Genomic DNA, 71,125 nt, shown 5'->3' on the forward strand with positions numbered 1-71,125 from the left:
CAGTGACTGCGCACTGCTTCACCAGGGAGAGCCCCTTTCCCCACAGGGACTGTACACTGCTGCCAAACTGCACAGAGGGAAAACCTGGTGGCTGCATGGCTGCAAACCCTTGAGACGATCCAAAATGCACCTTCTGGAATAAAGGGAAGATATTGTGGTCATGGGGACAGGCCTAAAAATATGATTACCTGCTACAAAGTAGGGGAAATTATGGGATAAAAAATGTTTAACAAGATAAATGGCAAAACCAGTTATCTGATCAAGGATGAATGTGTAGCTGTAGGTTCAGAAGAGGCCCAATCCGTATCTGAGCCTGCAGACGGACGCCATCACAGCTCCTCAGGAGAAGGTCCGATTGGCCAGACAGTTTCCTCCGTATTCATGCTTTGGCTTCCAGCTCACGTGGTTCTTAGCCAAGCACTTCTGCCGGTCAGCATCTTCGTTCCCCCAGCTTTGCTTACATCACCTTTTCCAGTATTGCTGTTGCTAAAGGGAACTGGAAGATCTGCTTACATGTAGCCTTTCAGGTCAACCGCTCTGTGCCGTTCCTCCGATGTCATAGTACGTTTCAGGGGTTATGTCACTACAACAATACACCCATTAAGAATGAACTTGTGTGTGACACGCAATAATAGTGTATGGTTGTTATAATACAGTGCAGGCCTTTCCTTTCCTTTCCCATAACATGTTATAAGCAAGAATGAATTCTATTTCAATTCAGCCCATTCTGAAAATTAATTGAATTTCAATGAGTAAATTAAAAACGGCACTATGTTCTATGTTTTGTTTCGGGGTTTTTTTTTTTTTTTTTCAATTAATCATTTGAAATTAAATTAATTGAACTGAAATTGAAAATTTATCCTAGGGATTTGACTGGGCCACTTCCTGTGAAATTTCACCGCTTCGCACGTCACTGTGACTTGGTCTCCTGCCAACTGAACGCGGGCCACTTTCCATATGCCGCATTGTCGGGACCTTAGAGAGAATAAATCAAGCGCAACAAAGGCTTCCATCATCCTGCACAGGGGACATTTGTTTTTTTTTGAGGAAATGTAATTGTGGCAGAAACAACTAATGTTGCATAATGCACAGGGGTGCCCAAGAGGCGCGCACATTGGCGGCGCGCTCGAGGCCTTATTCCGTCTCCCGTCACGTCTTTTCGGCTGATGCGCACAGGGGTCGTTTCAGGACGGAACGGAACCACATGCCATTCTGATTAGATGGCACCAAGCTAAAATCTCACCGAAGGGCACTTGTTCTCTTCATTAGCACAGACATTTATTTCGCGCAATGATTTTGTGTCTTGGAAAACACTCTTCAACTTCAAGTGTTCATATTAAAGATTAAAATACATACACTCGGTAATCACTGTATTAGGTAGACCTGTGCACTAGCTTGATAATGCTAATATTTCATCAACATGTGGTCGCAACTAAAGGAATAAAAGCATGCAGACATGGTCATGAGGTTCAGTTGTTTTTCAGACTAAATGTCAGAAAGGGAAGAAATGGGATCTAAGTGCCAGACAGGGTGGTTTGAGTATCTCAGAAATTGCTGATCTCCTGGGATTTTCACACACAATCGTCTCTAGAGTTTGCAGAGAATGGTGAGAAAAACAAAAAAAACATCCAGTGAGCAGCAGTTCTGCAGGATTGTTAATGAGAGAGGTCAGAGGAGAAGGGCCAGACTGGTCGAAGCAGTCAGGAAGGTGACAGTAACGCAAATAACCACACATTACAACAGTGGTAAGCATCTCTGAACACACATCATGTCAAACCTCTAAGTGGATAGGCTACAGCAGCAGAAGACCAATAAGTCTAAAAAATAAGTTAATAAATACCTAATAAAGTGCTGAGTGTATTTTTGTGTTTGTCTTTCAATTACTAGTAGTGATTTTGAAACCGTTTATCCGTTTCTGGAGTAGACATTATAGAAATGATCAGAGTAACCCCCATGATTATTTGTAACAATATTCCCTTATCCTATAATGTACATGAGTGTAATCCTGTAAGTTTGGCTACTTATGTTAAACGTAACTACTGCCTCCCTGTGAGGTAAGAAAAAAGTCAGATTGATAAAGTGTAAAAACTGTTGAAGACCATTAATACCATTACGACTACAAAAGCGTCTACTCTAAAATATCGCCTGCTTTCGTCCACTGTAGTTGATTGGCATGCATGCGTGGTTATATAATCTGGTGCGATAGACAGCGGCTGTCATGGAAACAAAGGGTTGCCTGGACATCTGTTCCCGAACCCCAGTTATGTGCGCTTGTTCGGGTCGTGCGTTCCGAATATGCAATCTCCACCCTAGACGCGGGCACTTTTTAAAAGGAGCTTGAAAAGAACTGATTAGAAGAACACCGCCTCTTGATAATCACCCCCCCCCCCCCCCCCCCCCCCCCCAAACACACACACCCCACACACACACACACACCACACCCCCCATTTCACTAATAAATAAAGCAGGTCACACACCGGCACATGCTTCAAACTGAACAGAGTAAGCTAAAGTGACGAAATTAAAATTCGTTCGGCACGTGCTCCGAACTTCGGGCGTTCACAGGACCAGCAGAAGGTGCTGGACTCGTTCCAACTGCGCTGCGTATCCTCACTCCTGTCTGTGCGTTAAGGGGCAAACCTGACTGGAGCATCATCTGTCCCGCATCACCTGCCCAGACCGGACGGCGACAGGCAGCCACACTGCTCTTCCCGACCCGTCTCAGCCGAACGTGAGGAGACTTGAGGAGTCAAACCCCACGCTTGCTGTCCGCGCGACGGATTAATTCGACATCCGTAAAATGGTGTTTGCTTTTATCACGTTGCTGTGCGGTCTAGGCGCAGGTAAGATGGAAAGGTCAAGGTGAAAAGATGTATATTTTAATTTAGTAAGAAGCTGCAGTTTAGCCTATTCATTCTCTATTATCTTATTGTCAGGGTTTTGGCGAAGACTAGACTCTTGTCAATAATAAATAACCAGTCATTGTTGCTATATTACCACCGTTTACTCATGAGATTGAAGGTAATGCTGCTATAATTTCAGTATTTGTGCCCGTGTCTTTTAATATATTTCAGCATATCTCAGTGAGTAGGCTATTTTAAGATGCGCACTTCGCCGGCTATGGGTAAACCGTTAAGTACTTGAAGGTCGTTTGCTCGCTCGATTAAGGAAGATAAGCGAGATTCCAGCAGCAAGACAATCGATTGTCCTTCTGAAACATGGGTGTAATGTCGATTGAGGCGAGGGTTTATATCGCCGAGAGAACGATAAACATTGAAGAACGCTGAGGAGACGGTGTCTTTGTGGAGGACCTGGTTATGTAACTGACGGGACTCCGACGGTTTCCACGCTCAGTATAGTACAGATTTATTTTATAAACATGTGTCCACTGTCGATATAATGAAAATAATAATTCCATACGTGTGGAACATTGCTCGGGTCTTGCGTTTAGCCTACATCAGTGCACATGCACGGAGCACCAGGCAGAACACCCACTGCGCACAGGTGATAACAGGCAATGTCCAACTGTTTTTGTTGGACTGATCGCGATTGGAGTGGACACGCTTCATTAGTCTCTCCAATCACTCGCGATTAAGTCTTATTTAATTTCTATGTTGATAAGTGTAATATAATGATGGCATGGCATAATTGTTTTTTTGCAATCTTAATAATATATAATTTATCATTTGTTTGATGATTTTTCATAACATAGGCTACATACATAGAAAGCACGTGCTCTGTGGATGCCACTAGCCTAAGTAACATACATATATAAGTGCGTGTAATATAGAGGTATACAGTATAAATACAGTGTAAAACCGCATAGTAAAATTGTTGTAATGGTTGTCATAATGATGAGGATTGTTGTTAATAATAACAACAACATCACTTGCCTGCTAATGCAACTATAATATATCATTTAATGCTGAATCACTGTAGAGTGTATATATTTTGACAGAGCAATACATGATATTTGTGAAAATTATCATTGATACCAAGGAACTGACTTACAGTCAGATTAAAAAGGTTGTGAAGAAGATCTGTGAAGGGAAATTGGCATGGGTTCAAAGAAAGACTAGATCCAAGTATCTTTGTGGCATTGTATAAGACATTAATATTGCCACAATTGTGGATGTATCTGTTTGGTTTCTCCTCACTCATAATAATGCATTAAAAGACAACTAAACTAACTTTGAGTAAGACAAAGATGATAATGAAAGTTAACATGTTCATCTAGCAGAAGATGAGCATTGGGGGGTGACAGGGTTTGTGCAATGGACAGACAGACAGACAAAAAGCGGGCAAATGATTTACAGCAGTAAGCAAGAACAGGAGCATTAAAGTGAATTTGGGATGCAAATGGAGAGTCAATAGAGGGAGCTTAGCAACAGACAAGCATCAAAGCAAGAGTGGGAGAGAGAACGACAAGCCCGGTGGCATAATTCTGCATTCATTAACAAGGACATAGAGCAGCAGGATGTCTAAGAAAGCAAGGGCTGTAGTATTCAAGGCTCTACCGTATGTACTGTGGAACATCAGAGAAGGATGAGGGATGAATTTAACAAAAACACTGAAGTGCAGAATATGACCTAAAAAATAAATATGAGCAGAGGATATAGAAGAGTCTAGATTGACCCCCACAAAAGGACAGTAGAGAAAGAGTTGATAGTTCAGAGAGATATTAGTCAGACAATGATGGCAATGAGCTGAGAAGACATGATATATGGTAGTGAGTAGAGAACAGTGTCTGTACGTCAGATTACAGTCTGTCTAGGAGCTTATTGGACATGTGATGAGAGCAAAACCTTGAGTATCTTGCAAGGTCCTACAGTATCTCTTTAGGCAGCGAGGAACAGAGAGAAATGAGAGATCAGATCAGAAGTCGATTAGCTCACCCAGCTAAAGTACTTGTTCTCAGAGTGGCAGAATGCCCCATGGTCTGGAATTGAATTCTGAGCACGCTAATGTAGAGGACGGCTGCTGGACTCACAGGGTTGAGCGCTCTCAAACAGGACATCTCACGGGGGGTGAGAGACCCTGTGCAGGGTCGCTGCTTCATAGCGTTAGAGAGACTCCTCTGATTGAACATGAACCGCCTTTGTCGTGCCGACATCTGGGATGTGCAGGGGTGTCTGATCTTGTCTGTGGTCTTCAGTGGAGTGTTGGTCTAATCCTACTTAGTAATTGTACCAGGTAAAGTCCAGTGCACCCGGGCCACAATGGAGTGTAGACGTTATATGTAGGTGAGCACTTGGTAACAGTCGGTAACGCGTCCTTGGCATGTAGGTGGAGTCAGTGAGGGGGAAACAGCCCTGTGACTGGTTCTTGGCATGTAGGTGGAGTCAGTGAGGGGGAAACAGCCCCGTGACTGGTCCTTGGCATGTAGGTGGAGTCAGTGAGGGGGAAACAGCCCTGTGACTGGTCCTTGGCATGTAGGTGGAGTCAGTGAGGGGGAAACAGCCCTGTGACTGGTCCTTGGCATGTAGGTGGAGTCAGTGAGGGGGAAACAGCCCTGTGACTGGTCCTTGGCATGTAGGTGGAGTCAGTGAGGGGGAAACAGCCCTGTGACTGGTCCTTGGCATGTAGGTGGAGCCAGAGTGGACAAATGATCCAACATTATGGCCCGAGGAATCATTCCCTCACATCTTCTCAAGTCCCCTAGTAAGGAACGATCATGAAAACAAAACTTAACATTAGCCTGCTGCTGACCATAATTTAATGGTTTTGGTTTGAACAATTTATTGCAGATATTAACATGTCATTTTGTGGGCTAGTGCTGTTACTTTTTGTTGGTCACAGGTTTCTTGGCATTAAATAAAAGTGCAAATCCGGGGTTTTGAATCTGTTTGCTCCTGCCACACAGGAGGTTTTTTCGCAATTTAAAAATAGCTGTATTTTTAATTTATTAAATTTTGATAGACTTCTAGGACTGACTATTTCATTGATTTCCTATGGAAACTGGAGAGTTCATGATGGTTTTGTGGGCTCTCTTTCCCTCTCTTTCCAACTGGATCTATAGTCAATAAAGGTCCCACGAGGCTTATCAAAAGAGCAGGTACAGTATCATTCCTAGAAGCTATTGATCCTCCTTACTGCTGATTGGCTACATGATCCTTGGCATTTTTCCCCAAGTCCCAGGTCATCGCTGTTGGATTAAATTGCTTCCCAGCCCGCTCTCCCAAATCTGTTCACACATGAATGCAGCTGCCCCTGCAGACAGCCATTCCAAATTAGGGTGGGAATTGGACATGCTCAGCTCCACATTTGGCACCGAATTTATAAAATAAAAAAAGGTTCCCAGACAACCTGCTTGGGTAAATAAAAATAAACCGAATGTGAATGGTTAATGGATTCGAATGAGACTCAGGGCTCAGCTATGCTCAGACATTTGTGTTGAGTTGTGCAGCATCAGCTTCCCTCTGTGTACACGGAGGCAGTAACTGTGCGAGACTTGAGTGGGCAGCCAATCCAATAAAGCAGGACTGCAGATTTAAGAGTAGCACCCTGGATAAGGACAGACCAGTACAGCTTGCGTCCTCAGGGTGATCATCGATTGCAGTTAATACATAAAAATGTCACACGTAAGCAATATCCCAAATGGCCAACTGTATCACTCTTCCATATGGTTAGTGTTGATTAAGACAACGGGCATTTTTTAAACACCAGCCAGGGGTGCGGTGAATTGTTTTCACTGCAGAGAATCCAAAGGAAATGCTGAAGTAAATCTGTGGGGATTGTGAGCCAAATCAAAGGATGGAGTTTAAGCTTCTTTAAGCTGTGGCTCTGACAACACCACTATTGATCGGATCATCGAATATGTGTTCAGCTACCAACTAACCTTCAGTGACAGAGAATGAGTACAGGTGTTCTGTGATTACAGTAAAAAAACAAGTACCTATTAAATAAGATACTTACTGTACATAAGGTTGCATAACCAGTCTGCCTCTCTCTGTCTCCCAGTGGGATGCCTTCCCTTGTCTGCAATTAAAAATGAGAAGGTCAGTACCCAAGGTTTTTTACTTTGTGTGTGTGTGTGTGTGTGTGTGTGTGTGTGATTCATTATTCATTAAACCCTTTAACTCTTTGAGGGGCATAGTTCATTCATGAACTTTCTCCAGCTGGTTTGGTGTTGGGAGACCTTCTTTGCTTCTGTGTGTGCATTTGTATGCATGCACGTGTGCTAACTGGTATGTTTGTGTGTGAAGGTTACCGACTGTGTGATGGAGGTTCCATCGGGCTCTCAGAACGGGGACGGCAAAGAGCTGCAGGTCGCCTGTTCCACCAAACTGCAGTCAGGTAGTGCGCCTTCATTTTCTCTTTCTATCTTTCTGTCTCTCTTTTCTTTTTTGTCTTTCTATCTCTTGTTAGGGAAAAATGCCCTTTTTAACATTTCACAGGTGAGCATCGTCTGATGAAACAGATCCCAGTAAAAACAACGATAGCTATACTTGAGTTTAACTTTCGTATTTATTTGCAAAGAAATGACAGAAAGTGTGAAAGCTTACCGTCTTTCTCATTTGAATCAGACATAGTAAGACTCTTATACACACTTTTCTAGAAGGGGGAGCTTTACCAAAACAAAAAGACATGAAGCTGGCCACTAACATTTATCAGTATTTTGTCTTCTGAATACCCGTTGTTGACCTTGCTGTAAGACCGGAATGTTCTAGCTACCCCCTTCCAGGAGAAGCAGAGACATTAAAGTCAAAAGCTGTCTTTCTGCTGGGAGAGAGACAGAGAAAGACTCCTTGTAAGCACTTAATTCAGAAAGTGACCTAATAGTAATAAGGATAAAAAATAAAAGGTTATTTTTAACCATGTGATTGTCTTCATGTTAACACACATTGTCAATTAAGAATCAATTAAGAAAATTACCCTTACAGTCCCTATATGTACATTCACTGAGCACTTTATTAGGAACAATTTTACTTCATTACGCCTACTTATTCATGCAAAGCCACGCGAATAACCACACATTGCAACGTGTACACTTTTAATGTATGCTTGCATGTGACATACTACAGTTGCATTGTCGAATCAAATATTTGACTGAAAATGATTTGGTATAATACATTTCTTACACATTTCATTCATATTTTGCATCATGACAGGGAGTGTGTCGGGAGTGACAGAATACTGTTGCCAGTCTTGGAAGTGCGTAAAGCACATTGTGTTCCGGATTGTGTTGTTGCTGCTTTTGGAAGTGCGTGATGTGCTTTGCATTTTGCGTAGTGCATTGTTGCCAGTCTTGGAAGCGTGTAACTACCCGTTGTGTTTTCTGCTGTGTCTTGGCAGATGATGCAGCACAGCGACACCAGGGCTTGTTGAAAGAGCTGCAGGAGCTTGCTCAGAACGGTGCGTACTGCAGTCGTACTCTTACACTGCACCGTATGTGCAGTACGGACAATGCGGTCAGTTACTGTGTCGGTGCTTACACTCTGTACCGCACCGGTCCTCACAGCACACACCGCACCGCTCTGTTCGCTGGTTTCTGTTGCAGCCAATCTCTTGCTAAGTCATAGATGCTGGCCATGTGCGTTTAAGTTCTTTCATAATTTTATCCCCCAGCATTGTCTCTTCACATCATTTGCTTAGCCTTTCTTCATTATCTACCAAATAGTTATTTCAAATGGCGGAAAGTCCAAACTTTCACCAATTATGAGCCTATTGATTCACCTTGACCTTTAATTTGTTCAGGTAATAACTTTTTTTTATGTAAGCTCTTTTTATGTAATCATTTACTATAAAACAAAATAAAGGGCGGCACGGATGGTGCAGTGGGTAGCACTGCCACCTCACAGGAAGGAGGTCCTGGGTTCGAATCCCCATCGGCCGGGGCCTCTCTGTGTGGAGTTTGCATGTTCTCCCCGTGTCTGCATGGGTTTCCTCCGGGTACTCCGGTTTCCTCCCACAGTCCAAAGACATGCACGTTAGGCTGATTGGAGAGTCTAAATTGCCCGTAGGTATGAGTGTGTGAGTGAATGGTGTGTGTACCCTGCGATAGACTGGCGACCTGTCCAGGGTGTATTCCTGCCTTTCGCCCAATGTATGCTGGGATAGGCTCCAGCTCCCCCACGACCCTGATCAGGATAAGCGGGTTCAGATAATGGATGGATGGATGGATGGATGGATGGATAAAACAAAATAAGCACAACCTGAGTATGTTCTGACATAAATTGGATGCAAAAGGTAAATAATCCTTCAAAACAAGAGAATAGTGTAATGTGAAAAAAGAAGAAGAAACTTGTTAAAGTTCTGGGATTGCTGTGGGGTTGGAATGAAGATCCTCTACGGTACGCAGACTAGCAGCATATTTCATCTTTTGGCCCATCAAATGTAACTCACTGTATTCACTGTGATTATGTGCATGTCCAAACATGCTTGTGAAGGAGTGAACCAGCATGGTACCAGTATGAACTTTCAACACAACTTGCAATCGCATCACGTCAGTTGTCTTGCAGCAACAGGCAACGAGCGCTTTGGATAAAAGCGTCAGCTAAATAACTGTAATGTACTGCAGTCTAATAGGCTAATTTGCATATTACATGCTTCATAGAGGACCAAGTGTCACTGCCTTCCACTGTAGGTGAAATTGGGATACTGATAAAGTACTAAAACAAGGACTCACAACCACATGTAGCATAAGTGTGAACAGGACCTGAAAAGAACGTAGCAAGCTATTGCACTAGCACTGTTCTTGTGCACTATTCTACAATGCACTGGACCGATATGACGCGAGTGAAAAAACCCCACTTCCTTATTTTAATTAGTGACTTCACTGCAGACAAAGAACACTGTTTGTCTCAGCCATTACTTAACCCTAGTCACAAGTTGTACTTTGCTTTTACAGTTTGGTAATCTAATTTTGAATTTCTGCACTATCATGCTATATCATTTGTACTCTCCTGCACATGATATTGGGTTGTCTCTGTTAGATCTGTTAGATTGCTGTATTCTCTTGCTTTATCTTCCTATTGCAGAGTACCTACACACACAAAGTTACCACCCATTATAGATTATAAATGAACTTCCCCCTGTTCTTGTGGGTTTCAGAGAAGGAAAAAGAGAAGGAATACCAGAGAGAGAACAAAATGGAGACTGAGAAAAACAAAATGGAGGGCGAGAGTGAAGGGGGCGAGGAGTCTGTGTACACCAAGGCCGAGGTGATAGAAGAAAATAAACAAGGTGACCCAGAGGAGAGACCAGTGGAGGAAGTGATAGAGGAACACCGGCTGGAGGTGAGGAAACGGGAGGATGAGGAGGACAGAGAGCTGGAAAAGCTGCTTGAGGAGGAATTAAAAAAGAGGGGGAGTGAGAAAAGGAGTGGCAGGGATGACGCAGAAGAGTTGGAAGACCTGAAAAAGAAGAGGAGTCATACCAAGAAGGAAGATGAGTTGGAGGAGTTGCTTGAGGAGGAAATGAGAAAGAGAGGGACGGAGAAGAGGAGTCACAGACAGGAGGTAGAGGAGTTACTGGAAGACCTGAAAAACAGAAAGAGTAAGACTCATAAGGAGGAGGAGTTGGAGGAGTTGCTTGAGGAGGAGATTAGAAAGAGGGGGACAGAGAAAAGGAGTCACAGAGAGGAGATAGAGGAGTTCCTGGAAGACCTGAAAAAGAGGAGTAAGACTCAAAAGGAGGAGGAGTTGGAGGAGTTGCTTGAGGAGGAGATTAGAAAGAGGGGGACACAGAAAAGGAGTCACAGAGAGGAGATAGAGGAGTTCCTAGAAGACCTGAAAAAGAGGAGTAAGACTCAGAAGGAGGAGGAGTTGGAGGAGTTGCTTGAGGAGGAGATTAGAAAGAGGGGGACAGAGAAAAGGAGTCACAGACAGGAGGTAGAGGAGTTACTGGAAGACCTGAAAAACAAAAGAGTTAAGACTCATAAGGAGGAGGAGCTGGAGGAGTTGCTTGAGGAGGAAATGAGAAAGAGAGGGACAGAGAAAACGAGTCACAGACAGGAAGTAGAGGAGTTACTGGAAGACCTCAAAAGGAGGAAGAGTAAGACTCGGAAAGAAGAGGAGCTGGAGGAGTTGCTTGAGGAGGAAATGAGAAAGAGAGGGACGGAGAAAAGGGGAGATGAGGTAGAGGAGTTGCTGGAAGACCTGAAAAAGAAAAGGAGCGAGGCCAAGAAGGCAGAAGAGGAGGAGGAGGATGAAAGGAAGCGAGGGAGTGAGAAAAGGTCTGACAGCGAGTTTGAGAGAAAACGGAGTGAGGGCAGCAAGAAGAATAAAGTACAGTTTTTGGAAGATGAGAAAAATCGAGAAAGGAAACTAAAGGAACTACTTGAAGAGATGGAGGATAAAAAGAGGACGAGTCACACAGAAGAAGAGCTGCAAGAGCTGATGAAAGAGCTGAATCACGTGGAAGAGAATGAGGGAGAGAGGGAGGGGGGAGAGAGAGAGGTCATAAGGGAGAGGGAAAGAGAGCTGGAGGAGCTGAAGAAGAAAGAGAGGGAGGAAGAGATGGCGAGCAAGATGGAGCTGGAGAGAGAGAGGGAGTGGAAGCGGAAGAGTGAGGAGGAGAGAGAGCCACAGAAGAAGCGCGTGCTGGAGAAGGCCTCGGATGAAGCCACCCATCAGTTCGACAGAGAGTTCTTTCACAGCCACCACCCAGAGAAAGATCTGGAAGAGAAAGAGGAGGAGGACGAAGAGAAGGCAGACCGAAAGGTTGGTGTCTGTTACCTCGTTAAGACTTGCCTGTCTCCCTGATTCTGTTTGACATTACCACCATGCCGCGCTCCCCTGTAGGGTGATGTATGGGGCTGCAGGGTAGCCTAGTGGTAGCTTGCTTGACTGGCAACTGTAGAGTTGCTGATTCGAGTCCCCAGTGAGGACATAGGGATGCTGACAAGTCAGGTCCCTGAAAAAAAAGAAAAAAGGAGTAACTCTGCCGTTGGGCCCTTGAGCAAGGCCCTTAACCCAAAGACTACTCCAGGAGCTTTACACAGGGTGTCCTTGAAAAAGAGAAACTTTTGGTTACTGTCAAAACCCGGTTCTCTGAAACAGCGAGTAGAGAAATCCACCTATAGGGAATGACACCCGTCATGACCTCCGCAGAAGGATCCAATCACAAGAAGTCTGGCTTTGACAGTCAGTAGCGAGTCAAATGCTACAGGAGGCACCCGCCTTTCTCTAGGAGCATATAGGACACTGAAGCACTACTCCTCCTGAGCTAACATATTTGCTTCTTCTGCACGGTAAGCAGAGCAGTCTTGGTGGATCTCTCCACTTGATGTTCCCGAGAACCGGGGTTATGACGGTAAACTAAAGTTCTCTTCCATCATCTTGTGTTTGAGATTCACCTATGGGGAGATATGGAGAACTCCCAGATTGCCCTATGTATGCTCCCAGCTCAGATGCTGTCGGGCCAGCATGGGATATAGTCCCTGGCACATCCTATATGAGGAAGTACTAAACACAGTCCACTGCCTGGTCAAGGTCTAGGAGTGATGTGAAGCAGATGAGGGGAGATGTGTGCATCTCACAAAGCGCTCGCCCCCAGAACTGAGTGGGATACCTGTATCCTGGTAACGTCCAGGCAGTAGAACCTCACAAAGATATGTGGCGAACTCCATCCTGCAGCTGAATAGATCTCCAGCATGGAAACCCCACGGAAGACGGTCCACAACATACCCATGCCCCTCATGGAATGAGCCTATCCCCTTTGACTTGTGTGCTATAGCAATAGCTTCCACCAGCCAATGGGACAGTCGCTGTTTTGAAATGCCCTTTCCCTTTGCAGACTAAGAGCTGGTTGCTCTTTCTGAGTCCTTGCTATATACTTGTGGAGAACACACGCACAGGACACAGCATATCCTCCACAGAGAAGAAAGGTGGTGGGTGAAAAGTAGCAAGCTCCACCATCTCACATGCCTAAAGCAGGGAAGCATTTAGGCGTAAAGGCCAGATTTGGTTCAGGGGTGGGCCTGGAGGTCCCCTTCACCAGCTGATTACCTATCTCCTCTGTAAGCTCAGCTTGGTAAACTGAGAGGAGACATTGAGAGCTCTGACAGCAAGGAAGCTAGGCGGCTGGAGGCTGTCAATCTCATTTGGCAGAGTGGGCTTAGGTGGCACTAGGAGCCGTCCTTAAGAGGGGCTGAGGTGTCCATGGCGTGGGCGGCCATGTCTTTGATGACTAGGCTGGAGAAACCATGCTTAAAGACAAGCGGGTCCTTCCAATGGTGTTGCATATGTTTAGTGCCACCCGGGAGGTCTGGGAAGAGCTGTTTTCTAGGCCTCGGTAGAGGGCCCAGGAATTTCCTATCAGGAATTTTCCTTTCCTCATCCACAGGGTTCAGGAGTTCTAGCCATTCAAAGTTCAGACAGGCTGTGGCTTGCTCCCACATGTCCTGAAGCACAGCGTGGGGTATGGTGTGAGCAGGTCCCATTGCAGGTGCTACTTGGGCTTGAAGAATGGCGTCCTCCTCATCTCCAAATGTGACAGGCGTGTCGTCTCACCCTCCAGTATAGGTGGATAACTGTTTACCAGTGAGGGAAAGGGGAAGGCCAAACATATATGGATTGTACTGGTCAGCCCAGCTCGGCATAGAATGGCATGGGATATAGTCCCTGGCACATCCTATATGAGGAAGTACTAAACACAGTCCACTGCCTGGTCAGGGTCTAGGAGTGATGTGAAGCAGATGAGGGGAGGTTGAGAGGCCGTGGTGTCATCGTCTTCTTGACTGAGGTCATCGCCGTGGGTAGCAGCTTCCTGGACACCGCCAGGCACTGACTGCAGCCCTCAGAAGTGTAAATGTTTGTTTTAAACCCAAGCACATGACACAGAGCGTGGTTGTCCCTGGCCACGATGAGAGCACCACACATGGCCGGGCAGACACGAGTGTAGCGATGTTGAAGGTACTGGGCTTAGAAAGATCCAGGTAGCGGATAGCTAATGTAGGCCAAACTAAGCTCAGAAATTTAGCAGCGTGGGTGGCTGACTAAATTGATTTTGAACTAGCGTGGGTGGCTGAGCAGGAGCGGTTTTTATTAAAGGCTGGGAGCCCTGATTGAAATAGCTTCTCAGCACGGACTCAAGTTCTCAAACATTTCATGCCCGGCAGTCCGAGGATATATCCTCCTGCGAGTAGTTAAGTCAGGAGTGCACAACAAGGGCCAATCAGTTTCAGGATTTTGTGCCAACTTCTGCTCCTAATTATTTAATTAGCTCAATCATATATTGATCTGACATTTGTACAAGCACCAGCCGCAGCCGGTATCCTAACATTTCTACTGTGCTCAAGTACAGGAATGAATCAGCATAGTTTACTGAGCCATCAGACTGGGTGCAATTGGGTGCTTCTGCGGAGGTCATGATGGGTGTCATTCAACGAACACAAGATGATGAAAGAGAACATAAAGAATTGGCAAATATATTGGTCCTTTTATATTTTAAAAAAAGAGCCCATGTTTCTACAATTTACATTTATTCAATTTCCACAAATTCTGCAAACAGAAGGGTTTTGTGACCACCATTTTCTGCTAGGATTTCAAGATATCAAGCTATCCATTTGCTACTATGCCTCCATTTTGTTGTTGGAGCCAGGTCTTAAAACTGTGTCGAGGTTTTGTTTTCTCATTGTGACTCCTCTGTGCACAACAGGAGCTGTTGGAGATCGAGGCAGGGCTGCGCAGAGTGGCTGCGGAACTGCAGGAGCTGCGCCGAGGCTGAGTGATGACTGGAACAGGCGCTGCACAATACGCACTGATAAACACTGACATACACTGATAAACACTGATAAACACTGACATACACTGATAAACACTGATAAACACTGACATACACTGATAAACACTGATAAACACTGACATACACTGATAAACACTGATAAACACTGACATACACTGATAAACACTGATAAACACTGACATACACTGATAAACACTGACATACACTGATAAACACTGATAAACACTGACATACACTGATAAACACTGATAAACACTGACATACACTGATAAACACTGACATACACTGATAAACACTGATAAACACTGACATACACTGATAAACACTGACATACACTGACATACACTGATAAACACTGATAAACACTGACATACACTGATAAACACTGATAAACACTGACATACACTGATAAACACTGATAAGCACTGACATACACTGATAAACACTGATGAACACTGACATACACTGACATACACTGATAAACACTGATAAACACTGACATACACTGATAAACACTGATAAGCACTGACATACACTGATAAACACTGATAAACACTGACATACACTGACATATACTGATAAACACTGATAAACACTGACATACACTGATAAACACTGATAAACACTGACATACACTGAAAAACACTGATAAACATTGACATACACTGATAAACACTGACATACACTGAAAAACACTCATAAACACTGAAAAACACTCATAAACACTGAAAAACATGGGAAAACACTGACATACATTGGAAAACACCCATAAGCACCGAAACCACTGACATACACTGACAAATACTGATACACACCTTGAAACACTGGTACATGAAAGGATACACCTTTAAACACATTGATAAACAACTAGTTAGCAACTTTGTCCTCTGGCACTGGTCCTCAGGGATCAAGAAGCTTTTCACTCCAACTTCAGTAATGCAGCTCAATCAATGCACAGGCTTGATCGGATGAGCTGAAGCCCTCTTAGCTGTAAGTAAGCCGTAAGTAAACAGAACGATAAAATCCAGTGCACCATAGCCTTCTAAGACTAGTGCTGAGGGACCTTTCAGTCAACACTGAGGTTAACTAGCTCATACACCATTGTACACATACAACAGACTCATACACACACTCCATTGTATATATACTGCCTGTGCCAATATATTAGTGTATACTCACACAGACTCAAAGATCTATAACACTTAAATTGCTGTACTGTACTTGTGAAAATGTTCACCAACTGTAGTTTACTGGAGTAAAAGCACCACACTATCTCACAACGGGAAGTTATTGCAAAACATAAAGCAAGTTTAGAAGAGGAAGATATGGAAAATACATAATAGTAGTGTGCACCTTTTCTGCCAAGTGCCAGATATAATCATACACACATGCTGAATACAAGCACATGCACACACGTACACACACAAGTACACACAGACACAGACACACAAGCCCATTTTCCCCTTCCTTTATGACCCTGCCATCCTTTGAGCTTATGTGTGTCACTCATGCTGGTTGGATTTTGTCTCTTTAATGTATTTTTAATGGCAACGATACTAAGTAAACAAGATGTTTAACCTAAGCAGGACATTGGCTTTCATCCCACTTCCACTGACTCTGAATGTTGGCTAACAGGGTTACCAGGATGAGAAAATAGTTCTCCCAGCCGTGTCTCAACGTCAAACAGGTTACAACTTTTTAAAATGACCGTAAACCAGTGGTCTCAAACTCAATGCCACGGAGGGCCGTGTGTATGCGGGTTTTCGTTCCAACAACTGTAATTAATGCTGCCTTAAATGATTCCAATTACACATTCAGCCATATGTATTTAACTGCAGTAAAGCACAGAATATAAGCAACAGCTGTTAATTAAACAACGCAAATAACACATTTCACTTCATGCACATTATGTGCAAACCTACAGCCCTAATTCAGCAATTAACTGAAGGAATTATATAATCAGGATCAGAGGCTGGAATAAAAACCACCATACAAATAGCCCTACATGAGACCACTGCCATACAGAGGACATTAATGAAGTGTTGAGACACTTTTTTTTAACAGACAGAGAAACTCCAGCATGACCTGACCAAAGTGTTTATTAAAGAAAGCAGATTGATATCAACAAAATGTATTCATATGCTTTTGGTCAGACACAGAACTCCAAGCAGCGCTCACTCTTTAGCGTGCATGCTTTGGTTTCTCTCTGTCCGAGATCATTTCTCAGTGCAATGGGATGGAAGTTCCTGCAGAAAAAAAAAACCTTTTCGCATCCATGCCTGCTTCACATCATTATCAATTACTATTATTGTGACTGTTATTATAATAATGGTATTGTAATACGTGCATTTTCTGAAAGTAGAATAGCAGTAAGGACTGTCTAGTCTCTGGCTCAAGCACTGTTACTTAGACTGTTATGAAGAACTAGAGTCACACCGGGGGTGTCATGGGTAATCCTACAGTCCGTACAATAATACCACCACAATTAGACCAGACCTTATATGAAGTTCCTTCCAGCTGAAGCTGCTTTTGGGAGTGCTACATTGGGCACAAACAGTGGGACACTTTTAGAGATAGTAGTGTTGTCACAGTAATGTCAGTGAGGTCTTTCACTCACACCTTTCAGTGTGTTAGTGTCCTGTATGCACCGCCCCCCCCCCCCCCCGCCCCTAACTGAGGTGAAGGACTCTAGTTCTTTTTCAGCTTCGTGCTGGACTCTACCTTCTACCAGCAAGTCAAAGCCAAGACAAAGAAGGGAGATGACACAGCCATTCGTTTCTATCGCTTTTCAAACTTTTGTAACGTATCGGGTGTTTGTCAGCAACAAATCAATAATATTCAGTCCTCTCGCATTCAGTGCACAGATTTGCCGTTGGCTTGTAATATCAAATCATAATTACTGTAACCAAAGTGTAATGGGGGCAGAGAAACGTTTGACAAAAGTGCCACCCTGTGGTGGATCAGGGTATTGTCAGTCCACAGTTCTGTAACTGGGAGCTTGTTGGGGTTTTCTACAAGCTCCCAGTCTTCATAAAGGAAATACTATACTCTCTTTTTTGGAACATATACAAGCTATAACCTATAAACTCCTCATATATGGAGCATATATAAATATTAGACCAAATAGATTAATCTATGAATACATATTTGATATGAGGTTAATGACAGAGATGGGGAAGTTGGAATAATACTAATTTAATGTATTAGTATTATTATTTATTTATTTTTTAAAATACATACATGATATAAATATATATTTCTTGGAATGTGATCACTAGTACAGCAATACATTTTTTTCTTCGGACAAACCAGTTGTACACATCATATATTGTCAGTTAATGAAACTATTGCAGAAACAGATTGCTGAAGAATGTTAAACATTTAAAATATTTATTACCACAAGTTGAATCCATACCAATTTTGAGAATTTACAAATTTTTCTTAAATACTGCCTTCTGAAATTACATTATGTTCTACTAATAGACCACTTGCTGGAGATTCATTCATAAGCATCCAAGGAGCTTTAATGGATAATGGTCTATAAGCCTGTTTAAACAATGTTTTCATCAGGGAGTCAGAGGTCAAAGGTTAAATCTAGATCTCACAAAGAGGCTGCAATGCCTGACAGATGGATAACGGGAGTTTTCACTGGCCAATCAAAGTCCTGCATTTGTGCCTGCTATGTCTTCTATGCCAGTGGTTTATGCAACTGTTCCCTGGAGCCTGCGCTGTATGCTGGCCTTTGTAACAGTCAATTTCTTTATCAATTAAAATGGCTGAAAAACATGTTCAAGTTATAGCATAATCTTTATTTATACATATACTTTATTCCTACATAGTGCAGGTTTAGCATATTGACTTGCTCTGCCAATAAACAATTTCCACAAATCGCTTCAGTCACTAGGTTATCACAATTTCAGCAATTAGGACCCAAGTGATTTCACCTTAACAGAACATGAGAGCATTTGTGGATGTGACTGATTAAAAGTCCTGGGATATGATCATGCAATTTCTTTTGTTATGGTATAATGTAACCTTCAAATTGTAAATTGTCCTCCAGTAGACATTAAGCATCTATTGAGACGTTAACAACATTCAGACTGCTGTTAAGGCAGAAACAAAAGCCAGCATACACAGTGGGTCCTTGTGAATGAGTTGGAAACCCCCTGTTCTTTGCTATCTTATCTTGTCAATCAATAAACAGCACAGTTAAAACAAACCTGCTCGTACGTGCCTGTGTGTTTCCGATACACTCTGTAGCTATAGTATGTGTCAATCCTACAAATGATAAAGAATGAATCCGATTTTAATTTTTCACCCAGCAAGGCAAGAAACCAAGTTAGGATTTTATATGTAGTTTTATTACGACCAAGAGGTGATGTCTAAAGGGTCCTGCTGTTTGACCTCTGACCTCACCAGCCTGATCTGTGCTCCAACCGTGCAGGAGATACCAGTATCACTTGAGATTCTAGAACAGGGGTGTCCATTCTTTCCCTGAAATGGCCAGTGTGGGGGCCCGTTTCTGTTTCCACCCAGCACTATGACACCTGATTCAACAAATTAACTTCAAACAAGAGCTTGATAAGTAGAATCAGGTGTGGTACAGCTTGATTGAAACAAAAACCTGCACCCACGCCGGGCCATAAAACTGGACAGCCCTGTTATAGAAGATGACCCCAGACAGGTGAACTACCAACTGTTAATCAGTAGGAGGGGCAAGTACTGGATATTTCACAATGTAGATGCTGAAGCCTTGTGTGTAGATGCAGACGTCTAGTAATGGGCTGACATCGTCAGAAACAACCCCTCAGAAGACAGTTGGGGGGTGGGTCAGGGAGGTGGGGGGCTCTTGATAGCGGGACAGTCCCTCTGCTTCAGGACTGATTCAATATGACTGAGGAGGGAGGAGAAGAACTGCGGAACTCCTTCATACCCTGGGAGAAGTAGAGGACAAATTAGCACACAGTTTCAGCTGTGGGGCTGCACTTTATTCGCCAGTAGCTAATGTTAAGAGCATCACTGGTATGTTGCACTTCACATTATGCTGACTCATTCTCATGTGAAACAAGACATTTTGACTTTGGGCTGCCTTCAGTTCATTTGTGATGGTAACCCTGGTACAAACCAGGATACATCAGGCTTGGTTGGTGGAACGAGAGTGTCTGTGTGTCCTTAGCCCAATCAGCATGTACCCACTTTAAGGATATTCCACCCCCATTAAATGTTCCTTTTAGGAGATAGAAGTAGAAATTGGAAACTCCCAATCTTTCTTTTGAGCAAGAAAACACCATTGCTTCCTTTGCAGAAGTTTTTTTGTTTTTTTCCAGAAAGCCTAATGTATAAATGATTGACCTACAGATTGACCTCTCCCCATTTCCTCAACAATCATCATCTTGACTGAACTAACCTCAACCAACCAGACTCTCCCTCTTCGCAAAAAACTGGAAGCTGCAAAAACCTACTGCACTTCTTTACACTCCAAGGGCTCATGCAGATAGACAAGCAGTGGAACACAAGGCTCTACACACAAGCAGGTGAACGGGACACAAGAAGAGTTGAACGCGTATGGCAGAGTTTGTAGAGCACCAGACAAACTGACAGACAGATGGATGTATGCACAGATAGGCAGACAGACAGATGGATAGACAGACATGGCACAGGCATGTTCAAGTTTTATTAATGTGATCACTCTAGGACTTGGAACTGCACTTTCTTCCAGGGTCGTCAACGCACGTGTCCCTGGTTCTGATTTGCACTTTATTGAACATCGCTCTGGAAAAGAGCGTCTGCTAAATGACTGCAATGTAATGTAATGTAATGTGAACGCACCGGGGAAGATGTTGATGTCGATGATGGTGAGGGTACGCGTGTGGATGTTGACGATGGCGTCCACTCCGAATAGCGCCATGCCAAGCTCCGCCCGCAGCTCCTTCACCAAGGCAACCATGACGTCTCTGCTAGGGGGGGGCAGTCGGGGGGTCTTCTCATCCAGCTGGTGGGGGAGCAGCGTGAGAAGGACATAGCGGCCAAAGGTCAGCGAGTCACATGCTACCGCACCGCTACTGAACTCCACGTCCTGCGGGCCACTAATTAAGCTTATTATCTAAACCAAGCAGGTAAAATAATTAGAGAAATCAGGTAGTATATATAGCGCACGGTCGGAACGAATACCTGCAGACAATGTGGCTTGCACGATGAGGAGCTGAGGAGTGCTGTGCTTCAGTATCACCAGAGTACTGTATCAGGATTCCCTCAACGAGAATTTGCTTTGGTTACCTAGCACATTTAATTCTGTTGATTTGCAGGGTACTCTTTATTTCCATGTTCAATACTGAATAAATTCAAATTCTTACTGCACCTAAAGCAGTGGTGGAGGGCATGCCTTGTGACAGTTTGCCCATGACAGCCTCAAAACAATGTTGCAGTAATGCTGTTACAGTGTTAAGTGCTCACTGGGAGGGACTTGTCTGACAGTGTTAAGTATGAAAAGTGAGTGGACATGGGTCGGGTTCAAAGGTCAGGGGTCAGGAGGTCTCACTCACGGCAGTCAGGTGGGAGCAGGACTCTGGCTTGGACACCTCGTGGCTGTTGAAGAAGATTGTCTTCCTGTCTGGCACAGAGCAAGAGGCAGCATATAACTGATTGAACACTATATATTAACACTATAAAACATATTTAAACCCACAGTATATGAAATTCTGGATACAAATCATTCCATTAATGTGAAAGCAACTGGAAAGTAATGTGTTTTATGTAATTGAGTAAATATTTCTCTTTAGAGTTACAAATTATTTGTCATGCTGTATACCGTATGTGTTTTTATGAAGAGTAATGTTGTACCGTTATGTGCCCAACCATTATAATAACTTTTGATGTTAGAGCCAAAAAAGCACACATTTATCCAACTGATATCTTCATAATATCTTCCAAATTAGTATTTTAAAGGAAAAAAGTAATGTCCTAAGTTTGAATACATTCCAAAATAAATAAAATTTCTATCAAAATGTTTTTAATGGTGTAACTAACTGGATTTTAATTTGAATGAGTATTTAATTGACACATTTCAACATTCCTTAAAATGCAATAAATTAAAAATGCAATTCAAATACGAGAAAACATTCTAAATATTTCAAATACCAATCATTTGTTTGGGTGAGTGTATTTGAAAATACTACAAATACATAAATAAAACTGCCTGTTCAAATACAGTTGTTTGAATACTATATTTACAGAGACAGAGACAGAGGGGAGAGAGGGGCTGCCACTGACCACATGGACCCAGGGGGAAGTTCTTGAGCGAGGGTCTCTCTACGGTGAAGTGCGCCTCCCCCACCACGAAAACCTTGTGCAGCACCGCGCCGTGGTTCACAAAGCTCTGCAGCACGCAAGGGGGCCGGGCGTCCTTCAGCCCCGCGGGACAGAAGATTAGGGACATCTACGGCGAGAGGGGAGGGACATTATCATACACCAATTATTACACATTATTACAGACAATTCCAATCACTTATTTTCCTCATACTATTTTTTCTACTCTAAGTTCCACCCATTGAAAGAGGCTAAGAAAACAAAATGAAGAATTAGGTAAATGGAATGTTTGTTCTCCTTCAAACGTCGGTTCAAAGCCACGTCAGTTACAGACACGGCAGATGGGGAGAGGTGGATCCATAAGTATACGTCAGTTATGCATCTGGCTTTCCCAGAAAAGACTTTGGCAAAGGATGCACTGGTGTTTTCTTGATTAAAGGAAACTTGTACTTATAGATCCTAGAAGGAACATTTAATGGGCTGAAATGTCCTTAAAGATGGTGGATCTCGATCGATTCCTGGGTCAGAAAAAAAAAAAAAAAAAAAGGAGAGAACAATAATGGGTGGGAATGAGACCCTGATCTATGGAGACTGGAGAGAGAGAGAGAGAGAGAGAGAGAGAGAGAGAGAGAGAGAGGGTAATATTATAGACCTGATCTATGGACAGAGGCAGGGGACATTACTATAGACCAGAGACCTCTATGGTGCAGTTATTGAGAAAGAGCTTTGGAAGAGGGACACAGGGACAGGGGTATTAATGAGTTAACAAACACACAGACCAGACAGACCAGGGGAGCATGCAGCAACGTCACCACAAACAGAGACTTATCACTGCTCACCTCATGGGAGCGCAGACCGTGGGCCACTCTGGTTTTGCAGACTGTGAGGAATCAGAATCGGAATCAGAATCAGAATCGCTTTATTTGGCATGTAGTGTTTATGTACAAGGAATTTGCTGTGGTATGTGGGTGCATGCAGACAACGGGAAGAATGTGAGGATGGTCAGCGATGGAGGTAAAACAGAAAACAGGAAACTTTGGGCACACTTTACAATGAGGTTCATTAAAGTAGTTGTTAACATTAATTAATGATACACAAATACATTCATTAAGCATGAAATCAACTTTTCATCAGTTGTGACATGATATTTATACAATAGCAAGCCATGGATGAACTCATAATTAGTTAACCATGAACAAATACATGAACTGACTTTTTCATTCCAATATGAATTCGCAATAACTGATGTTGTTAACATGAATTAATGATGCACAAATACATTAACAGAGCTGTACAGATTAACTAACGCAGTAGTAGTTAAGCATACAACTACATTAGTTCATGCCAACCATGGAACCTTATTGTAAAGTGTTACCTAAACCTCTACGTATCAAGCTCCAGTGCGGGTCCTGAATAAAGGCCATTGGCTTGAAGTGAAGTCCAGTGTGAGCTGAGACCAACGGCCACAGAGACAAATGAATAGTGTGACTGCATCAGTGTTATCAGTGAAGTGTGAATGCAGAGTGAATGTAAATACTACTAGCAGTGTGAACACTAGACTTTCAGAAGCCCTAAGCAAGATTTTATTAGTGACCCCCCCAACAAAAACTAAAAACAAACTGTACTGTAATTGTGCAGGGATGGGGTGGCCGGGAGAGCCTTTCATGGGGCCCAGAATCCCTGGTGGGGCGTCCCAGGTTACTAGTAAAATGTGAATGTGTGTGTGTGTGATTGGAGGTATTTCCCCTACATATTAATTTAACATTGGAGATATGGTTATAGCATCATACTACACTCGTGAAATGTGAACTTGATGCAGTGTGATCGACTCCCACTGACTCAAAGGATAAATGAGCCGCTTCCTCTCCACTGCCTCCCTGATTGACAGCTGATCACTGGTATTGATCTCCAGGTAAGGGGGGCTGCAGATACCCCTGTCTGGAGAAGGGGGAACAAACAGTGTTAGGGAGAGAAGGTGAGGGAGAGAGAGAGAAAGAGATGAGGGGGAGAGAGAGAGATGGAGAGAGAGATGAAGGGAAGGGAGAAAGAGAGGAACAAACCATGTTAAACAAATGAGAAGGAGAGATATGAGGGGGAGAGACAGAGAGAGAGGCAGAGGGGGGAGAGAGAGATGGGGGACAGGTACAAAAAGAGATGAAAACATTTGCACCTCTCAGGGAATTCTGCAGCTTGTTCATGATGCGATAGGCTGCAAAGCGATCGAGTAGCAGGGTCATCGCTGGCAGAGGGTCCAGCATAACTGTGAGAGGATGTGCAGACACATATTCCTGGAACACAAACACAGAACACTTCACTCTGAACTCTGTTTCTGAAACATCACGGGCAAGGGTACATGAATTAACACATCTAACTGATAGAGAATACATTGTGCAAACTTGTAAATCGCTTTGGATTAAAAGCGTCTGCCAAATGACTAAAATGTAAATGTAAAATGTAAAAATAATATAATGCAACATAATCCATAATCCATTGCATGAAAACATCACGTAGTTCATATTAATTTTCAAACATTGTCCCTGGGAGTGTCCTTCACTCTGACATTAAATTGAAGCATTCATTACCATAGCATGTGCATCCAGCCTCTGCACTATGTAAAATGGTTTTAATATAATGGGTCATATTGCAATACAATACGATAAATATCATCCTCACTTGCAAACTAAATATTTTTCTGTGACTGGCAAAATCATGTCACTTCTTGCACACTCAATTGAAAATGTGTGGCTATCTGTCCCACTCAGTGCAGTCAGACCACAGAGCAGGATGTGCCTGGTGCACTCAAACCACAGAGCAGGACATGCCTGGTGCACTCAAACCACAGAGTAGGACATGCCTGGTGCACTCAAACCACAGAGCAGGACATGCCTGGACGTTCGAGAGGAGATTCTGCGACTGGCTGTTATACTCAGCTTCCACGATGACATCAGAAAGTTTGTGAACAATGACATCAAAGGGGCCCTGGGATGCCATTGGTCGACTCAGGTCAATCTACAGCAGACAGAAGTAAATGGTTGCCATTTATATAGTACCTTTATCCAAAGCACTGTACAATTGATGCTTCTCATTCACCCATTCATACACACACGCCAATGGCAACGACAATTGGCTGCCATGCAAGGCACCAACCAGCTCGTCAGTAGCAATTGGGGGTTAGGTGTCTTTATCAGGGACACACCCAGGGCGGGCTCGAACTGGAAACCCTCCGACTGCCAGACGACGGCTCTTACCGGCTGAGCTAATGTCGCCCCCCAAGTAATGAAGTTAACAACTATGACTGTTCCCTTTCTGACCAAGTCCCTCACTATCTGAAAGCTGCTACAGCCCAAGTATATATCGAGAGCTGGATTTACCACTTAGAGCACCATTGTCATTCACTTCTGTTCACATTATAGGGATACTGTAGGTCACACTGCTGGACCACCTAGTCTTGCACAGTCATCAAGTATCACAAGCATACTAGCTAGTCTGGCAATGCATTTAATGTAAAACATCAAGCATCACAGGCATACTAGCTAGTCTAGGAATTAATTCACATTAAAACATTGGGGGTGACACATCTCCCTGTCTCACCCCAAACATAATTGCATGGTTCACATTGATTTGCACTGCAGAGGAATTTTTTCCAATCTGACACAAGGCTACATTTTTTTTATTTTTATTATTATTCCAAACTTGAATAGTTAGAGAGTGAACCATACTTTGTTCCCTTAGCAGGACTGTTATTCATATAGTGCTGTCTGAGTGTGACTTGGTGAACAGGGACTCCCAGGTGTAATTGACAGAAATGGCTGATGAGTCAGTCACCTGCTCTCGACAGGAAGCTGAGGAGAGGACACTTAAAATCTGAGTGAGTGACTTGGTGCTGTTGCCATAACATCTGATGCAATTGGCTGTGCCCTCTTCTTAATGTACCCCTCAAATTATGAATTGTGAAATGTTGTAGATAAATAAATACATAAATAAGCTATAACCTGGCCCTGCACACTGAATACACACTATCAGAAATAAAGGTTTGAAAAGAGCCTAAAAAGGTACAAAAGCTTGTCGCAGCAAAATATAATTAATTTGTACTTTTTTTGCTTGGAAAACTCATTTGTACCCAAAGAGTGTGTTACTGTACTTTCAGGGTACATTTGTGAAATCTGATCCTTGAAGAACAAAAATGTACCTCCAGTGTCAATTAATATCAGCAGTTGCCGATATGTTGATTATTGTGTATTGCATCTTTTAACTAAATTAAATGAATAGAATAGATGAACACACCACTACATGAAATGGGGATTGAGACTTTGGGACTGAGAGAAGGATTTATCTGCTTTCCAGTGGACATCATGTACCAAACCAAAACTCAGAATAAAACTCACCTCAACCACTTCAATACCATGGTGCCTGATTACAAAAAGAGACCAAAGGTTTAGTGAAGGCTTCAGTTGACCATGCTTAACATTACAATACCAAATCGTGAATTGTAAATACCGAATTGTACATATTAGAAGTTTTAGTTGTTTAATGATGCTTTATTCAAGCAGCAAACATTACATTGTTATTTGAAGAATGGTCTTACACACTTTTCTTATCGACCTCATCAGAATGATTTTTATGATATCGGCTTGACTCACCTACAAAGCTCTGCGAAGGCAGACAGGTTCATTCTTTTCCTCTTTTTGTCGCTCAGACAGAAGCCCACTCTTCGGTTGGCCATTTGGAGTTGCGCGGTACTGCTGGGCTAATTTCTCCAAATGTGCAGACAGGTGAAGTATCAGAGAGGGGGCAGAAGAGAGAGAGAGAGAGAGAGAGAAAGAGAGGAGGGGGGGGGGGAGGGGGGGGGGGGGGCGTGTGGGTGACATGAGATTGAAGATAGGTGTAGCGAACGTGAGCGTGACATCAATAAATACACTGCAGATTAAACATGATTAAACGATATTGTTTCTGTTGCTGTTTTTATGACCCACAGGGACTAAAATGTTAAATGAATTACTTATCTTGCGCTTGATACTTTTCTTACACTTGGTTGCTTGATACATCGACGACATGTCCAGGAAAATTTTAGCAACGCTTAATATTAAATATTAAAAAATACAATATAGCCTATGCATATTTTGCCCGTATTAAATTGTTCGCATGAGCTTTCTGTGTTCTGTGATCTCCCATGGTTCATCGAAAAGAGAAAGAGAAAGTGAAACGGTAGCCTAAAACTCAGGGAAGTAGGCTATAATATCCACCATCATCGTCTCTTATTCACATTTGCCCTCCGTTCCGCAAAATAGAGGGGCATTTCATTGATTCCAGATAGGAAAGTTAGTGCTTTTGTGTGTTGTTTTATTTTTTTAACATTATTTAATAAGGTATAGCTATGTCCCGGGGTTCGAATGCTGGGTTTGATCGACACATTACAATTTTTTCACCCGAAGGCCGCCTTTATCAAGTCGGTAAGGACATGCATTAATCTAATCTCATTTTGCTTTCTCCGTCAGAACTTCTGCAGCAGAACTCGAACAGACGATGATCGCACAGGAGTGAAATGTTTTCTCTAGACTGTTAATCAAAAGACAGAGTCGCTTGTAAAAGTAACAAAAGTTTAATTTTGCTATAATGCTCTGTCGACCATACGTCACGTCGCGACCAGTCAAGTCGAAATGAATGTGAAAAGTAGCCTATTTAATTAGAATATATCAATCGCTATGTCGCTTATTCCCTTAGCTATTCTTTTTTCGTATGTGTGTATTACTATGTATCCATATATTCTGGTTTCTAACTTTGATGTGCCCTGTGGGTGGATTACAGTACCGCTCTTGTCAACGAATGAGTGCTTCTCTTATTAGACGCGGTTGGTCACGGTTTCATTGTAATAATGTAAGATGTAGGCTAAGTGCAGTATGAAATCTTTTGACACGAATGATTAATAATGGAGTCACTTTGATATGTCTTACAATGTAACACGCTGTCAAATACATTTATGTAAATAGCCTATTTAATGTAATTTAAGGCTAAATTTGTATCGTAAGTTCTGTCCTGGTTAATGTATTCCTGTTTCTGGTTTTTACTATTTCTATTGATTTCCAAACACAGCTCCTTCAATTTTTGTGAAGGACAAATAATATAAGCTATTTTAATTGATTGATTGATTGATTGATTGGTTGATGCTATCTGTCTCAGAGTATGCCTTCAAAGCCATCGCCCAGAGTGGTCTGACATCAGTGGGCTTAAGGGGGAAAGATTGCTCCGTGGTTATCACACAGAAGAAAGTTCCGGTAAGAGATGCAAGGGTGACACTGCCCAGCTAAAACAACGCTCTCAGTATATGCCTGAGGGTTGCTGTAATGTAAGAGCAACGTTGGCAAACGTTTTGCCGTCTCTTGGCCAATTGCTCGTTCAAAGTGATGTGAAATGTATACATGAAGCTTCCATCTGCCTTTGGAGTCGAGTGCTTTATAGGCAAGCTGCGAGCACAGCGGAACAGCGTCTGAATACGAACATGAGCACCTTAGTCCAGCCGCATTGTCCTTAATGCGTACGCGTACCTGCACTGTCCAGACCTGCACATTATGCCAAACAAACTACGATGTTTTATGAGATACAGAAATAAGTCGAGACAGTGGCCTATTTAAAGTGGCTTTGCCATGCACCCAGAATCAGTGTTTGGTGGAGCTAACCCCGATTGCTGATGTGATGGCTGCCAAATCTCTGTTTTCAGTTGTTCCCAAAATACATTTCAGTTCATTATGCAGTTTTCTTTTGGGCAGCCTGTAGCATAGTGGCTAAGGTACATGACTGGGACCTGGAAGTTTGGTAGTTCAAGGCTCGGTGCATGATCTGCACAACTGTTGGGCCCTTGACCCCACATTGCTCCAATAGGGGATTGTCCCCTGCTTAGTCTAATCAACTGCAAGTCGCTTTGCATAAAAGTGTCAGCTGAATAACTGTACTGTACTGTAATGTAATGCAGTTCAGTTATTCCATGAGTAGTACAGTAGTCTGCCTGGGAGATATTGGTGTAAAAGCATCAGATAACAGAAGTTAAATGGACGGAGACGACTTGGCCATTGAACCCAGTGTCCGTCTGTCACCATGACCACAGGACAAGCTCCTTGATGCGTCCACCCTGACCAACATGTACCGCCTGACCCCCCGCATTGGCTGTGTGATGACGGGACACTGCGGTGAGGGGACCCCGACTTCACCCCCAACATGGCCTGCGCACTGCAGCCACTTGCCTCTATATGTTGTGTTTTCACACACTCGTCACACACGCAGTATGTCTGTTGTTATGGTGACAAACATGACTTGATATTGAAGCTCTTGTCAATTTAAAGGTGCAATAGGTAAGATTTTTGTGTTAAAACATTGCTACGAGACCATTGTAAATCCCTTCTTATGATTGAAAAAGGCTCACTGCCGTTTGACTGCCCTCTGCCTGTGCTTATAGTCCTTGATGTCCTTGATGCTATCATCATTGTTCCTCCGTTTCACACATACACACACACACACACACATATGCACACACGCACACATACACATACTCCCCTCACTCTCTCTCGCTCTCCTCCCCCAGCCGATAGCCGGTCCCAGGTGCACCGGGCGCGGGTAGAGGCAGCTGAGTACAAGTACAAGTTTGGCTATGACATCACGGCAGACATGCTGTGTCGCAGACTGGCGGACATCTCGCAGGTCTACACGCAGAATGCCGAGATGAGACCCCTGGGCTGCTGTGAGTCTCTCTCTCTCTCTCTTTCTCTCCTTCTCTCCAGGCCTTAATCCCTCCTTCACCCCATTCGATTCATCCATTCTCTTTCTGTTTCTCTACTGGATTTAACCCCCCACCCCTTTCTACCAGCCCACTTTACTCACACCTCCTTTCTCTCTCCCTTTCTTCCAACCTCTCAGTTCTCTCTCTCCCATCTCTCCTTTACCCCTCTCTCTCTTCTCCTCATCCCTGCCTCCCTCTCTCCACTTCTCTCCCTTCCTCTGTCAGTGTTTCTCTGATAAACCATACCTGCTCCCTCTCACAGGTATGACCCTAATTGCGGTAGACCCAAAGTTTGGCCCCGTGCTGTACAAGTGTGACCCAGCTGGCTATTTCTGTGGCTTCCGGGCCACCAGTGTTGGCGCCAAGCAGACGGAGGCCAACAGCTACCTGGAGAAGAAGCTGAAGAAGAAGCCAGACCTTTCCTATGACAAGACTGTGGAGGTGAGACTACACCCAATGCATGCATTATTGCATTACAGTTATTTAGCTGACTCTTTTATCCAAAGTGACTTACAATTGATTGGACCAAGCAGGGTACAATCCCCCTGGAGCAATGTGGGGTTAAGGGCTTTGCGTGGACACTGACTCGCAGATATTAATGTCAGTGGGTTGGTTTTGTATATGGGTACGGGTCTGAGATTTGCACTCACTGAGCATGTTATTAAGAATATTTTAACTTTATTACACCTACTTATTCATGCGATTATCTACTCCGCCAATTGTGTGGCAGTAGTGCGATGCATACAATCATGTAGATACAGGTAAGGAGCTTCAGTTAATATTCACATCAACCCTCAGAATGGGGGTAAAAATGTGAGCTAAATTACTTTGACCGTGGAATGATTGTTGGTGGCAGACAGGGTGGTTTGAGTATCACACAACACATCATAACTCTAAGTGGATAGGCCACAGCAGTAGAAGTCTAAAAAATAAGTCTATATTTTTAGAAATACCTAATAAAGTGCTCACTGAGTTTATATTACTAATGAAACTGTGATGTTGGGACATCATATGCTGAGATTTCTATCCGTTTGATAGCTTGACACATGCTGTTAAATCAGATGTGTGGATGTGATATTTAAAAAAAAGTTGCATGTAGCTTATTTATGTGACAGGAACAGCTGGCTCTGCGTGTGGATCCCAGTGCCTCAGGTTACTGAAACCTCAGGTCTAATCCTAGCGTTTCCACACCTCTCTTTCTGTCTGACCTCTCTCTCTCTGTCTGACCTCTCTCTCTCTCTGTCAGACCTCTCTCTCTCTGTCTGACCTCTCTCTCTCTCTGTCTGACCTCTCTCTCTCTCTCTGTCAGACCTCTCTCTCTCTCTGTCAGACCCTCAGTGCAGTTATCTAGTGAAATCGGTTATCCTGCTCTTTGTGGAACAGGGTCCAGCTCTGTCAGCACAAGGGTGACTGGAGTCCTCTCTCTCTCTCTGTTCCTTTAGATGGCCATCTCCTGCCTATCCTCAGTCCTGTCGCTGGACTTCAAGTCCAGTGAGCTAGAGGTGGGTGTGGTCACCAAAGACAGCCCCAAGTTCAGGTACAGACCACCCCTCACTGCCCCGCTCTGTTTCTGACCCCATCCAGGTGTCCCCATTTCTGTGCCCAAACACGTCCAAGCCCTCCTAAAGATATAATGCAGTACATTCAATACGCATTTAACACATCCGCATAATGCCTTCTCTTTAATGACATGTCCGCCATTGGGGGAATCCATATCATTTAATATCAGGGTTTGGGCATCTGTGTGAATTTATGATGACAATCTTGATCCTACTGTATGCTCTCGATACCATTCTACGAAACTATCAGTGTCTATACTGATTCTAGGGTGCCTCAGTAATTTTCATTTTTGGGGCGACATTCGTTCAGGAGGTAAGAGCAGTCATCTGGCAGTCAGAGGGTTGCCAGTTGTGTTGAAGTGTCCCTGAGCAAGACACCTAACCCCCAATTGCTCCTGATGAGCTGGTTGGTGCCTTGCATGGCAGCTAATTGCCGCTGGTGTGTGACTGTGAGTATGTGTATGAATGGGGGAATGAGAAGCATCAATTGCAGAGCGCTTTGAATAAAGACACTATAAAAATTCCAACCATTTACTTGACCTGGACCATTTACCATTTACTTGATTAAAGAAATCTTACGTTCAACATACTGCCCATAGCAATACTGACTAAAGATGGTGAGTTAGATTATTGAAACTTGACTATCCCCTTTACTGTCTCTTACTGCTATGAAAGTGACATAAATCCAGTCTCAACTCTGTGCGTGATTAATCGACCATGGAATGGAAGAGCAACTTGCTGGTTTGCTGATGACAATTTATTTTCTGTCAGTCGATTATAAAAGTATCCAGTGGCCTCAAGCCAGTTATTGCTTTTATCCAGAGAATAGTTTAATAGTTTGCCATTTAAACTCTTATTTTTCATAGTGTTCATACTACCTATCGACATTTCCGCTTAACATGGAAGTGAAATGTTTTGCCGTCTTCCAGAATTTCAGCTAGATTGCCTGATTGGTGGTCAGGGATTAATTTCTCTGTTTTTCTCACACTGGATCAAATAGTTTTTTCCCTCTGGGTCATAACCACAGTAAAGCATTGTGCAGCACCCTGATTGTACACAGAATGAGTGCAACGTTTGATTGATTGATTGAGTATTTGAATGGCAGCTATTATATTACCTCCCTGGGGGTGAGGAAGTGACCCTGTGTGAGGAAAGGGAGGTCGATCCAGTCTTATTCTGACACCGCTTTCTAGGACAGAGCACAGTCAGATCTGTCCTAGATTATGTGACTGCGTGTCTGCAACCAACATAGAAGCAGGAAAGGTTCGAGACTTTCACTGAACAAACGGTAGTTGTTTTGGCTAGTAAAATACAGTGATAATAAAACAATTTCAAATTTTAAAAAAAGTTTCTTTTACAGTCTACAACAACAAAACACAAGCATGAAACTTGGCTTTGTGCAGATTAACTCACATCGGATGACATTGTGGCGTTGACCTATATGCCATAACAATGATGGAACCTGTCTATAGAAATCAGATGAAGACTGGAGAAATGACCCTCCATTTTGGTGGAGGTGCACTGTGACACACAGCCATCGGTAAGCGACAGCTCTGACGGTTTAACGAGGGATGTCCACTAATCCGGGCCTGCCTCTTTCCCAACAGGACACTCACGGAAGCGGAGATTGAAGTGCATTTGGTGGCCATCGCCGAGAGGGAATAGACGCACACTCTTATCAGACAGAGACACAGACAGACTGACAGGCAGACAATAGCAGATTTTACATAGGAGATGTTTTTAATGGTTTAAGCCCCTGGTCTATCAGTCCAATTTGTATATTCTGGCTGCTGTAACGTCATCTGGAGTTTCATACACACAATATCCCTATGACACTTCATCTCAACTTGCATAAAAGTCAGTACCGTGATTTTCATATCGTGTGGATATTGAATAAAGGAGTTAATTTTGAATTATGTGACACGGTCTTCCCCAAATTGTTGCAGACATTTTGTCTTTGCTGTAGCCTGACACTGATTACCAGATACAGAGAAACACACTATTAAACATGCTAGTATGTTTGCGAACACTAATCTGTAGTGCTCAATTAACCACTCACATCAAGTCCTTATTGTGAAAGTTACATTTCTTACAAAAAACATGCTTTCAGAAAGCAGATCTTAGCAGCTCTGCTGTAACTAGACTGGTCCCATATTTACCTAATCTCTAACTATGTGTCTGTTGACAGTAATTCATACAAATTTATAAAGTCATGTCCCTATTTTGTGTAATTGCCTAATGAAAATGATTTTGTGCATAAAATTTGGTCAGATCAGCAATTAGTCTGTGTTACACTCAAGGAAAAGCAGCTTTAGCATTCAAGCAAAATTTGCTCCAACATTTTCATGGGACCATAGCTAGTGACTGTTTAATTAGCAAAAGTGAAATTTGACTAAAATGATTGTTAAATCTATAGTGTCACATTGGCTGTGTCACCTGTCTTTCCACGTGTGTACTTGTACAGTACTGTGCAAAAGGCTTAGGCACCTGTATAACATTCTGTACAGATAAGATTCTTTCAAAAATAAACTGAAAGGTCCTAAATAAACGTACGATACATGTTACATTACATTTTAGTAATTTGGCAGAATAGTTAAAAACTTAATCAAATCAATATTATTTGTGACCATCCTTCGGCGTTAAAACTGCATCACTTCTCTGAGATAGCCAACACTGTCCTGCAGTTCTATAAGACAATCAGCGGGGAGGTTGTTCCAAGCATGTTGGAGAACTTGCCACAGACTTTAGTTGGCTCCTTGCTTCTGATCTCAGACAGCCTTGATCAAGTTTTTTATGTAAAAAGTAATCAATTGCTTACAGTAATATGTTACTTTTTTTAATTAAATACAAAAATACCTTTGGAAAATGAATATTTGGAAAGCTCAAATGTGTTCTTTTATACTAACACACACAAAAATAAACATATATATAATAAAGTCTAGGGTGCCTAAGACTTCTGCACAGTACTGTATGCTGATGACTGTTACCATCGGAACCACATGATCCTATTCAGCCAATCAGCTTCCATGTGTGCCCCAGGCTTCTCCCATTGGTGCAAAGCCGTCTCACCCATATTCTGCCCCAGGATCACAATCTTGCAAAATAAAACACACCAAACAGGAATACCATGTTGCTTTCTGTCAGAGGACAAGAAATGCCTAACACTTACAAAAATATATCTTGATATATTAGCCCAAGTTCTAAGGTTTCATTGCAAGGAGGTCTATGTATAAAGATTTAGGAAATATTTAACAAGGATATGGTGAAAGAGGAGTTTAGAATTTTTATTATTGCATTGTTACTAGACTCTTTATTTGGATATTATTTAGGTGGCCATGGCCCACCTGTATCTTTGTAGTCACTTTGAATGAACCTTGACAATGACAATAGAGTCACATTGGTAAGAAGAAGTCTTACTAACATGACAATAAGGTTTTCAAGGAGTAGTCCAGTGTAAGAGCTATTATACAGCTTCAGGTGTACACATGCTGTCAGAAGGGTGATGTTCCACAGGTGACCTTACCAAAGCAAGCTTTTGTCAAAGCTGGCGTACCATTTGGTCTTCAGGCAATACCCCTGCCTAGTGCTTCTATGTAAGGAAGGCCAAATCCATATCCGTGTCCAAATCCGTCGCCATACCAACTTCTGCTCTTATTTAATTTGCCTAATGATTTGTTCATTTATGTAATAAATTAATTAGTTATTCAATCTAGCATAATAACTTCATGGAAATGAAGCTAAAAATATATAAAATAGCTTCCCACAACCTAATTATGGTCGCATGTCCATTATCAGCAGAGTAGTTTCCTAACATTAATACTCAATTATTCAACGTTGTTTAGCTCATTAGTGTGAAAAAAATGGGTGCCATTGATTCAAATCAGAACACCATTTCCTCTGCATAATGTTGTAGTTCAGAACACAACTTCCTCCGCATAATGTCGTAGTTCAGAGCACACAGGAAGTCAGCAAGTTGGCATTCTTCCCTGTCTATGTCTCCCTGGAAACCGAGAGTGGGAAAGTGGTTGGCTGACAGCATACATTTTGGAGGAAACAAAGGCTAGCCTGCATCCTCCCCAATCAACATGATTGGATAGGCTTTTAACGTATGCATAGGCTATGTCAAAACATGTTGATGGCACATTCCAATTTGGGTAAAAATAGGGTGTGGGGTCTTGGCCTTTCATTTTCAAGAGTGCATTTCTTTACGGTAAATCCCCTGCCATAAATGGATGATTCATGTAGCCGATATTGAATGGGTTTTTTGTAGATATTGTATCCCGCTCATGCCAGGACATTCTCTAGAGAATGAAATCATCTCCCAACTGTCGGTATTTTGTTTGTGCTCCCTGTCCTTAGCAAACGGTCTTCTCAGCTTGTAACGGTGAAATGTTCTGGCAACAACTTCTTGGCAAAGAATAAACCCAAAAATAACCTTACATTTCTAGATACCGTACAGTAAAGAGCTTAATCCCTGATTTCCCCTACACCTGTCTTTTTTTAAAAGCAACGATTGTGTTTTTGATAAATGCACTCGTTTATAAAGCATATTCTACTGCTTTGTGCTGGCCATATGGATATTATATGTCTATTCATTAATTCAGACAAAAATGCTACTTTCGCCTACCTGAAGTTATTTTATTAAAATGATATTTTTGTCGGCGGCACGGATGGCGCAGTGGGTAGCACTGCCGCCTCACAGCAAGGAGGTCCTGGGTTCGAATCCCCGTCGGCCGGGGCCTCTCTGTGCGGAGTTTGCATGTTCTCCCCGTGTCTGCGTGGGTTTCCTCTGGGTACTCCGGTTTCCTCCCACAGTCCAAAGACATGCACGTTAGGCTGATTGGAGAGTCTAAATTGCCCGTAGGTATGAATGTGTGAGTGAGTGGTGTGTGTGCCCTGCGATGGACTGGCGACCTGTCCAGGGTGTATTCCTGCCTTTCGCCCAATGTATGCTGGGATAGGCTCCAGCCCCCTGCGACCCTGATCAGGATAAGCGGGTTCAGATAATGGATGGATGGATGGATATTTTTGTCACATTGTGAATTAATTTGGCGGCGGCTGTGTGTTTGCAGTGTCGCTGCGTGCCGACACTGGACTTTAGAAGGCTAGCATGCATGTGCGTGTAGGATGGGCTCAAGGTGGACACACTAGACAAAGACAGGAGGCGGCATCAGTTTCATTTCAATGGTTTATTTAAGTTTTTTTTCCTCATGGGAAGCATTCTAGTGAAGAAAACAAAAGCAAAAATCGAGACAGAAATCTTATCAGTGTTACTGTTAGCGCAAGCCATCACTGCTAGGAGGTCCTGTCCTCTTCAAGGATAATAGAAAAAAAAGAAAAACACACATGCACTGATGTAGACAGTATTTCTTTAGAGTCAAGCTACTGTACAAAAAGCAATGAAGCTAAATTAAGTGCCGCTACACCATTTGTTTTTGTCTCTCATACCCCCCTTCTCTCTTTCTCGCTCTCTACCTTCCTCACTCCATGTTTGTCCCACTTCCAGTTTCCCTCCTTTTTCATTCCCTACCATCCTCTTTTCCTGCTCTTTATTTACACTTTCACTCAATCGTCCATTCGAAGCTGACCACTTCACCCAAGTCACCAGATTTAGCTTGGGATCTTTTGCGATCCTTCCAGTAAAAGGAAGCACACACGATTCGTGGTGCCTCGAAAATATAAAGTCAATCAATAATCAATTTACAGAAATAGCCAAGCTAACAATAACTCCACATGCTCCCAATGGGGGTTTTTCCCACTTAACCTCGATCATGCAGGTTCATTTGGGAGCACAGAATGGCACTACCTCTTTTTAGTTTATAGTTACAGAAGCAAACTTGGGCCTGCAAACTTTTAAGCTGAACTATGTCACGCTGGCCTGTCGCATTGGAGGCAGTAAAACACTATAAAGTAAAAGAGGTGGACAAGCTCAAGTCCAAACCCAGAACCATCACACACCCCCCAGAATACCTTCTACTACAATGGTACAGTCCTTGACAGAGAACTTCTACTTAGCCAGTGTGGTATTGTAAAATATGCCATCTCTCAAACAGACAAACACACGCACACGCACGCACACGCGCACACACATCATACACCATACACGCCAGAGCATTGTCACCTTGAACAGCAGTTTGATTTGCTGTACAAGACAACAGCAGTACATAGAACAGCAGTTAGATTTGCCTGAAAATGCACGGGACCATCTTTACACACACACACACACACACACACACACACACACACACACACCTACAGTCTACAAACTGCCGTGCTGCATGGAATGACACGGCGTTTGCAGGCTGCTGGCTCGTCTCCATGGCAACACTCATGGGTTACAGCACTGGGTGGCCGTTGATGATCAAGTCATCAAACTCCTCCTGCAGAGAGACAACGAGGAGAACCGCTCCACATTACTGCCCTTCCCGCTATGCCCGAGCTATCCCCCAAAACAAGCATCCAGTTCCCCAATCCACCCTTCCGTCCCTCTCACCTCCTCACTCTCCCGGTCCTCCTCTTCCTCGTCCTCCTCCCGGCCCCAGGGTGCAGAGCCGCCGCCCTCCCTCAGCAGGTGACGCACCTCCCCGTTGGGCCTGTGGAGGGCGCAGTAGAGGGGCGTGTGTCCCGCGTACGAGGGCTGGTCGACGGCGGCCCCCGCCCTGAGGAGCAGCCGCACCACCCCGGGGCTCTGAGACTCCACGGCCCAGTGCATCGGCGAACGGCCCGCACTCAGGTCCTGGCAGAGGTGCGAGAGGAAGGCCCCAAAAACCGTCACCCACAAGGGGAGAAACCACGTCTCACGTCACGGCAAACTCGGCTGTACGAGGGCTGTACGAGGTAGCGCGAAGACAGAGTAATTGAAAATCATTGTGTGTGTGACTGTAGTTTTATGACCATTACTCACATTTAATATGGGTAAAACTAAGGGGCTGCTGGTTATTGTAGTTTTATGAAGTTTAACATTACTCATATAGAACATGGGTGAAACTAAGGGGCTGCTGGTTATTGTAGTTTTATGAAGTTTAACATTACTCATACAGAACATGGGTGAAACTGAGAGGGGCCTCCTGGTTACTGTAGTTTTATGAGGTTTAACATTACCCATATGAACACGGGTAAAACTGAGAGGGGCCTCCTGGTTACTGTAGTTTTATGAGGTTTAACATTACCCATATGAACACGGGTAAAACTGAGAGGGGCCTCCTGGTTACTGTAGTTTTATCATTACCCATATGAACACAGGTAAAACTGAGAGGGGCCTCCTGGTTACTGTAGTTTTATGAGGTTTAACATTACCCATATGAACACGGGTAGAACTTTTAGGAGCTGCTGACAGTCCCCTCACTGCTACATTCTGCTGGGGGCTGACTTATTTTTGGGCCGTCTGTCACGGCAGTATGCAGCGTTGCGCTCGGACTCACTCTCTGGTTGACATCAGCGCCGGCGTCCAGCAGCATCTTCACGATGTCCTCGTCTCCCTTCTGCACAGCGAGGTGCAGAGCACTCAGCCCTGCGGGGGAGGGAGAGGAGAAGGATGAAAGGTCAGCAAGAAAGAAAGACCGCAAGTGAGGGATGAATGAAGGAGGATAGGTGAGAATAGTAAGTTTACTAGCACAGGAGCAGATGCCACTGTTCCCTGTTGCCTCACGTTAGTTAGCTAAACCGTTGTGACGGCCAAATGACGCGTTTCAGACTCAGTGCAATGTTTGTATCACCATTTAATCAGCATCATGGAGGCGCAAAATTTCTTACTGTTATTAGATGTAGCGACGTTGGCTTGCAATTCAAATGGTATTTAAATTGTATTTCGAAAAGCTATGCAAGCTAACTAGAGAAACACTAGCGTAATGTACAATAACTTTAAAACAAACGTCTTCAGGTTGGCTTGAAAAGCCCCTTCCATTTTAATTGTCAACATAGATCACAGAAGCAGCTGCGTTTGCATGAGCAAAAGGTTGCACTATTTTTACAAACCTATGAGAATAAACTTTAAACTCGATATGCAAGCAGGACAGCGAGTCACTTTGAATATCCAGTTAGGTGACGTTATGTAGTAATTGCGTGGACATTGATTGTTATTCCAGAGTCAAATATACAAATAAGAACTGTATGTACTTTAGGTTGTTTGTAATAGACGTTGCCATTAAAAGCTGTAGAACCCGAACCCAGACCTGAGGTTTTGGCAAAGCTTTTCCCCAGCCATCTTGAGAATGGCTTTTGCCAAAATGTTGGCTCAGACGTGGTAGTTCTTCTGTGTGTGCCCCTGATAATACTGTTTTTTCAGTTGTCACATGTGATGCCATGAACAAAATGTAATCTAGACTTCTGGTTTCTATATCCTCAACTAGCATAGGAATTGTGATTCATTTCTATAGCCAAACTGTAGTATAGGCTGCACCATTCTGGAGACTTGAGACTTGACTCGGACTCTAGCTCAGAGACTTGAGACTTGACTCGGACTCTAGCTCAGAGACTTGAGACTTGACTCGGACTCTAGCTCAGAGACTTGAGACTTGACTCGGACTCTAGCTCAGAGACTTGAGACTTGACTCGGACTTGCATTAAATGACGTGTGAACGTGTGTGTGTGTGTGTGTGTGTGTGTGTGTGTATGCGCGCGTGTGTGTGCGTGTCCGAGCCCGTACCGGAGTAGTTGGTGATGCGCAGGTGCTCTGGGTTCTTGGGGCTGGAGGTGAGCTCTCGCACGCAGGCCACCCTGCCCTCACGCACGGCCAGGTGCAGCGGGGTGTGACCCCCCCGCTCCTGCAGCTCCACACCTGCCCCGCCATACAGCAGCCCCCGCACACACTCCGGCTGGTCCACGATCACCGCCAGGTGGAGCGCCGTCTGAGAGAGAGAGAGAGAGAGAGAGGGAGAGGGAGAGGGAGAGGGAGAGGGAGAGGGAGAGGGAGAGGGAGAGGGAGAGGGAGAGGGAGAGGGAGAGGGAGAGGGAGAGGGAGAGGGAGAGGAGAGAGAGAGAGAGAGAGAGAGAGAGAGAGAGAGAGAGAGAGTGTCATTAGCTACCATTACATTACACATATCTCGTCTATATTTTTTTTCCCCATCAAGTAAAGGTATGGTTTGGAAAATGAATTGAATTGAGAAAGGGAGGAGGGAGAGTTAGAGATGGAGCAAATGCACAAGCTCTCTTCGCTCAAAGTGAACACATGGCCCATGTACCTCGGATAAACCCCCACACCCGATAGTGAATGCCCACTTGCCACTTGGGTAGTTCTAGCTCACCTGGCTAGAGTATATACAGGGCCAACCTTATGAAGATTTCTGGCTACTTTGTTGGCTCAATAAAACAAAGTAGAGTGGCAGAGACAGCAAAAGAGAGAAAGACAGAAAAACATGGAAAATGGAACAGAATAAAGAAGGAGAGAGGGGCAAGGAGAAAGACTTATTTACTTATTCACAGACAAATTGCAAGTCCCATCGAGAGCACTGGCAAGTATCGCATCATGTTTCATGTCAGGCACGATGAAAATCAGAGGCAAAAACTGGATCGTACCTCAATCCAGAACACAATCATACCAGTACCATCAATAGCGTCAACAGAAATAGCAGTGGCACGCAAACACAGACGCGCACACAAGCGCTGCACACCTGCCCCAGGTCGTTTTGAATGTCCAGGTAAGGCGTAAAACTCTGATCCAGAGATATGACCCCCAGAAGATACTGCACAAAGGACCAGTGTTCATGGATGAGTGCCAAGTGGAGTGCCCTGTAAGACAGAGGAGAGAACGGTGTCCATCTATTGTTAGAAAGCCTAGAATTGCAGAGCCCATTAGCGAAGGCCTTTATACATCGTAGCCTACGTTACAAATCAATTTGAAAGGACATACAATACAATCCTGCCCATGTCATTGTTTAATTAGCCACTACCAGTAGCGGAGACCAGTTATGTGGTCGAGCTAGCAGACAAACCAGTTGTTTTTAACCTATACTCACGTGTCTCCGTCCTCCGACACAAAGTTCAATGTGTTGAAGATTTCCCTCATCTGGCGCTCCTCCAGTGGGCCCGTTTCCACTCCACCCCCTGTCAAGCTGCTACTCCGGTCAACGGGACCGCTTCCAGCTCCTTCTCCCAATCGCATGGTTCCCATTCCCTGGGAAATGCAACTCAACATGTCATCCGTTATCGAATCGCCCAGAGCCGAGTCCAGTCTCTCGCCACAGCCAAGGGAAACGCAGGAGTCCGTGGGCCGCGGTTCGGATCTGGTTTCGGCGCTGACGGTAGTGGATGGGGTAGATTCCCAGGCTGGAGAGGACTCGTTTTCATTACCAAACGTAACATCGAGGCCGAGCGCCCCGCCACTAAGACACCCACCAAACCCGCTGTCGCACCACTCTTCCAACGGGACTGCGTGGATCCCTTTGGAACTTTCGTGTTTAGCGAATCCGATGCCGAACCCAGGCCGTACATGTTGATCTCCAGAATCCGGCAAGGTTTGCGACTGCACCGTCTGTGCTTGCATGTCCTCCATCTGGACCAAAAAATGGGCTTTATAACGAGCAACGACAAAAAGTATGCAATATTTTACAGTGACAAGCCAGCGATGTTTATGTCCTTTTAAGGGTGCAAGTGGCCCCCTTATATTCGCAGATTGTACCGAGGACAGCTGAAAAGCTGTGACGGCTAGCGAGTCATTTCATCGAATTTCATCTTAATCGTTTCGGTTCTGCGTATTAGTCCTGCGAATTTAACGCCATAGATTTTAGTTTCTGTTGGACGAAAGGTGTTTTGCTGTTCTGGGGAATTCCCAATCGCCCCTCTTATCATATCGAGACTGTCTGCACTCCACTCTGCTAGAGAGCTTCCTTTCCAGGCCGGAAGTTTACCAATTGTTTTCTCGCACAGCGATCTGGGTTATGAAGTTAAATATAACCACAACACATCATATTCCAATATATCAACAAAGCGTTAATGTTTTTATATGCACACAAATAACACGTACGTATTTCTGTTTGTGTTTTGTTTATATGCAAATGAAAAAGCATCGTTATTTAAGTCATTCATTAGCGCAAAAATAATATTATCAATGAGCTGTCATCGAAAACTCCATACAAAACGTATTTTATTGTAAGGTTGGCGATGTATTGCATTGCTATATAATCGTATGACCTTAATGTAGCAGAGTTCTACATTTATGTTCATTCACATTAAACGGCGTAAATTAAAAGTGACACCAAAAAGCACAAGGTGGCGCACATGCTTCGTGAAAAAAAGAAAGAAAGAAGGAAAAAAGCCCAAAACACCAATCTACTAGACGACTCGTGTTGTTTTGAGAATGAGAACAAAGGAACACAATTTTCTCAAGAAAGGTTAACATGGGCACCATCTGCCCACGAAGCTGTGTGATCGATGTTTTTGCGGTAACCCGTAAGCCATAGTGACATATCTGTTTGGCATGTAGGCTGCAGTTATAATTTGTTTGTACACGCCCCTGTTTTAACTAAAGAGGGGTTTAGAGCACAGGCACAGGTGACAAGTGCCCTTGAGCCAAAGGTGTCAACCACCCCTCTCTGTGAAGTCGCCATTTTTAGGCACATTCAGTTGCATAAGAAACAGTAAATGTAGGCTCATGGTGTAGAGCAAGGACGAACTGCAAATGCTTAAACGTGAAAGCAGTATTTGTAAATGCTTTAAAAAACTAAATTACTGTATGCTTTTATTTTTTGTAACATATGTTGGAAGGACTATATTGTGGATTTTCTTATGCTGCTGACATATCTATAAGTGTGATAAATTATAAATTACCTCCCTGGTTGTAATTTCAGTCAAGTTTAGTTGAACACCCAGCACTTCTAGTAATGCCACAATCATTTAATTCTCGGATTTGGGTAGGCATAGGGACTAGGTAGTGTGTACCAGGGGGACATTACTTGATCATTTATTTTTTAAATGAATACATTTAATATTAATTACAAAAGTCACCTTTTATTTATAATTTCTGCCTATACGGACAAGTGGTAACTTCACTCATTCATTCATTATCCTAACCCGCTTATCCTGAACAGGGTCGCAGGGGGGCTGGAGCCTATCCCAGCATACATTGGGCAAAAGGTAGGAATACACCCTGGACAGGTCAGCAGGGCACACACACCATTCATTCACACACTCATGCCTATGGGCAATTTAGACTCTCCAATCAGCCTAACCTGCATATCTTTGGACTGTGGGAGGAAACCGGAGTACCCGGAGGAAACCCACGCAGACACGGGAGAACATACAAACTCCGCACAGAGAGGCCCCGGCCGACGGGGATTTGAACCCAGGACCTCCTTGCTGTGAGGCGGCAGTGCTACCCACTGCACCATCCGTGCCACCACAAGTGGTAACTTACATTATGTAATGCATTCCTGGAAGATATTATCACAGGTTTTTGGTTCCACAGCAGCTGATTGCACAAAGCTTTGCAGCTGGATGCGCGAGGTCGATAAGATACAGATAAAATGTCTGAGTGAACTCAAAAGCTGATTTTCAAGACCGTTGTCATAAGTCTTAAAATGCTCTCAGATTTTAGCATGTGCATAAGCCAGCTAAACACAAAGGATAGATAAGACATTGTAATGAAATGAGAGGAGTGTTGAATGAAAGCTTTGCTTATAATTCTCAATTTAACCTCCATCGGGCTCAAACTATAACCTAAAAAAGGAGTCAACTTCACAAAAAACTCCTCAAACAGTTGATGTTGTTTGTTCTGACAGGCTTGAAATTGCCCAGAAGGCTCACCTTAGTCCTTGGGCCCAAAGAAAGCTATGACTTCGGGCCTGGAAATGATCAGCAGAGTGGTGATTATTTAAGATAATGAGGTCTAGCACCCTATTACGGCATGGGCTTAAATCAACAGAGAACTGAAACAACCACTTCATGCCTCACCTCTTAATGCAGGATGTAGGACTGGAAGAAAGGAGGGCATTGATGAAATAGGGGGGTGGGAGACATTGAGAAAGTGAGGGAATGGGGATGAGGGGGAGTGGTAGTGAGCAGAGTGAGCATGAACAGCGTGCAGCATGGTGGTAAGAGAGGGGAGTGGAAAAGCACAAAGGAGAATCTTCTGAGGTGCTATACAACTGTTGTGCCCTTGAGCAAGGGAGTTGTTTTTACTCCAACCGTGAGAGGGGCTGCAGTGTCACCTGCTCCTCTATCCACTCTTCTTCTCTTTCTGTCTCTTTTTTCACTCTCTCTCTCTCTTTCTCTTTCTCTCTGTACCTTTCCCCCTCCCTGGTTCCTGAACCACTGTTTCTCGGTGAAGGGGGTACAGTCAGCCTGATGGAGGTACAGTCAGCCCAGGCATGGAGGAAGGCAATGTACCCTTGACCAGTGTGCCGAAAGTCCCAGCGCGCAATTTAGGAAATGACATTAGGCCTGCATTTCATTTACCCCCCCCTCACGGGGCCTGAGTATTGATTGGGCAGGGAGGGGGTGAAGCTGTGAAAAGAAAAGAAAAGAAAAGAGAGGCACGGAATGGAATGAAAGTCTGCAGACCGGGAGGAAACGCAGCTGCCGGGGAGAAGGGGGGATGAACAAACAGATTATTCCAGTGGAATGGACCGTCTGCCGCGGTGGGACGGAGGGCGGGAGCGAGGGATGGAGGGAAGGGCGGGTGCGGCAACTCCCCAGAGAGGGTCGGCGCGTGACCGAGGGCCCTCAGCGTGTGTGGGGGAACGCGTTTCGGAAATGGAGAACTGTGCCAGATTGGCGTGCGTTTGCCCAAAGCGAGAGCCCCCACCCCGAGTAATCATCGCTCTGCAGACAGATGCTCATCCATTTTGTGTTCGCTTTCCATTTTCAAATACAAGGCCCGCCCCGAGCTGATCTCTTATCTGTATTTTACAACATTGGCCTACAAGAGAGCAATAAAATTGCATTGCTTTTCAAGTCATGTTTTGAAACGCTATCACTGCATTTTACACGTTGCCAAAGGTGGTTTGATGAAATGCAGCCTTTTGTTACCATTACCCTTTCTCTGTTTGTGTAAACAGTTGTGCACATGTTTGTATATGAATGCATTTTTAAGTATAATTACTCCACACAAGATGCTCTGTGCTATATTCTGTACGCACGGAGGGCGAGTGTGTGTTTACCTAACCGGTGTGTATTCAGGGCATTCATTCTAATGATTAGCCTGCATCTCGAATCCCGGGAGCTACTTCACATTCAGTAAGTGTATCACGTGCACCTCCTCAATCAATGTTTACCATGATTAATCTGAGTGGCTAGTGGCCCTGTCCCACGCAACGCCACTGCTCTTATGGACTGCCTCATGAACTACTCTTGCTGCCTGTAGTATGTCGTGGAGGCTGCTCGAAATGGTTCCTCTTCTTTTCTGAATGAACGAGTGGCTTTACCTGGGAGGTGTCAGGTCTGGGGGAGGGTCCTTGAGGGTGTGGAGGTGATGTTGGATCTCTGTGGAAAGAAGCTCATTCAAGTGCATTCATGCACTCTGTCTCTGGGAATGGGTATGGAGTATGTCAATGAGTATGGAGTATGTCCATGAGTATGGAGTATTTCAATGAGTATGGGGTATGTCAATGAGTATCGAGTAGGTATTGGCCCCTCCTCCAATACCTACTCTATACTCATTGACATACCCCATACTCATTGAAATACTCCATACTCATTGACATGAGGTGAGCCTAGTTTTGGTGGGACCCCTCTCCACAGATAACCCAGCGGGACAGGGGGGATCCTCTGGGTCTCCGCAGCTGTAATTTGGGGCAGAACAACGATTCAGCACCATGGCTTTATCGAGCAGCTGCCAGGCGCTGTAATATGTGGGTCCCATGGGGTCCACCCGCTAACAGGGCCGCTTTTAAACCTGCCAGCTGCCCCTCACACCAGAGGCCCTAAATCACGGTCCCCAAAGATCGACCGCGCACGCGGGGACCACGCTGGCGTGTGTGCGTGACCAGCTGCTCCTTTGGTGGAGGGGGGGGGCTGATTGACAGGTGGGCCTGATGACACGGGTGTTCGAGTCGCCACCCACAAGTGAGTCCCCGCACAGCACACCCCTGGAGGCCAGGTCTCACGCCACAGGCTTCCCCTCGCCGCCCTCATATTTATCTGTCCTCTTCCTCCACAAGTTTAGCACCCCGCAAGCAATGTAACAACACGCCTACAGTTGTCATGACATCCACAGCATGGGTGAGCTGTGCTAGGATTTTAAGTCCACTCATTAGTGAGTACAAACAGTGCCTGAGTGTACGGTGTATGTGTGTGCAGGGACATCAGGAACATAAATATATAAACACTGATGTACGCACACAGTATGCGTTCACACACACCTACTGTACACACTGCTTACTGTGTACTGTTCACAATTGCCTGCATGCTTGTACATGATTGTGGCCATAACTGTCACCGGGGAAAGCTATTTATAAACGGCAGCTTCATGGTGGTTGCCATGACCAAAGCCTTTGCATCAGTGGCACATTCAATTGGGTCCCATTTTTTTAGGAGCAGCCCTAATATTTGCTGCATAACCTCTTCATAAGCAATACAGAGGCATTCATAAAAGGTGGTTGCCGTATGATGTGTGTAAATGGAAAATAAATGTAATTCGGTAAGTTATGGCAATGTCACCTACTTCCCCTTATGCCTAATTTAGCTTATTCACAAAATGTACAGTATATGTGTTTTATGAATGTCTATGTAGTGCCTATGGAGGAGTTAAATGACTCTAATGAATGGTCATTCATAGAAAAAGTTGACATTTTAAGTGGGGTGTGCCACTCTGTGCCCTGCAGCTCCAAATGTTATTCATTAATAATGCACTCATGTGTGCATGCGTGTGTCTGTGTGTGTGTGTGTGTGTGTGTGCATGCCCCAGTTAGCACATGTGTCCCTGTGCATGTTAAATATAGCCAGGTGGTGTATGGCGATGACCTCTTGAATCTGGTAATCAGGAACAGCTCAGGTGATGCAATGTCAGAATGATCCCCTTGTCTGACGCTAAGCTGCGGTAAACCGTTAACAGCGCTGTCCGGCACACCGCGGCCTAATTAATCTTTTGAGGTCAGCGCCCACCGCGTCTGCCAGTCCAGTCCCGCTCCCAGGAGCCTTCCTGATCCTCGTCCTGGGCCTCGTCCAGGTAAAAGACTTCCCCGTTTGTGTGAAAGCTTAATTAATGAAATATAATTGGACAACATTAATAAGCGTTGTCCAGTATGAATGATTAATCCCAGTTAGCGCTGTCGCACATGGACACGCGCATACGCTGAATCACACACACACACACACAAACACACACACACACACGCGCGCGCGCGCTGACATTAATGCTCTCATTGCTTTTATTAGCAACGTTGTGAGAACATTGTGTATCCAGTGGACGCACGTCAAACAAGAAGAAGAACGATGACAGCATCTTTATGTGCGGCAGTGAGTCTGCCTGTTAACTCCACATAAATAAGTCCTAATTGAATTTCATATTAACTACACTTTGCTGGTAGTCAGCATACAGGGATAATTGCTGTTTGTGGAACACACAGTAAACCCGGGTTTCGCAGTGATTACCACACATAATTACCGCGGTGATGTACAGTAATGGCTGCCGACTGCAACAGGCTCTGACCCACTAATGCACCGTGTTACACACGCAGGGGCGTGGTACATAAGTGGGCTAGAGCCCGTTGCAGCCTAGCGGCTAAGGTGCATGACTGAGGTTCAAGTCCAGGCGTAGCCGCGATACGATCTGCACAGCTTATGGCCCCTTGAGCAAGACCTTTAACTCCATATTGTTCTGCATGGGATTGTACCCAGCTTAGTATAATCAACTGTGAGACTCTTTGGATAAAAGTATCAGCTAAATAACACATTATTTTATTATTAGTATATTAGTATATAATATATAATATAATATAATATATATATACACTCAGTGAGCACTTTATTAGATAGACCTGTACACCAGTTTGTTAATGCAAATATGTAATCAGCCAATCGTGTTAGCAACTAAATGCATACAAGCATGGTCAAGAGGTTCAACTGTTTTTCAGACCTAATGTCAGAATGGGGAAGAAATGTGATCTAAGTGACTTTGAGCGTGGAGTGATTGTTGGTGTCAGAAAGAGGGGGTTTGAGAATCTCAGAAACTACTGATTTCCTGGGATTTTCATGCACAACAGACTCTAGAGCAGGGGTCACCAACCTTTTTGAAACTGAGAGCTACTTCATGGGTTCTGAGTCATACTAAGGGCTACCAGTTTGTTTTGTCACGCGCACAATACTGACCTTTGAACTAGAGTAGGTCAGAGTTCACCTAAACTTATCTAAACTTCATGTATAATAAACATATTTTTAAGATATTGTCATTTTTAAATCTATATAAATGCAAGTGTGATAAAAAAAAAATAGCAACAGAATAAAATTAAATTTTAGATGCAGCTCACTGTGCTATTTTTAGAACAGGCCTGCGGGCGACTCATGTGGTCCTTGGGGGCGACCTGGTGCCCGCAGGTGACCCCTGCTCTAGAGTTTGCAGAAAATGGTGCGGAGGAAAAAAAACATCCAGTGAGCAGCAGTTCTGCAGGCAAAATGTGTTGTTAATGAGAGAGGTCGGAGGAGAAGGGCCAGACTGGTAAAAGCTGACAGGAAGATGACAATAACACAAATAACCACACATTACAACAGTGGTATGCAGAAGAGCATCTCTGAACAGGTGTCAAACATCTTAAGTGGATAGGCTACAGCAGCGAAAGCCTAAAGACTAAAGAATAAGCCAAATAAATACCTAATAAAGTGCTCACTGAGTGTATCTCCCACTGACTGGATGTTTACGGCTAGAACGGCTGGTGTGAACAGTCACTTTTCTGAGCTTATAATTAAATTACCGGCCCATGCGTGGTTTAAGAAAGAAAGACAGAAAGAAAGAAAGGAGGGAGGGACATGGAAGGGTGGATGAGGGTCAGCAGCTGGAAGACCGAGATGAAAGAGGCAGGGGGAGTTGGAGAGGAATGCCACAAGGCCCAGGAGGAACGGATCGTGGCTCTCCTGGAATTTTCCATGTATGGAAAATTAGCTCCATTCGTTATTTTCTAATGGCATGTCTCCCGTGATCACACATTCAACAATGGCAATAACAAAAAAAAAACATCAAAAAAGAAGTTTAGGGGGGAAAAATACTCTTTGTTCAAAAATGTACATCCTTTTCAGTTTATCGCCAGAAGCTGTTTTGAAAGAAGCATTTCTGGAGAGTGGAGGAGGATGCTAATTAGCATAGGCGAATTCCCCTGCCTTTGATTGGAACCCTGGGCCCCCGGGCTGTAATTAGGACAAGGTCAGCGCTGGATTAGAGGGAGCTCTTCAGGGACGTCTCCCCCTGGACCAGCACTCTCCCCATATCACTGGGATGCCCACGGACCAGCAGGGGGTCAGCGGGGAGAGGCTGGGCAGGGTGGGGTGCTCCACAGGGACAACATTTCAAAGCGAACCCCCTTCGAACCTCTTCAAACCCCCTTCAGACGCCCCAGCCGTGTATAGACACAGATGCCCAGCGGTGTAAAGGCACAGACACTCCAGCGGTGTAAAGGCACAGACACTCCAGCGGTGTAAAGGCACAGACACTCCAGCGGTGTAAAGGCACAGACACCCCAGCGGTGTAAAGGCACAGACGCCCAGCGGTGTAAAGGCACAGACACCCAGCGGTGTAAAGGCACAGACACTCCAGCGGTGTAAAGGCACAGACACCCAGCGGTGTGAGGGCACAGACACTCCAGCGGTGTGAGGGCACAGACACCCCAGCGGTGTAAGGGCACAGACACCCCAGCGGTGTGAGGGCACAGACACCCCAGCGGTGTGAGGGCACAGACACTCCAGTGGTGTAAAGGCACAGACACCCAGCGGTGTGAGGGCACAGACACTCCAGCGGTGTGAGGGCACAGACACCCCAGCGGTGTAAAGGCACAGACACCCCAGCGGTGTAAAGGCACAGACACCCCAGCGGTGTAAAGGCACAGACACCCCAGCGGTGTAAAGGCACAGACACCCCAGTGGTGTGAGGGCATAGACACTCCAGTGGTGGCTGTGAGGGATGAATAATGCATGACAGCTAAAGTCTCGGTGGCTGGCAGTGGCAGGGAGAGGTCTTCTGAGACGGCGTCAGTTTGCCTGAATCAGCTCTGAAGTGGGGTGACCCGCACTTACGCTAATTGCCCCATAAGCGCCGCCCGCTTCCTCCCCACGGAGCGCGCTTCTGAGATTCGGAGCCGCTCGGAGACGCTGTCGCCGAGGTAACGCGTGGCTGGAGGGGCTGGCGTGCCGGGGGACTGAGGGATCGGTGCTTACTGTGAGCGGATTCTCCCTCTTATTTCTCTCCATCTCGCCCTGTTCCTTCTCCCGAGTTGCGCCCAGTCCTACCCCTCCTCTGTCAACCCCCCCCATCCGCCCCCTCATTCCCTTATCGTTCGCTCCTTTACTCACTCCATCTCTTTCTCCTTTAACCCCGCTTACTCTCCTTACTGTCTCTTCCCTTCATCTCAAAATCCCTCCTACCCTCTCCCCCCCTCTCCCTCTCCCTCCCTCTCTCTCTCCCTCCCTCTATCTCTCCCTGCTCCCCTCTCCTTCTCCCTCTCTCTCTCCCTCCTCCCCTCGACCGCCTTCCTCTCTTTCATCTTTCGAGCCCCCCCCCCCCATTTCCCCCCCACCCCTCTCCCTGCAGGGCCGTCTTGTCCAAAATACAAATTCTGCTTCAAAGACGTGATCACATTTTTTTTCACACTCCATATTGTGTGCACCCCCCCACCCCTTCCCAACACCCCCCCCCCCCCACACACACACACCCAAAGTCCATGGTTCTGACAGTCAGCAGAATAGGTAATTTACACTCTTCACAGCATGGTTCTGGCTGAGTGAACACACATAAAGATTTAAAGGGGGAGTGTGGAGGGGGGGAGGGGAGGGTGTGTGCGCAAATGACATTACATTATAAATACCTTATAAGCCCCTCATATATTATCAGCACATTCATGGTGTCATCAATCTGGGCCGGCGTAGTAGTCCCAGTTAATAATGGATGGCAGGGCACAAATACCAGCTTGGCTTCTCTCTCATGTAGCGCACGGGCTCAGTAGCGCTGCATGCTGAGGCTAATGGCGCTTTTAATTTGCCTTTTCTTCCCCATTTGCTAAGAACATACGTCCTGGAATGATGTGTTCCAGGCATCGTTCCTCTTTTCCTCTATGTCCGTTGTCCCTCACCCCTTCGTCTCCCCCTTCCTAAACCCCTACCTCCCATCCTCCTTTCCTTACTCTATTCCGTCACTCTCTCCTTCCTTGACGATTCACTCATTCATTCAGTTGCCTCCCTGGCCAGGGACAGATGGGTTAAAAGAGCGGGAACTGGAAAGTCTGTAACATTAGACTAATGCCCATCAGGGCTGTAATGATACCAGAGCATACAGTACATGCACACTTGCTAATGGCACTATCACTCGCTCAAGGCCAGGCCACCCACACATAGACACAAATGCACACATGTGCATAATATATATACGCAGGTGCACACATATACGCGCAGAAAGACTTGCATACTGATCTTCACTATTAATAGCCGACACCAAGTTAGTACTCACATTTATATATGAGGAAACCTTGTCAGGGAGACCTTTTCAATAAATATTAAAATATGTCCTGAAGTGTTCACCAGTGGATGAACTGATAAATGCACCTGCTGCATTTATATTCCATAGAGAATACATGTAAGGTAAGGTTTGTGCTTTTGTGCAATAATGCTGTGTGTGTGTGTGTTATATATATATATATATATATATATTGCTATATGTTTCTCTTGTAAAGGAGTGCTCTGATACATAATGGCTCAATATAGTCTCAGTGTCCATCAGACACCTCCACTGGGGTGTCCGTGTTGGGCAGAGATTACCCTCCACTGGGGTGTCTGTGTTGGGCAGAGATTACCCTCCACTGGGGTGTCCGTGTTGGGCAGAGATTACCCTCCACGCCCCCCACCTCTCCAGCGTGAATGTCAGCCCCTGTCATTCCCTGACCACTCTCCCTCTTTATCATCCCCCTTTCACTCTGACATAATCTTCCCATCTCATTCCCTCATTCTCCATTCCCCAGCTCCCCCTCTCCCCCTTCTCTCTCTCACTCCCTCATTCTTTCTTCCGCTCTCTCTCTCTCATTCCCTCATTCTCCATTCCCCAGCTCCCCCTCTCCCCCTTCTCTCTCTCACTCCCTCATTCTCTCTTCCACAGCTCCCTCTCTCTCTCCCTCTCTCTCTTTCTCCCCTTCTCTTGCTCTCTCTCTCATTCCCTTATTCTCTCTTCCCCAGCTCCCTCTCTCCCTTTTTTCTCCCTCTCTCTCTCCCTCCCTCTTCCCATGTGGGAGTTGTTTTGGTTTGTTTCTTCTTTTGTTGTTGGCTGGTCTTGTTTTTGAAGCCCTACAATTTCTGTTCATGGAAAATCTCCTAATAAAGGTGTTTTTAAATCTCTCTCTCTCTCTCTCCTTCCGTCATTCTCTCTTCCCCAGCTCCCCCTCTCCCTATCTCTCTCCCTCGCACACACACACTATCATTTATGTCATTATCTCTAAGAATAACCGCACATTTGTATGGGAGGTAGTTAATCTTGTATGTCTACTGTACCATACTGTCTGGCTTCATTTTGTATGGATTCATGGTATTCTTCATGGCGGTAACGACAGGACGCTGGTGAGATATTGAGCTTTATTCCTGGACGGACTCCTGCAGTCGCCCGTTTGGAAAGAGCGCAGCCCGTTTCTGGATGCGTGGGGAGCCCGTGCACATCCCTGATTAAGCTTGTGAAGCCCGGGTCTCCTCAGACAGACACACTGTGCCCTGTTATTGATCCGGGCGTGTCTCCTCAGACACACCGTGCCCTGTTATTGATCTGGGCGTGTCTCCTCAGACACACTGTGCCCTGTTATTGATCCGGGCGTGTCTCCTCAGCCACACCATGCCCTGTTATTGATCCGGGCGTGTCTCCTCAGAAACACTGTGCCCTGTTATTGATCCGGGCGTGTCTCCTCAGACACACTGTGCCCTGTTATTGATCTGGGCATGTCTCCTCAGACACATCATGCCCTGTTATTGATCTGGGCGTGTCTCCTCAGACACACTGTGCCCTGTTATTGATCCGGGCGTGTCTCCTCAGCCACACCATGCCCTGTTATTGATCCGGGCGTGTCTCCTCAGAAACACTGTGCCCTGTTATTGATCCGGGCGTGTCTCCTCAGACACACTGTGCCCTGTTATTGATCTGGGCATGTCTCCTCAGACACATCATGCCCTGTTATTGATCCGGGCGTGTCTCCTCAGACACACTGTGCCCTGTTATTGATCTGGGCGTGTCTCCTCAGCCACACCATGCCCTGTTATTGATCCGGGCCTGTCTCCTCAGACACACCGTGCCCTGTTATTGATCCGGGCGTGTCTTCTCAGACACACCGTGCCCTGTTATTGATCCGGGCGTGTCTCCTCAGAAACACTGTGCCCTGTTATTGATCCGGGCGTGTCTCCTCAGACACACTGTGCCCTGTTATTGATCCAGGCGTGTCTCCTCAGCCACACCATGCCCTGTTATTGATCCGGGCGTGTCTCCTCAGAAACACTGTGCCCTGTTATTGATCCGGGCGTGTCTCCTCAGACACACTGTGCCCTGTTATTGATCCAGGCGTGTCTCCTCAGCCACACCATGCACTGTTATTGATCCGGGCGTGTCTCCTCAGACACACCGTGCCCTGTTATTGATCCGGGTGGGTCTCCTCAGACACACCGTGCCCTGTTATTGATCCGGGCTCCTCAGAAACACCATGCTGATGACTTATACATTGTTCCTGCTCTAGTCTCGGTCCGTTGGCCACTCAAACTCCAGATAACCAGCCAAGCTCCATCACTGTTATCCGCACTCCTCTTCTCTAGTAAATGGTAAATGGTTGGAATTTATACAGTGCCTTTATCCAAAGTGCTGTAAAATTGATGCTTCTCATTCACCCATTCATACACACACTCACACACCAACGGTGATTGGCTGCCATGCAAGGCACCAACCAGCTTGTCAGGAGCAATTGTAGGTTAGGTGTCTTGCTCAGGGACTCTTCGACACACCCAGGGCGGGATCGAATCGGCAACCCTCCAACTGGCAGACGAGTGCTCTTACCGCCTGAGCTAATGTTGCCTCTAGGGTCCTGTGTGTGGCCTTTTGTGGAATCCCTGAATTCTGCAGTGCAGACTCTATCTGTCAGCGACTGTATGTGCGTAAACTGAGCCTTCTTATTACTAATAAGGTTATGTTATTACCACTTAGCAATGGTAATAGCAATGCAATAATGACACTAATGTATGTTTGTAGATTTAAGAGAACGAGAGAGAGAGAGAGAGAGAGAGAGAGAGAGAGGGAGAAGGAGCATGTTTGAATCAGGAGAGACAGAAATAGAGAAAGAGACAGACAGAGAGAGAAAAAGAGAAAGAGGAAAAGAATGAGAATGAGAGCAAGCAAATTTTAGGAAAGCATTTTATTGAATAACCTTCATCTATTTTCCCAAAACAACAATAGCAGACACCTCATATAATGGCATCACATTCAGTCTACATTAATCATAACATATTTAGGTGTTAAAGAGAGAGTAATGTTTTACACTGTGCTTCATAATACCCAAGAGATAGAGGGGATTCAACCTCAGAATATGGTGTACGTATACAAGTCCAACATCATATCTGCTTCTCCATTATCCATTACTTAAAATGAGTTTGTGCATCAAGCGTTTACACTCTTGTGATTCACACACATAATGCATGACTATAGACATGCACATTATGTTCATTACTGGAGCAGTTTTATAAAGGGCAGACAGAACAACAAGATAAGCAAACACGTGTTTGCCTGTGTTTGTCACGTCTGCTAGCTCCCCTGTTCTCTTTGAAAGGAGTTCTGGAGGTCATCTGCATGAGATGAACACACAGAATTATGACTTTTTGTGTCGTAAATGAAAGTACGCTGTTAATAGGATGAAGATTTATGGACACGTTTCATAAAAATATAATAACTCCCAAATCTCATCCATTCAGTTTATTCTGAAAAGGGACATACAAAGGCTGTGGCTGGGTGTTGTATGTATGTGTCTGTGTGTGTGTGTGTGTGTATCTGTTGATGTGTGTCTATGTGTATCTGTGTGCATGCGTGTTTGTGAGTGTATCTGTGTGCGTGAGTGTGTGTGCGCACACGTGTGTGAGCATGCATGTGTTTGTGTATGTGTATGTGTATGTGTGTGTACTACTAGACGCAACATATTTCATGCCACATGTTCTTATTTTGAGGTAATTATAGAACATAAACCAATAAAATCACAGGAACATGATAAACGCAATAAACGCCAATAAATTCAATTTTTCCTTCGTACAAATCTGGCCACGCTATAAAGATGACACTGTGTTTTGAAATCCATTAAGTTATAATAGCGTCACTGGGGCTTCTGAAACGCCTATGAAGCACAGCCCTGTCAGCACGAGATGTACAGTGTGATGAACACAACACATCATCTGCATATTCATGACGGGTGAATATTCATGAACGTGCTTGGGAACGATCATGTTGCTCCTCACAGAGCTGTGTCAGAAGCACTGGTGAGATGTTGTTCTGGGGTGGGACCTGAGGACATGTAACTTTAGTATTCTTAGGCATAGCTACTGGCGTCATGCATTGGGGATGACATCGGCTCAGACGGTCAGAGCGGTCGTCTGGCAGAGGGTTACTGGTCCGATCCCGCCCTGGGTGTGTCGAAGTGTCCCTGAGAAAGACGCCTAACCCCCAAATGCTCCTGACGAGCTGGTTGATGCCTTGCATGGCAGCCAATCACTGTAAATGTGTGTATGAATGGGTGAATGAGAAGCATCATTTGTATAGTGCTTTGCATAAAGGCGCTATATACACTCACCGAGCACTTTATTAGACTTATTTATTAGACTTCTACTGCTGTAGCCTATCCACTTAGAGTTTTGATGCGTTGTGTGTCCAGAGATGCTCTTCTGCATACTACTGTTGTAATGTGTGGTTATTTGCGTTACTGCCACCTTCCAAGGAGATCAGCCGTTTCTGAGGTACTCAAACTACCTTGTCTGGCACCAACAATCATTCTACAGTCAAAGTCATTTAGATCACATTTCTTCCCCATTCTGACATTTGGTCTGGAAAACAGCTGAACCTCTTGACCACATCTGCATGCTTTTATGCATATAAATATTTAATTAACAAGCTGGGGTACATCTCCAATGGCAAATACAGCTACATACTTTATTTAACTCAAAAACTTTTTGAAGCACAGCTACAGTATGTCTTCACATTAATTGACATTTCTCCATTTTGGATCTGAGGCACATTATGCCAAAACATTTCCTTTGTGCTGCGCATGCTTCATGTCCGTTAAGAATCTTGTAAATGTTTACCATTTTGTATATCATAAATATTAACAGTGGAATTTTGTTCTGAAGCTAGTTTATAGCTGTTTATCCTTCCGTGAGATTTCCCCTTTCGAACTGAAGGTCTGGAGGCTTACATCACCGTTGCCATTATTAATCAAGTCAACCCACAACCCCCTGGAACCAATGACACGTGCTGGGAGTCTATTCCTGATTCCTGGGAGGATTCTGCCCAAGCCTCTTGCCCTTTGCCAGAACTTGAACCATCTTTCATGAGATCAAAGCCTAAAGCTTTATTGCTTGCCAACAGTACAGATGATGTCACTGTAAAGCTATTCCCGCAGTCAGACTCGGGCGTATTCAGTCCATTATCCAAGCCGGTCTCGGGAATGCTATCGGCCTCCCTGCTAATCTTTTTCCAGAATGTGGGAGCGCGATATAGAAGGATCTCCCTTAAGATGGAAAAGAATGATTTTCACAGAATGCCAACGACCTTGTCCATATGGGTCTTAACTTTCTGCACGCTTAGGTGATTTTCATAGCCGCCCACTTCTTTGCTGAGAAGATCCCCCTTACTCCCACCCCATAATATCATGCGGACGGTAATCTGATTATCAGGGGTGCTGCCAAAGGGGGTTGGGTTAGGATGATTCCAAGGACCCTGACTGACAGGGGCCCTCAAAAAAACACTAGAACTTAGTGATATCTGGAGTGATGGGGCCCGAAGTCAGATTGTTCCATGGGGCCCAAAATCGCTGGGGTGGCACCTCTGCCGATGATCACCGTTTCTGTAAATCCTCAATTAGGCCTTTCACCAGAACAGTGGGCAATGAGAGGATGAGTGCCGTCTCTCCTGCAGTCTTAATGCGTTTGTCCCTGAGCGGCTCAGTGATGGAGCCAGTCAGAATAAAGCCTGGAGAGGCCTGGAGTGATCTGGCCGTCGTTAGTTTTTGTTCGGATTGACAGGGCCGGGGTCCACGCGGTCTAATTGGCGGCCTTCTCCGGCCCCCGAGGATGCGCGGCTTCACTTCGAATCACGCCGTCGACCTGCAGCGCTCTTGAGAAAGGACGACATTTTCAAATGTCATAGTTCAGCCGGTAAAATCGACACGGAGCGACGTCTTCTCTTCCACCCTGGAATGTCATGGCCGCTGGTAACACGTTGAACTATGGCAGGAATGTGTGCATTAGGCGATATTTAATCAATTCTTCTGGAATTCAGTCAGAAAAAATATTGATTATCATCTGTAAGTACAGTGCTAATTAGGTATTAGGTCCCTTGTGACAATAAAATAATGATCGCGTTTGAACAGAAGTGAACCTGGCCTTTTACGTGTTGTAAGATGCCCTGAAGTTTGTTTGTTTTTTTTATCAAATGTTTATTTTTTTATATTTTTTATATTTATATTTGTAATATTTTACAATGTATTAAACTAAAGAGCATTAAACTAAAAGAGATCATTTTAAGTGTTTCCCATGTCATGATCATGATGGTGTATTTATGCGTTCACAGTGGGGACTCTGCCATCATTAGTGGGTGCAAGGCAGACACAACTACACGAACAGCAGTGCAGCGACACTGTGCGTTCCGGTAATGCGGATTTGCATCGTCTATGTACATTTAAGTGCCTAAATTACTCACTTTATGCAAATGGTTTCTCCTCAGGGGACGTAGGATTCATATGATGGCAGATTACCACTCGCAGCAAGCGCAGATTTTTTAAGACAACCTGAAACCTGGAGGAGGTGTGGACCTCCCACACCAGTTTATCTTTGGGTTAACAGTCAGACAGAGAGACGAGGTGCCATTACAATAGTAAAATTGAAACTATTTTTGTTTTTCGCTGCAATTCAAGTAGGTCACATCATTGTACAAAGACATTTATGAATTTATGTATTTAGACCATACCAATACCCATCTTACTTCATGAAACCTCATTCATTTTAAATGGTCCAATTTTATGAATTGAGATAAAAAGTTGATATTGAATTATTGAAGTCCATTTGGCAGGCAGTCAAACAATCTCTGTGGCTCTTTTTATAGTCATTATTGTTCTTGCAGGATTCTTTGCTTGCCAAACAAAAATCATGTGTGCAGCGCATAATACTGAATCAACACTTCAACTTCAGAAGAAGGGAGTGAAAACAGCCTTTAACCATCTACTGTACGTCATTTGTGCTTTCAGAGATAACTCGACACTGAGACCAGTCCATAACCCGGAGAACTGAGCTGTGAAGCAGTCTTCAATGTAAGATAAAATAATAATTAGCGTAGAATAAATTAAACTTAGCATGCCCCCAGGCTGAAAAATAGATCTGAATAGATGAATAGATGAAGGCTGATCTGAAGACTGCAACTGAAAACATAAAATGGAGGCAATTATTGTGAACTGATCTCACTGACTATTTGGCGGTTGTGAGGCTTTGTGATTTGTATGAGTTTTTCCAGGAATGATTTGGTGCCGCAGATGTGATGAAGACGGTGTTCTCCTGACACTAAGGGGAACAGCGAGGAGCCTCCCTTGAGAGAAGAGACTACACTTGTCAGTCATCTCTTTCTGTAATGAGTTCTGCCAGAGTGAAAGCCCTCAATGTGTGTGTGTGTGTGTGTGTGTGTGTGTGTGTGCATGACAAAAGCACTGTGTACTCCATGTCTAATGTAGTCAGTGCACTCTCAGAAATAAAGGTACGAAAGTTACATGAAGTTACAAATGCTTGTCGCTGGGATGGTACCCTATTAATGCTTGAAATTTTACCCCCAGTTAGCATATACTGTGTACCTTTTTTGCTAGAATTTTTTTTAATTCTTTACCCAGCGAGAGCATTACTGTACTTTCAGGGTACAGTCGGTAAATTTGATCCTTGAAGAACAGAAATGTGAGTTTGCAGTGTGTATGCAGCGCGTGGCGTCTGAACAGTTTATGTGCAGTGCTCTTCATGCCCGTGTTGCGTCACTGTGTGTTACTCCGGCTGTGTGTTGACAGTTGCGTGTGGCGTGTTGCGTGTGGCGTGACGCGGCCAGCCAGCCCGTGTGCGAGCTCGGGTCCGAGGCCGCGGGACGCTGGGGTTTGATTGGCACACGCTGGAGAGATCTGCTGCTTCCTATTAGAACACACTTCTCTTCATAACCACCTCCCTCCCCTCCACAGCCCCCCTCTCTCCCTCTCCCTCTCTCTCTCTCACTCTCTCTCTCTCTCTCTCTCTCCTGTGTCAGTGTTTATTCTTGTTTCCTCTTTGTCTCTTTTTCATTTCTGCCTTAAAATCGGAAAATCTCTCCTTCCTCCTCCTCCATCTCTCTTCTTTATCGTCCTCCCTCGCTCTTGGCCCGGCTCTCTTCATTTCTTCCTTCATCTCCGTCCCTGCCATCCCTCCCTTTATCTTTTTCATCCTCCGCTGTGGAGCCCTTATCTTTCCTGCTCTCCTCCATCACCCCCCCCCTCTCCCTCCACTATTTCCATGCTCTAAGCACCCAGGCAGAACTGTCAGCCTCCATGACTGTTACCTCTCTCTGCCTCTCTCTGCCTCTCTTCTGTCCTCCTTAGCTCCCTCTGTTCTTCTCTCTTAGTCTTTCTCACCCTCTCTCTCTCTCTCTCTCTCGCTTTCTCGCTCCTTCTCCCCCTAACTCTCTCCCTCACTCTCTCTCTCTTTACCTCCTCCCTCATTTCCTCTGTCCTCTTCTGTCCTTCCAAGCGAGGTAGAAATAATGCCTTTGATGGAAGGCCTTTGCCCTTAATTTCACTGCAGTGGGGGGTTTGATTTAAAGCATGCCCCTGTTTACAGGCTGCACGGGCGTGTGTATGTGTGTGTTTGTGTGTGCATTTGTATGTGTGTGTGTGTGTGTGTATGTGTGTTTGTGTGTATGTATTCATGCGTGTGTGTGTGTGTGTGTGTGGAAGAAAAGGGCCAGTGATTTCAAGTCATTTCCAGAACCTAATTATAGCCATCACTTGTTGAGGTCAGGGTAGTGACAGTATTTACTAATTAAACAGTAATAAATCTTCCACATGGAGGAGCCTCCCCAGCCCCTTCAGGACCTCTCTATTCAGGCCGGGCTGCTGCTGGGGTCAGGAGCTCAACTGGGGCGGAACCTGCAATGCATTAAGGCTGAATGGCGTGCAGAAATTGATTGCAGATTTGTCTTTTTTTTTCTCTTTTATTGATTGCTTTATTGATGACCGGGTTGGGTTTTCTTACGGGGTGTTGATGTAATCACCAGTCTCCTCCCCTCAGCTGGCTGTAGCAGTAGTTGGGGAGGAGTTGCGTCTTTGAGGAGATATTATGATGGGGTGACCAACTCTGATTCTTGAGAGCTGCAGGCTCTGTTGGCTTTCTTTGTTACTCAAGCATTAATTGATCAATTAAAGTAGCTGATTAACTTGTAACCCGGTTTCTTGGAACGAGAGAGAGAGAGAGAGAGAGAGAGAGAATAAGAGAGAGAAACCGAGAGAGAGAGAGAGAGAATAAGAGAGAGAGAGAGAGAAAATAAAAAAAAAAAATTTTCTATGAAATTATGCAGGATGTTGACATATAGACCAAAAGAGAGTAAAAGCTTGGCTTAAACCCATCTTATTTATCAATCACTCTCTGCACTTATAAAAATTACAAAGGAAACTAGACCTATATAGGGTCAAATATATATACATTTTTGGGATTCAAATACTTTTCTGCACTCAATTAATCTTGCCTGGTGCATTGAACCAACCAAGAGGTTTTCATAGGTTCCAATAAACCAGACAAGCTCAGTAAAAAGTAAAGAAAAGTATTTGAATCTAAAACAATGATGTGTTTGACCCAGGTCTAGATGACACACAGTGAGACTGCGTGTGATGACATTGCTGGTGGTCACCACCTGGATAAGAGAAGGAGAAACCATATCATGAAGAGAAACCAGACAGAAAGCAAAGTGGAAAGGTATAAGACTGGTGGAAATGATGATGATGATGATGATGATGATGATATTAAAGATGATCAGTGTGAATGTTTTAGAGGTGTATATGATTTATTTACTTATTTATCAGTTGGTCCATTGTCCATTTGTCCACCCAACTTTGATAGACATACAGTATCTGCTAAAGTTTGTATTGAAATTTGCTGTGCGTATTGATGTTCCCAAGAGGAAGTAACCTGTTGAGTTTTGTGAACAAATTATCTTTCCTCCAGCACCACCATCAGGCCAAAGTAATGAAAAATAATGACTGGATTGCCAAGACATTTACTGCGCACACTCCTGAGAGAAGAGATTGCTGTTCATTGGTTGATGAGGATGAAGATGATGATGATGATGATGATGATGATGAAGTTAATAGTGATTATGATAACAGTGATGATGAAGATGATGACGATGATGATAAGTTATGATAATGATGATGAAGATTATGATTATAACAGTGATGATGATGATGATGATGATGATGATGATGATAATAGTGGTGATGATGGTGTGCAGGGCTGCACCCCTGGCTGTCCTGTCAGGAAATGCAGCTCTCCCAGGCCATCTGTCTGTGGGTTAATCCCTGTGGCGCTTAGTGACTTTACAGCCTGGCTTATCGCCGCGGCAACCGGCTCTCAATCCTAACTCAGTACTGTTGCCATGTGATGACCCAGAGCATGGAGATGGAGAACAGAGGAGTGTATGTGTGTGTGTGTGTGTGTGTGTGTGTGTGTGTGTGCATGCGTGTGTGTGTGTGTGTCATTTGAATCCTCTGTACTTGATCAAAGTGTCACAAATGTCTGACACATTCACTGTAGTATATAGAAACACACACATGTTGTGATGGTCTCTCTCTCTCCTGCTCTGATGGTTTAATCTGCTAAAAGGTTTCTGCATCACTCGCCTGTTATTGTCACAGATGGCATTAGGGCCGCCATTATTTGTTATTGTTATTTCTGATCAAGTTTATCATCAAATGATCACAATTTACTGTTATTGTGCTGTAATCCCATTATCACAGGCATTCTTTACAATGATTAAGGCCACTGTTTTTAGTTTGCAAATTTCAGTTGGGGCGGGGGAGAGCTTGATGTCATCTAGATTAAGAATGTGAGTGCTTTCTCTCTTTCACACAGACTCGCACGCATACATACACCCACACACACACACACACACACACACACTCACTCGATAATGATGTGAAAATCTTCGGAGCTCTCTACCTTCATACTTGACTCTATACTGTAAATTGAAACACAATTCACCACAGTACTTTTAACATTGAAGGTTTCAAATATTTCATGTCATATCATATCTACAGGTCTCATATGTACAGAAAACCACCACCTTAAAATAAGGTATATAATATATTAAATTGCAGAAACAATTGTGAGTATGTGAGGTTTTTTTGTGTGCTTTTTTTTTGTTTCTATTGTCTCATACTGCTTGGCCATACAAACAAGAAGCAGCTTTGAGTTCATATACAGGTCTGAGAAAAAAAACAGCTGTGCCGCCTGCATTGTGGGTTTGGGGCGCTCTGTTGCCCTAACAGTTTAGAGGTGCAGTGATGGTAACTGTAGATTTTTGAGAGATCCCAGTGGTCATAACTCAGGACCGGTCATAGGTTCTTCTGGGAGAACACAGGAATACACACTGTGCAGAATTAATACCCTGTCCTCCCTTGATCTGCACACTCCTGGGCAGAACTCTGCAGACGGCAAAGCCACTGCGGTGGCCTGCCGTTTTGTGATGTCCGACCCGATCCGACTGCTGACTGGGTTTGCTGAACTTATCAAGCCGTTAACTTTAACTAAACTAATCACAAAAAGATTAAGGGGTTGCAGATTGCCCTCATAAACTCTTAATATGCATAATCCCACTCATGGTAGATTGACAAGTAATATTACCCCCCTTCCTCACCCCCACCCAATGACTCTGGCCTCAGTTCATGTTATTCACAAAAAGATTAAAAACTGGGAGCGTCTGCATCGCTATTTAAAACAACCAGCTGGCCGTCTGTCTGTTACGTAAATGCCCCACGCAGACCTTTACTCTAATAATGTCTGTGGCTTCTCCGGCGGTCCAGCGCCCCCAAAAAATCTGCATTTAATTTAATTTACATATGCTGTTAACCAGAACCTGTTTACTGGTCCAGAAGTAGCAGTGTGTGAAGTACATAAATAGACCCAGGTGCACAGTTTGGATGAAAACAGGATGGAAAGGGTGAGGAGAAGAAGCAGGAAGTACATTTAGCCCATTCCAGTGGAGATACATACGCTGAAAGGTCTCAAATCTTACAGGTGTAATTGTTCTCTCCATCACCGACCGCCGAGCACAGGGCCTCCTGTCATTTGGGTTAATTAAGCCTGGTAATTAAGCCCATTACTTGATTAAGTGCGCAGATAAAAACCCAAATCAGGAAACGCTGTGGTATGGTTCTCCCGGAACATGGATAACCAGATTTAAATCATAATGGTCCTGCCTGTTTTATACAACCCTGCTATTCAATTTCAGTGAATGAAGTAACCCCCCAGTCCAATATAATAGATGCAGAGCCTCTTGTCCAGGCTGGATACAGTGCTGCATACTGCCCTGTAGCTGACTGACAGGCTCAGAGGGGCTGAATGGTCTGTTCTCCTCTTTGCGTACTCTTATGTTCTTCTTCTGGGGTTCCTGTACATGGAGGAGCAGCGGGAGGACGGTACGTGGCTGTTACGGTATGCAGGGCCTCTGCCTGCCTTTCTCATGGCAGGAAACAGGAACAGCCACAAAAACACAAAAATCAGTAAAAAGTGTTTTTTGTATGAGTCTCAGTGTGTTGGCATTGCTCAGTGTCTGATAGAATACAAGCATGGTGGCATGTGATGTAAGACTCCTAAACGTTCAGTTGGCCAAAATCGTTTAGAATCTTGAGCAAGTGTGTTTGAAAGGTAATGTGGCAAAAAAAAAAAAACTCAATAAGTTGATGTCGTCTATGAGATGTCTCATTCCGTAACTTCACGAATCTCTGAGACATTGCTTGGGGGGGGGGTTTGGGTTTGCTTGGACCCCAGGGCTGGTGCGTCTGGGTGAAACCGCGGCCATCTCAGCACCACAGTGCCGGCAGCAGTCTTTTCTCCCAGCCTGCCTCTGTTCTGAGTGCCTTTGATCTACGGGGTGTCTGAGCACAACACTGCAGATTTACATCTCCCCCGCCACGGGCCCAGCCTCTCGTCACTAAACAGAAGGGCCTCCACTAAGCCTCTGGCCAGGTTTTTATAGGTGCCTCTCAATTAGGAAGCAATTACAGACTGAAAGAAAATAAATTGACCTTATGTTCGCCTAATGATTTTGGTTAAACAGCTACTGCCTTGTCTGCGGCTTAAGATTAAGCAATGCACAGTGTCTTAATGATGGCAGCTATCCAAGGGAACCGTGGGGCCTGTATGATTAAGCTGACTCAATTCCGTCAGAAATACTTTTAAGCAGACTGGAATATATCTGGAATTCCATTTCCATGATCAGATTTGCAATATGTGTCAACTATAATGCATGAATGATGAACATATCGGTATATATTATTGTGATTGGGTATCAGCTGCAGTGACCAGGGGCCTGGGTGTGGCCAGGGCGTAGAGGACCACCCTAACTTCCAGGCCACTCCTGTTCCCTCTTGTCATTTACATCCGCCAACCCGACAAATGAAAAATTGTCTGTGGCAATTATCCTTGTTGACTTAATGACATCATATTTTTAGCATTATGGAGGTGAGGGAGCTGGGGGGGTGGGGGGGGGGGGGGGTATGTGTTTAGAGGTCAGGTGTGATCGTACGCCAGACTTTAAGCTCTTATTTATAATAGTGTCAGAGGCACCTGGCCTGTTGTTAGAAACCAGCCTGATGCCACATAAATACGGCCCTGCTGCTATAAACCAGCGCCGCTCGGTCCAGGAGGTGCTTAACTCCCTGTAGCGGGAAGAGGGACTGCCGGCTCCTTGACTTTGACATACGGGCTATGGCGCCGACAGAAGGTCAGGCTTTCGGATCGACCCAAACGGGTCGCACTGTCCTCCCCGTGCCAGACCGAGTTAAGATGCTTACCCAGCGACAGCGCTGCTAGCAAGCTGCAGTGGCGTTAATGACAAGCTGAAACTGAGTTAGAGCAGCACTTTTCCATCCACTTCCTGGAAAACTATTTGAATTCAGACTTTACGTCATCGTGTACCAGTGGGCGTGTATATCGTGTAGATCTGTAACACTCGTGTTTACATCATATCACTTCCGTTTGTACATCATATCACTTCAGCTTGTATTTAAGGGTGAGAGGAGGATGGGTAGGAGACAGGCTGGAGCCAGTCAACCTTCACCGTGTTGTCATGAATCAAATCATTCAGCTTCTTCTGAACAAACACACACAGTAAAATTGTTCAGTGTCAGTTCAAACACTGAACTGGGCAGTTTGGCGAGTTTAGACATTGTAAAAATGAACTCTATGAACTTTCTGTGAATTAATAAGTTAACACTTGCATTTGTTCATGAGTCAAGGAGTCAAGTGTTGACAGTAGAATGTTAAATTTGGACCAGTGTTCTCCTTTGCCCAGGGGAGCCCCACCCTTCCCTCAGATAGGAGTTGGTTTTTGGGGAGCACAAAGAAGGACTCCGGCCTTGGCCCGACTGAACCGGACAGTGGTATTTTGTTCAGAATGATCATCACCAGGTCCCTGATTAATCTGCTCCTCATTCTCACTTCTGCACATGTGGAAGTATGCCACATATGGGTACTATTGTTTGAATATTTTAATCTGGCACACAGCTTTGTGTATCAGTCAAGTGGCAACAAGTGGCAACAAGCCTTAAATGACAGACATGTCATGGGGTGCAAAGATTGATTAGTGTCAGCCTGCAGTATGTGTGTCCTGTGTGGTCCATTTGTAGGTTTTATGCATGGATTTTTTTTCTGCATAGATTTGCAGATAGTTATTTGTGATAAAGAAAGAATATTTCTGGACAGCAAAGTACAGCAGAAAGACAGTGTGGCGCATCAATCTGCCAGGAACAGCTCATGCCACAATTAAACTGAAAAGACATTCAAACATAAGTCCCATGCAGGGGAACTCTGTTCTGGGGTGGGTAGGCTGTCAGGCAGGCTGGCGCTTGTTGCCGAGACGACGGCGGGGCGGCCGTGCGCAGCGGAGCGCGGGGGCCAGCTGTGTCGCCGGGGGCGACGGCAGATGTGGGCCGGCGTGGGCGGTCGTGCTCGTTATTCCGCCCGCTGCCTCCCAGAGAGCCGCCATCGCGGCCAGACACCCGCTGGCGCCACCCGCACCGTGTCCTGCCCCGTCCGCCCCTTACCCGCCCTCAGGGCCCAGCTCCCCGTCCACACGGACTGCTCTAAAGCCCTGACACGACATGCCTTTTTTGAATCTCGATGTGACCACATCGTTTGATTTGTGTCGTCTTTTTTTGTCCTCAGTCATGGCTTTTAACGGGTCAGCCTGACTAATTCTTACACACTGTATGAAGACGGGGGCATCCAAAACGGTTTAAGGGGAGCGATGCTGGTTTTCTGCCATGACACCAGTCCACCAGTCTGTGTGAAGCCGGGTTAACGTGTTAACTCGTTATGGGGCATTGCGGCTGGGGACCCTGGACCCGGGCTCTCTCTCCTGGGCAGAAGCGGAGGGAGAGTGGGGGCTCTTCCACCGGCCGTGGAGCCTGCAGGAGGCTTAAGAGGAGGGACTCCTGGAGGCTGGGGCTGATTCTGAGCGGTTGTCAGAACCCTGTGCGCGGTCGCCAAGCAACACCATTCCCCACAGCCACCCTGGGGAGCTCCCAGAGTCCTCAGCGGCAACACAGTCCAGTCCCTTAACATGGAGCTGAGCGGCCATCTCAGCTACAGCGTGGAGACACTGTGGGGACGCGGGATTGGGCGAAAGCAGGGGGAGACGGGATGCAGGAGCCAATCAGGCAGGGGAGGGGTGGTCTGAGGATATGAGAAGCCAGAATTCGACCTCAGCCAGCCAGAGCAGCAGGTGAAACATTCTGCCATTGACCCTCTATGCCGGGGGTTTTCAACCTTTTCAATCGAGGGGACCCCCACCCTGGCATCCAGGGCCCCCCCATTGTTACGTTAAAAAGGTTATTTAAAAAATAAAAATTATATATATATATATAAGGGTAAGAATAAATTTGGGCTAAGATAATATGATCACAGCCTTATAAATTATATGAAGAGGCCCATGGAGTGATTGGACATAGTGAAAATGAAATTAGTGAGTAGGCGTGTGTCTGTGGGAAAATGGTGCCGTGTTTTATGGAATGCTGTGTGAGACCCAAAAGACATTTAATTCCGGATATGAGAGGAGAAGGTAAAAGGAAATAATGATTAAAAAAAAAATATATATATATATATATAATAATATCAATTTCTCCAAAGGAGGCTTATTGCTCCAGACCACATATGGGGGGGGGGGGGGTGAGGGGTGAGGGGTGGATAGAGAGGGGGAGAGCCCACCGGTCAGATCCGGTCGATCCGGCTTTCCAAATGTGGGGATACAGGCTTTACCGTCTTTTGCAGAATATATTCTCTCTATATATATATATATATTCCAAAAGCTATGTACTGTATAGTAATAGCATACCAAATCTGGCAATGGACCACCTCCAGTAGGACTCCCAGGGGTCCCTGTTGAACACCCAGGCTGTACACAATTTGTGCAGCTGATTTTGCAGTGAACTCACACCTGTGTTTATTCGTGCTTGTGTCCCTGGTGTGTTTTCGGGTCCCGCAGGTCTCTGCTTCTCCAGGCTGATTCACCCCACCCCATCAAGCTGGTAATATTTTGTAAAACTTCAAAATAGTATAAACAACTTCTGTTTCTGCTGTATGAATTCACCTGTAGTAAAACCTGGAGGCATCACTAACTTCATTAGCCTTTTTTTTGCCACGTGTAAAAATGTAATCGATATCATAAAATATGGATATATATTTTGACTTGCATGATGAGCAGAAGGTATATGCTATGGTTTCTGTATTCATAATACAGCATAATACAATACAGCAACAACAGCAATCACATGTATCTAAGGCCAATTTGAGAATGCTAAATTCCAGGGATACAGTTATGGCATATGCAGGCGTGTCTTTCAATTTTTCCTCGTATCCAGAACATCTGCACTGGCAGAAAGGTGGTAACCTAGGAAACACAACTGCACAGCGCACAAAGTGCTCCGAATTACTGAGACTCAACCTCTTCTCTCCTTAATTCAGTCACTGATTGTCAGCGTGTGTGCACTGGGTGGTTTGAGTAGACAAAAGGAAACTTGGGATCGTGAAAGCTCCCTGAATCGGGACAGAGTCCTTCAGTTCATCAGTGGGTTTGTTTTCCTGCAAGTAGAATAATCGCTTTCTCTTTGGCTCTTCAGACCTTTCGAGTTATGATTGACAAATACTACTACAGAATTACGTTACGCTCTCCCACTCCCCATTTGCTAATTGCACACCATTGCAATGCTGTGTTCTCGATACATTAATATCGCCATGTTGAGCCATCACAACACACCATGCAGTTAAAGTACTGATATTATCATTTGGGGGGGGGGGGGGGGGGGGTCCCATGACAGTGTGGAGAGAGGAGGAGGAGGAGTACAAACCTTTTCTTGTCTTGTCTGTAGCCCTTACCATTGACAAGACCAGGCAGACACGGGGAGAGGGGGGGAGTAGGAGAGAGAGAGAGAGAGACAGATAGAGAGAGAGAGAGAGAGAGAGAGAGAGAGAGAGAGAGGGAGAGAGAGACAGGGGGAGTATGAGTGAGAAAGAGAGAGATAAATAGAGAGAGAGGCAGGGAGTAGAAGAGAGAGAGAAATAGAGAGGGGGGAGTAGGAGAGAGGGAGAGAGAGAGAGGGAAAGAGAGGGGGCGGCAGTCGGGGAGAGAATGACTGAAGGAACATGGTTAGCTGATGGGGACCTTGAGCTGCTTTCCTTCAGCTCCGCACTTCGATGGATCAAAGCTGGTAGAGGCAACCGTGCGTCCTGGGAACTGAGGGGGCTGTGCGGTTGCCTGTACCAGCTTCGATCCACCGAAGCGCTGAGCTGAGTCTCAGTATCAGCGCTCCTGAACGGGGGCTGAATCGATTCCGCGAAGCGAGGGGAGGAAAGTATCAATAGCCAAAGCCTACCTGCTTACCCTGGTGTAAAATCTAGCTATGACCAGCTTGATATACCAGCTACCAGCTGTTTCAAAACCAAGTTTGAGCAGTTTTTTTTCACGTTTTCCGATGAGAAAGTACATTTTCAACAGGGAGCCCTGAATACACTTATCGTTAAAGCGATGATGGGGAGGACAATTTTTCAGCACAAAATGGTTCCTGTCTGCAAAAGACGGTAAAGCCTGCATCCCCACATTTGGAAAGCCAGATCGATCACAGATCCATCTGACCCGTGGGCCTGCCATTTTCCGCTCTCCCCCTCTCTATCCACCCCTCACCCCCCCCCCCCCCCCCCCTCATATTTTTCCCTCATGTGGTCTGGAGCAATAAGCCTCCTTTGGAGAAATTGATATCATTAGGTTTTTTATTTAAAATCATTATTTCCTTTTATCCACTCCTCTCATATCCGGAATCAAATGTCATTTGGGTCTCACACAGCATTCCATAAAACACGGCGCCATTTTCCCACAGACACACGCCTACTCACTAATTTCGTTTTCACTGTGTCCAGCCACATGGGCCTCTTCATATAATGTATAAGGCTGTGATCATATTTCTTAGCCCAAATTCATTATACATGTAGATCGAGATATTAATTTCCCCAAGGCAATATTTAGTTAAAATTTAAAATGTAAAATGAATGAATTTTTATATTCAAATGTGACTTCAGCATTGACTGGCAAAATATGAATTCTGAAATCACTGTGCCGTACATTATCCGTGGCTACATTAACCCTGGCTAACTATCCCAGCGCTACGCTAGCCTGAACCCCATTGGAGGATCAGGTCTTGTCACCGTTATGTTACGCTTCATGGTGTCTAATCGTCTCATATCTATGACAGGGAAATTCAGCGACAGCCATTTTGTCCACCGCACACCAGCCTGATGCAGCAGTGTCCTGGATGTGTGGCTCTGACGCCCAGTTCTACACCGATGCGTGTGAAGTCAAAGAGCTGAGGCTCTTATTTAAACGTGCATTGTTTTGATAACACTTTCTGTGAATGGTCGTTCATAAGACCTACATTATATACAGGGCGGCCTGTAGCGTAGTGGTTACGGTACATGACTGGGACCCGCATGGCCGGTGGTTCCATCCCCGGTGTAGCCACAATAAGATCTGCACAGCCGTTTGGCCCTTGAGCAAGGCCCTTAACCCTGCATTGCTCCAGGGGAGGATTGCCTCCTGCTTAATCTAATCAACTGTACGTCGCTCTGGATAAGAGCGTCTGCCAAATGCCATTAATGTAATGTAATGTAATGACTCTGCCCCATCTCCATGGCCTTGATGGGG

At 44.8% G+C, this 71,125-nt stretch overlaps 4 protein-coding genes across 4 annotated transcripts; 2 read left to right on the top strand and 2 right to left on the bottom strand.

Moving 5' to 3' along the window:
* The first annotated feature begins 2,504 nt into the window (after positions 1-2,504).
* Positions 2,505-14,865, top strand: LOC133108354 (trichohyalin-like). Its single transcript, XM_061217842.1, has 6 exons — positions 2,505-2,843; positions 6,961-6,998; positions 7,206-7,296; positions 8,296-8,355; positions 10,054-11,663; positions 14,602-14,865. Exons 1-6 carry the CDS (start codon positions 2,801-2,803, stop codon positions 14,668-14,670), a joined length of 1,911 nt encoding a protein of 636 aa, XP_061073826.1. The 5' UTR covers positions 2,505-2,800; the 3' UTR covers positions 14,671-14,865.
* Positions 14,866-18,977: 4,112 nt separating this feature from the next.
* LOC133108362 (inositol-tetrakisphosphate 1-kinase-like) lies at positions 18,978-27,157 on the bottom strand. The gene is made up of 11 exons (XM_061217858.1): positions 26,993-27,157; positions 26,634-26,747; positions 26,379-26,403; positions 24,880-25,002; positions 24,164-24,281; positions 23,833-23,931; positions 22,833-22,873; positions 21,958-22,123; positions 21,231-21,298; positions 20,518-20,680; positions 18,978-19,622 (listed from the first exon to the last, which is right to left on the bottom strand). The coding sequence occupies exons 2-11, from the start codon at positions 26,714-26,716 to the stop codon at positions 19,519-19,521; spliced, it is 990 nt and encodes a 329-aa protein (XP_061073842.1). The 5' UTR covers positions 26,717-26,747; positions 26,993-27,157; the 3' UTR covers positions 18,978-19,518.
* A 25-nt stretch (positions 27,158-27,182) lies between these two features.
* LOC133108364 (proteasome subunit alpha type-6-like) lies at positions 27,183-33,233 on the top strand. The gene is made up of 7 exons (XM_061217860.1): positions 27,183-27,443; positions 28,171-28,265; positions 29,093-29,174; positions 29,567-29,722; positions 30,024-30,202; positions 31,204-31,298; positions 32,928-33,233. Exons 1-7 carry the CDS (start codon positions 27,368-27,370, stop codon positions 32,983-32,985), a joined length of 741 nt encoding a protein of 246 aa, XP_061073844.1. The 5' UTR covers positions 27,183-27,367; the 3' UTR covers positions 32,986-33,233.
* Positions 33,234-36,490: 3,257 nt separating this feature from the next.
* On the bottom strand, positions 36,491-42,153 carry nfkbib (nuclear factor of kappa light polypeptide gene enhancer in B-cells inhibitor, beta). The gene is made up of 6 exons (XM_061217856.1): positions 41,274-42,153; positions 40,929-41,046; positions 39,965-40,166; positions 38,742-38,830; positions 37,814-38,056; positions 36,491-37,700 (listed from the first exon to the last, which is right to left on the bottom strand). The coding sequence occupies exons 1-6, from the start codon at positions 41,807-41,809 to the stop codon at positions 37,656-37,658; spliced, it is 1,233 nt and encodes a 410-aa protein (XP_061073840.1). The 5' UTR covers positions 41,810-42,153; the 3' UTR covers positions 36,491-37,655.
* Positions 42,154-71,125: the final 28,972 nt, after the last annotated feature.

Source organism: Conger conger, chromosome 13 (genome assembly GCF_963514075.1).
Source record: "Conger conger chromosome 13, fConCon1.1, whole genome shotgun sequence".
Lineage (NCBI taxonomy): Eukaryota > Metazoa > Chordata > Actinopteri > Anguilliformes > Congridae > Conger > Conger conger.

What these genes read in the sequence shown, in the direction of transcription:
- nfkbib (XM_061217856.1), bottom strand. Translation starts at nt 41,809, where the DNA reads ATGGAGGACATGCAAGCACAGACGGTGCAGTCGCAAACCTTGCCGGAT. An exon ending in GCGCTGATGTCAACCAGAGA is followed by an intron (nt 38,057 to 38,741) that starts GTGAGTCCGAGC and finishes CACCTCTGCCAG; the next exon opens with GACCTGAGTGCGGGCCGTTC. An exon ending in AGGACCGGGAGAGTGAGGAG is followed by an intron (nt 37,701 to 37,813) that starts GTGAGAGGGACG and finishes GTCTCTCTGCAG; the next exon opens with GAGGAGTTTGATGACTTGAT.
- LOC133108354 (XM_061217842.1), top strand. Translation starts at nt 2,801, where the DNA reads ATGGTGTTTGCTTTTATCACGTTGCTGTGCGGTCTAGGCGCAG. An exon ending in GCTGTGCGGTCTAGGCGCAG is followed by an intron (nt 2,844 to 6,960) that starts GTAAGATGGAAA and finishes TCTGTCTCCCAG; the next exon opens with TGGGATGCCTTCCCTTGTCT. An exon ending in TTCCACCAAACTGCAGTCAG is followed by an intron (nt 7,297 to 8,295) that starts GTAGTGCGCCTT and finishes GTGTCTTGGCAG; the next exon opens with ATGATGCAGCACAGCGACAC.
- LOC133108364 (XM_061217860.1), top strand. Translation starts at nt 27,368, where the DNA reads ATGTCCCGGGGTTCGAATGCTGGGTTTGATCGACACATTACAATTTTT. An exon ending in TCACACAGAAGAAAGTTCCG is followed by an intron (nt 28,266 to 29,092) that starts GTAAGAGATGCA and finishes CCATGACCACAG; the next exon opens with GACAAGCTCCTTGATGCGTC. An exon ending in AAAGACAGCCCCAAGTTCAG is followed by an intron (nt 31,299 to 32,927) that starts GTACAGACCACC and finishes CTTTCCCAACAG; the next exon opens with GACACTCACGGAAGCGGAGA.
- LOC133108362 (XM_061217858.1), bottom strand. Translation starts at nt 26,716, where the DNA reads ATGGCCAACCGAAGAGTGGGCTTCTGTCTGAGCGACAAAAAGAGGAAA. An exon ending in ATGGTATTGAAGTGGTTGAG is followed by an intron (nt 25,003 to 26,378) that starts GTGAGTTTTATT and finishes TGTCTGCTGTAG; the next exon opens with ATTGACCTGAGTCGACCAAT. An exon ending in CGACATCAACATCTTCCCCG is followed by an intron (nt 19,623 to 20,517) that starts GTGCGTTCACAT and finishes TACTTCTCCCAG; the next exon opens with GGTATGAAGGAGTTCCGCAG.